Source organism: Salmo salar, chromosome ssa13 (genome assembly GCF_905237065.1).
Source record: "Salmo salar chromosome ssa13, Ssal_v3.1, whole genome shotgun sequence".
Classification (NCBI taxonomy): domain Eukaryota; kingdom Metazoa; phylum Chordata; class Actinopteri; order Salmoniformes; family Salmonidae; genus Salmo; species Salmo salar.
The window spans coordinates 47,927,961-47,981,268 of record NC_059454.1 but is presented as its reverse complement, the minus strand read 5'-3'; the positions used below and the strand labels follow the sequence as shown (position 1 = coordinate 47,981,268).

Below are 53,308 nucleotides of genomic sequence, written 5' to 3'. Positions count from 1 at the left end.
GATCAATATTTAGGCCTATTTCTAGGCAATGTAGTAAACTATTTAGGAAGTACATTTCCTTGGAAAGATAACTGCCCTGTGCTTCTCCACTCATGTATAGGCTATAGCCTACTATTTAATTGAGACCACACGCGCACCTGATGCACACTGATCTCGCAGGTATGGCTACTGAACTTGAAGCAGCAAAGAATGATGACAGCGACACTTGCTACGTTTTGCATAGGTCTATAGTATATAGCCTACCTTTAAGGAGGACGATTTGCAGGCAGAGAAAAATAAATGGGTAATCAATACTAATTGAAAATGAAAAGGCGCAACGCTCGATCATGCTGACCACACCGCCCGCGTTGCACGAGCGAACATTGCAAAATAAAATTACGCATACATTTTATTCAATAATTTCATCAAAATGTCTGTGTAGCCAGTTGCTAAAGTAGAACTTGGCTTTATTTTTTACGATTGACGCGCTGCAAGTCCCACCTTTCCCATCTCCTTATTGGTTTTTAGCAGAATATACACCAGTGGGTGATTAAAAGCTGAACTGAGGTCCACACCAGTCCAGTTGGGGATGGTAATGCACCTTAAGTTGGTTGCCATCCGCCATATAAAGTCCAAAGAAAGAAGAAGAAGATGGAGACTGAAGGAGGAGAGATTAGAAACGAACTAGGTTTCCCCTTTTATCTGTGGATTAATTGTCGGAGTAGAGAACGCACGATTTTGTGTGACTCAAAATGGGTCAATATTCTACAAATATCCAGGAAAAAAAGGATCTTGTGCATTTCAGGTAAAATAACAACCCAATGTTTATATCCCAGGAAAAATTAGCTAGCAACAGCAAGCTAGCTAGCTTAATGTCCATGAATGTTTGTGTTTCGACCTGTCCCCAAATTAATATAGTTGGTTCAGAGTTCGTTTTGATATTTCAACCTGCGTGTTCTGATAACATCTGGTGTTGATGGACAAAATCAACATGCGAGCGATGGCGCACGCAGATGCACACGTGTGCCTAGTCTAGTCAGCATGTAACCTATGTGCGCGTTGTGCCTTTTCCTTTTCAATGATGATTATATTTTTGATTGCACTTCGACTCATATTGGTTGAGCGCGCTCTAGTTTTTTCCATTAGGCTGTTTATTTGCAGACACTGTAGTAAACTACAGTCTAATCATATGTAAGTTAATGTCATATTTAAGGAGCTACAGGACAGCAGTTTAAGCTTAAAGCGAGTCTGGGATCTGGGAATAATGGTCATTTCCATTATTGAACCATTGATTCTATTCTTGGATAATCTAATGTATAAATGTACACCAAGGTAATTCTTTGTCATGCATCATCTTAGGAGGATCAGATGGTGACAGGGGTCTCAGCAGGGTCAGGCAGCCAGGGAAGACCAGTCTGTGACTGAGTTGAGGTGAATTGTTGCAGATACAACACTTTATTCTCTCTGTGCAGCAAACACTGGACAAGCCAGATGCTATTTTAAGGCAGTTGATAGAGGCTTTTCCCGATGACACAAAACATGTAAAAAGACAATGTGAGGAAGACCTGGGAGAAGCTATTGATGATGATGATGAATGGATACAGATGTGTTTGAATGCCAAGTCATGTTCATATCATCTCAGACATAAATTACTGCCGTTTAAGACCATCCATAGAACATACTATTTGCCATTGAAATTGAAATACATGCACTCAGAAATGTCATCCTCTGCTGGAGTTGTAAAAAACACAAAAGGGGACATATGTTATGGTCTTGTGAAGTCTGCCTGAATTCTGGAAAATAGTATGTTCTTTTATCTTGGCATGTCTACAGATTCTCCCTTCTCCCTGTTTTCGTTTGCTTGGAAATATTGATACTGGAGACTGTTACCTTAAGAAACTTTGTAACCAAGCATTTATAGTGGCTAAGAAATGCTTTGCCGTTATTTGGAAGGTTGGTTATACTCCCACAATGTCAAGTTATGTATCATTAGATTTGATTTATTACAAGATTAAGAGTATACTGGGCAACTTTCATAAGGTCTGGATACCTTATATGGAATACAGTAGGAATAAAGGAGTCTGTATTGAAAACATGCACACGTCACGGAAGACACCTATTTAGGCAATCCCTAGCTGCTGGGCTGGCCCTGGGGGGTCTGCTGTCCTGTGGGTTGTAACTCTGGCCTTGGCCTAACACACCCTAAACAAATAAATTAATATTTCACTAAGATCCTAAAGCTAAGTGGGGTGTGTTGGGGCGCTGCGGGGTGGTGGACCCCTAGGGACAGGACGGGGCAACCCAGCTATATTGTGGGAAAGTAAAAAGAGCAATACAGTACTATTAGGCCTATGAGATTAATTATATGGAGGATTTGCCGTTTCTGTTTGTTAATGTATATTTGAGGTGTATGTGGTGTTTTTTGTGTGGTTTTTTTTTGGTTTCCAAACCTTTCCCTTGGGAATAAAAAAAATAAAGGTGGGAACTGGGAAAGATATTGTGTTGGGAGAGCGTTGAGTTATATACTAGACCGGTGTGGGTCGGGCATGCAGTCGGCTCGGGTTGGCTGGTCGTTCTGGCTGAAATGTTATATAGAGAATGTCTTAATAAAGACAATCAAAAGTCTTTGTATTATTTTCATGAGTTGTTCATTTGTTAGGCTATTGGTTAAAGGTACAACACAATATTTATTATTTAATTACCTTTGATCTAGTTCAGTCTTATTGATCACTTAAACATATTTAATAATGATCTGTTACCTAGATTAATGACTGTGGGCATTTTTTCTTACTTTTTGTTCTAAATAGAGACATATTGAATTGTGTAAAAATGCAGGTTATGTCTCCCCCAACCGAAGTGGCGCCCCTGCAAAAATGAAATGTTAATTAGCCGCTTATGTCTATCAAACCTCCACATTTCTCCATGCAAACTCTCATCGACAAGTAGCAAGTAACCTAGCAAGTAGATATTATAGCCGTTTTAGTTTCTTGTGTAAATAATTGATATTGTTTATTACTCGTGTATTGTTGTTTAGCATTTTTCAAATTACTCAAGTTTTTTACTATTTTTAGCTAACTAGCTTACCTTAGGACACTCCGTCGATCAGACCACTATTCTGATAAGCAAATGTGCATTTTTACCGTTTTCAGTAATAAAGTAAGCCCTGTTTGCTAGCTGCTAACAAGCTATTTTGGTTAGGTCAAAGATCTATGGTTACCTAGGTGCTTATGAAAATTATCTAGATAACCACCGACTATAGTTACGTGTACAACGCACATTACCTTCCTTAACCAGTAAAAAGAAAACCAGCATAGGCTAGCATAATAACTTCCTAGTCATAGACTGTTCTCTCTTCTACTGCACGGCAAGCGGTACCGGAGCTCCAAGTCTAGGTCCAAAATGGCGCCGGAAGATGGCGGCGGAAGAAATGGCAGCCGTTTTACGGGCGCCCAACCAATTGTGCTATTATGTGTTTGTTTTTTTTGCTTTATTTGTAACTTATTTTGTACATAATGTTTCTGCCATCATATCTTACGGCAAGAAAGAGCTTCTGGATATCAGGACAGCGATCACTCACCTCGGATTAGACAAAGATTTTTTCTTCAACAAGCAGGATGCACAGGATATACTGCTAACACCGACAAGGCCAACATCCCCGTTATTGGCAAGAGGAAGAGACGCAGGTACAGAGGACACAGAGCGGGGTGCCTCGTAAGGATCTGCAGAAGGCGAGTGGGAAAGTTGCCGTTACCGTCAATATTACTCGCCAACGTGCAATCATTGGACAACAAATTAGACGAGGTACGACCACGAATATCCTACAAACGGGACATCAAAAACTAACATCTTATGTTTCACTGAATCGTGGCTGAATGATGACTGAATGATGACATGGATATTCAGCTAGCAGGATATACGCTGCACCGGCTAGATAGAACAGCACACTCCGGTAAGAAGAAGGGGGGCGGTCTGTGAATATTTGTAAACAACAGCTGGTGCACAAAATCTAAGGAAGTCTCTAGATTTTGCTCGCCTGAAATAGAGTATCTTATGATAAACTGCAGACCACACTATTTGCCAAGAGATTTCTCATTTATACTTTTCGTGGCTGTTTATTTACCACCACAGACAGATGCTAGCACTAAGACCGCACTCAGTCAGCTGTATAGGGAAATAAGCAAACAGGAAACCGCTCACCCAGAGGCGGCGCTCCTAGTGGCCGGAGACTTTAATGCAGGGAAACTTAAATCAGTTTTACCTGATCTCTATGTTAAATGCGCAACCAGAGGGAAAACAATTCTAGATCACCTGTACGCCACATACAGAGACGCGTTGTGACGTAGAAGTCCGTCACTGGCCGCGGGCAGCATTTGGTACTTTAACGCACGCACACATTCATCACTCCTCCCTGCTCCGTTATCAGATAAGTTAACAATGTGGGTCGACACACAAGTTAACGTCTCCATCTTAGTACATACATTTCACACTTACTTCAGTAACCAGTTAGGGTATAAAGAAATAAAGACAGGTGTTCATATTTAATATAAGCAATATTTAGTATACTTATCGATGTTATGGATGAGCGCGGTTGTTTGTTCTGTTCCTCTCTCTCTCCATCTCTGTAGCTTCCAGGTATGCTGGATCAGGACCCGAGCTAAGGGAATTGGGCTTACTTTGTAGTGCCTGTCCGGAATGGCTCATTAATGTAAACGGGCATATTGGAAGACACTGTCAGTAGTGATGTAATTTTGTAAATGTTATATTGTGATGTTGTTTCATAAACGTGTTGCAATGTATATATTTTGGTATGTTTAGATAAATGGAAACTGTATGTTGAATAGGTAATTGCTTAATTAATTAGTGTTAATTGTTCTGAGGGGAGGGGCTACCCCTACAAAAGGAGCCTCTCTTTCAGTTCAAGGAGAGGCATTTTGGATTGAGCTGTGGGTGGGGCAGCTTTGTTTTTAAGCTGTCCCATAAGGTATATGTTTGATGGCAGTACTGTTGTTTTGTTCCGGAATCACTATGTAAATAAACACCTTTGCACAGAAGAACTTTTGCGGCTCCGCCATCTTTTTATTTTTTATAGAGGTTAGGTTTTCCAGTTTAGCCTTCTGGCCTACTCTACAAAGCTCTCCATCGCCCTCCATTTGGTAAATCTGACCACAATTCTATCCAACTGATTCCTGCTTACTATTTTGCTATCACAGACTGAAACATGTTCCGGGATTCTTCCGATTGCATTGAGGTGTACACCACATCAGTCACTGGCTTTATCAGTAAGCGCTTCGAGGACGTCATCCCCACAGTGACTGTACATACATATCCCAACGTGAAGCTTGGGATTACAGGCAACATTTGCACTGAGGGGTAGAGCTGCCGCTTTCAAGGTGCGGGACTCTAACCCGGAAGCTTACAAGAAATCCTGCTATGCCCTGCGATGAACCATAAACAGGCAAAGCGCCAATACAGGGCTAAAATTGAATCATACTACACCGGCTCCGACGCAAGTCTTATGTGGCAGGGCTTGCAAACTATTACAGACTACAAAGGGAAGCACAGCCGCGAGCTGCCCAGTGACACGAGCCTACCAGATGAGCTAAATCACTTCTATGCTCGCTTCGAGGCAAGCAACACGGAGGCATGCATGAGAGCATCAGCTGTTCCAGACGACTGTGTGATCACACTCTCCATAGCCGACGTGAGTAAGACCTTTAAACAGGTCAACATTCACAAGGCCGCTGGGCCAGACGGATTACCAGGACATGTGCTCCGGGCATGTGCTGACCAACTGGCAGGTGTCTTCAGTGACCTTTACAACATTTTCAACATCTAGCACGCTCCGAACACCTGTGTGTAAGCATAACATTACAAAAATCAGAATCTTTTTGTTTAAAAATGCTGCATAAAAGCTCATTCATGCTTTTATCACTTTGAGATTAGACTATTTCAGTGCTCTGCTCCCTGGCTTTCTGGATAAAGCACTAAATAAACCTGCTAGAATCTTGACAAGAACCCCAAAATGTTATCATATTACTCCAGTGCTAGCCTCTCTAGACTGGCTTCATGTTAAGGCTAGGGCTGATTTCAAGGTTTTACTTCTAACCTACAAAGCATTACATGGACTTGCTACCTGTCTCTCAGATTTGGTCCTACCGTACATACCTACATCTACGCTACGGTCACGAGGTAGGCCTCCTTATTGTTCCTAGAATTTCTAAGCAAACAGTTGGAGGCAAGGCTTTCTTCTATAGAGATACATTTTTATGGAATGGTCTGCCAATCCATGTGAGAGATGCAGACTCGGTCTCGACCTTTAAGTCTTTACTGAAGACTCATCTCTTTACTAGGTTCTATGACTGAGTGTAGTCTGGCCCAGAGGTGCAAAGGTGAACGGCAAGACAATGGCGCGACGAACCACCCTTGCTGTCTCTGGCAGGCTCCCCTCTCTCCACTGGGATTCTCTGCCTCTGACCATATTACACCCCGTAATGCTCTGGCTTACTAGTGCTCTTCCATGCCATCCCTAGGAGGGGTGCATCACTTGAGTCATTGACGTGATCTTCCTGTCCGGTTTTGTGCCCCCTCAGGCTTGTGCGGTGCAGATCTTTGTGGGCTATGCTTAGCCTTGTCTCAGAGTAGTAAGTTGTTGGTCTGTTGATATCCCTCTAGTGGTGTAGGGGCTGTGCTTTGGCAGGTGGGTGGGGTTATATCCTGCCTGGTTGGCCCTGTCCGGGGGTATCGTCGGACGGGGCCACAGTGTCCCCCGACCCTCCCTGTCTCAGCTTCCAGTAATTATGCTGCAGTAGTCTATGTGCCCAGGGGGCTGTGGTCAGTCTGTTATATCTGGTGTATTTCTCCTGTCTTATCTGGTGTCCTGTGTGAATTTAAGTATACTCCCTCTAATTCTCTCTCTCTTCCTCCCCTCCCAGAGGACCTGAGCGCTAGGACTATGCCTCAGGACTACTTGGCATGATGACTTCTGGCTGTCCCCAGTTCACCTGGTCATGCTGCTGCTCCAGTTTCAACGGTTCTGCCTGCGCTATGGAACCCTGACCTTGTCCCGCACCTGCTGTCTCGACCTCTCAATGCTCGGCTATGAAAAGCCAACTGACATTTACTCCTGATGTACTGACCTGTTGCACACTCTGCAACCACTGTGATTATTATTTGACCATGCTGGTGATCTATGAACATTTGAACATCTTGAAGAACAATCTGGAATCAATGGCCATGTACTCTTATAATCTCCACCCGGCACAGCCAGAAGAGGACTGGCCACCCCTCAGAGCCTGGTAACTCACTTTTTTCCTAGGTTCCTACCTTTCTAGGGAGTTTTTCCTAGCCACCGTGCCTCTACATCTGTATGTCTTGCTGTTAAGAGTTTTAGGCTGGGATTCTGTATAAGCACTTTGTGACAACTACTGATGTAAAAAGAGCTTTATAAATACATTTGATTTGGATTTGAGTGTATGGATCTGTGCAAACTGCTACAGTAAGTGATATTTTTTATTTGAACGATTATTTCTTGCTGATAGGAAACATATCAGCATATGTTTCTAAAACAGTTTTGCAAGCGATGATTATTGAAGTTTCTAAACGTTCAAACCCAGCTTCAGAATTGTAGTTCACACACAGCCAACCGTCTGCTAACCGCTGAAAACCCTAGGAGCCTCAAACTCAGCTCTGGACATCAAAGCCAGTTCCACTGCATGTTTTCATTGTTCCCCTCTAATCAGGGATTGATTTAGACCTGGGACACCAGGTTTATGCAATTAATTATCAGGTAGAACAGAAAACCAGAAGGCTCCGGACCTCGTAGTGTAAGAGTTGAGTACCCATGTCCTAGGATAATGTGCTTTCAAAACAACTGGGGAACTCTCAGATATCTGACTTTAGTGCTTGGGTACTCGGGAAAACTAGCTCAGACTGGGAAAAATCGTTTTGAATGGTCATCCAACTCCAGGGGCGGAAATCCCGGGGGGGACGGGGGGACACGACCCCCCCATCCTGGGAAAAATATGATTTGTCCCCCCCAATATATCACTGAAACATAACTATGTAATTTAAATAATATTAATAATACGCAATGAAAGCAATTGTGCTGATTATAGACACTTAATAGCACGTTTTTAAGTTTCAAAAGATTGCGACCCCCCCGCCCTTTGCCTCACAATGGTTTGATCCACTGCCAGTTCCTTAGTTTGCACGTAACTGCCGTGAGGTTCATCCAGTCAATCGCGCACACACACACTAGCTGAATATGCAGAGCTAGCGTGCAAATATTTAACTATTAAGCTAGCTAGTACCTATTCCATTTATGTGGCGTCGTCAAAGATGGAATCAGCATGCAGATGATGTAAGTTAGTGCTTCAAAGTCCCTGTGATAAGGTTAGCGATAAACTGAAGTCCAAACTGAACAGAACTACACTCTCTTCTACCATTGTTTTAAATATATTTAATGGTCTCGTTGCAAAAGCTAAATTGTCGCAAGGGAACTTTTATTTATTTATTTTATTTCACCTTTATTTAACCCGGGTAGCAAAGATTATAGAAAACACCACTGAAACTGAGTTGGTGCTCGCTAGCTTTGCAAATTCAGCTATTGTTGGAAGCCAGCCAATATGAAACAAACTATTAAAATTACAAAAGGTTGCAGCATATGTTGTGTAAATGGTGAACTCATACAGCTGTCAACTCTTGTCATTTTAATCCGTTTCAGATTTGCTAGCTACCTTTTAGATCGAAGCCCAAATAGAATGATTGAAGATGATAGAAGCCCATCTCCTACTGTAAATAACCTACACACTGTGTGTGTAGCCAGCCAGCCAGCCAGGTAGAAAAATGGCAGAAAAATAAAAGATGGACATCAGAGTATTTTTCAATACACCAAAACGCATAGTAAGAACCCTAGTAGCCTAATATCTCAAAGACTAGTTGATAAAATGTTCATAAGAAAGAAATGAAATTCTAATGGAAATGTTTCACAATGATGTCATTAGGCAGAGCAGGCAACAGATGGCACACAGACAGCAGAGTTGGGGACAGATATGCAGGGACAGACTGGCATAGACAGGGAGTCTCAGGTAAGTTTGTTGAGTCTTTGTTTGGCAACATTATGAAAGGTTCTCCATTTTTTTTACTTGTAAAATAGGAACATAATTGGAAAATGCCATGGATACCCCCACTCTCAACTTAAACTGGTGACTGAACTAAGATTTGTTAAAGGCAATGGTATTGCTGTTGTGATTAGTTGTGTAGTTTTGGGTACCGGTAGTTAGGAGTACGGCAAACACCTTATTTCTTTGGTTCCTCAATATACATTTACCATATTACATGGTAGGCTATGTGTTACAGCACTACTTTTGGTGTCCCCCTCAGGAATTGCTCTTGAGAAAATTTCATGTAATTGTCCCCTCCAAAGTGGATATCAGATTTTCGCCCCTGTCCAATCTTTCTTGAGCCCCGAATTTCCGACCTGAAGATCAGCGACGTCACGATTGGACTTTTTACGAGTTCCCAGTTGTCTTGAAAGCAACATCAAAAGGGTTTGAAGCACTAGTACAGGCTATGAACCTCAGCTAGCATAGTCGGTTGTACTCATTTTAAACACGATTTGTATTCATAATTTTAAAAAGCTTAAATTACTATTTACCTGTGAATAAATTAACGAAACGGAGAATGGATTAAACTATTTACTGATTTAATAAGCAGACCTTCATACAAACTTGCTATTCACAACCAAACTGCTGCCTAGCACGCCCACAAGCAAGCCACTCAAATCACTAGACTCGTTTTAGTCAGAGTGAGGGTTTTGGATCAATGCTACTTCAAAAATCCGTTTAACGTCTCAAAGAAAATCTGGAATGTGTTGGAGGAAATAAGCATGTTTTAAGACTCAAAAAGATATCGAAGTGGAACGTTTCCTGTATGGATTTTCGTAGCCGGACACCAATCAAGTGGGTTATTTCTGGGGTGGCGCAAGAAATAAAGACAGAGGACATTACTGAAGACATCGATGGATGTCGACTGAGTTGTATGGTGGATAGAGAAAATAAATTAACTTCATCCATGCTACTGTTCTTTGATGAGTCTCTCCCTTCTCATATAAAGTTAGGATTCATGAGATACCCTGGAAGAGCTTTTGTGCACAAGCCCCTTCAGTGTCATACAGTACATGCAGAAGATTTTCTCATGTGTCAAGTGTGTGCAGAAGGGAAGAGTGTCGTATGCCAGATGAAGTGAAATGTTGCAACTGTGGAGGTGAACATGCGCCTGAATTCCTGGACTGCCCCTGTTAGGGTGAAGGAGAATGAGTTGGCAAGGGTAAGGAGTGTCCAGCTTATCTCTTATCTGGAGTCGGTGAGAAGATGGGATGGAACGAGTGGCGGGGAAGAAACAATGGCAGTAGAGCCACCACGACCAGTGAAGGGTTCTCATCAGCTGAGGGATAGTGAAATACTACATGTTAAAAAGGTGGACTTTGTCTACTATGTGTCTGTCTATCCCTGTTCTCTCCCCTCTGCACAGGCCACACAAACGCTCCACACCGCGTGGCCGCTGCCACTCTAACCTGGTGGTCCCAGCGCGCACGACCCACGTGGAGTTCCAGGTCTCCGGCAGCCTCTGGAACTGCCGGTCTGCGGCCAACAAGGCTGAGTTCATCTCAGCCTATGCTACCCTCCAGTCCCTAGACTTCCTGGCGCTGACGGAAACATGGATTACCACAGATAACACTGCTACTCCTACTGCTCTCTCCTCGTCTGCCTACGTGTTCTCGCATACCCCTAGAGCATCGAGCCAGCGGGGTGGTGGCACTGGAATCCTCATCTCTCCCAAGTGGACATTCTCTCTTTCTCCCCTGACCCATCTGTCTATCTCCTCATTTGAATTCCATGCTGTCACAGTTACCAGCCCTTTCAAGCTTAACATCCTTATCATTTATCGCCCTCCAGGTTCCCTTGGAGAGTTCATCAATGAGCTTGACGCCTTGATAAGTTCCTTTCCTGAGGATGGCTCACCTCTCACAGTTCTGGGTGACTTTAACCTCCCCACGTCTACCTTTGACTCATTCCTCTCTGCCTCCTTCTTTCCACTCCTCTCCTCTTTTGACCTCACCCTCTCACCTTCCCCCCCTACTCACAAGGCAGGCAATACGCTTGACCTCATCTTTACTAGATGCTGTTCTTCCACTAATCTCATTGCAACTCCCCTCCAAGTCTCCGACCACTACCTTGTATCCTTTTCCCTCTCGCTCTCATCCAACACTTCTCACTCTGCCCCTACTCGGATGGTATTGCGCCGTCCCAACCATCGCTCTCTCTCTCCCGCTACTCTCTCCTCTTCCATCCTATCATCTCTTCCCTCTGCTCAAACCTTCTCCAACCTATCTCCTGATTCTGCCTCCTCAACCCTCCTCTCCTCCCTCTCTGCATCCTTTGATTTCCTCTGTCCCCTATCCTCCAGGCCGGCTCGGTCCTCCCCTCCTGCTCCGTGGCTCGACGACTCACTGCGAGCTCACAGAACAGGGCTCCGGGCAGCCGAGCGGAAATGTAGGAAAACTCGCCTCCCTGCGGACCTGGCATCCTTTCACTCCCTCCTCTCTACATTTTCCTCTTCTGTCTCTGCTGCTAAAGCCACTTTCTACCACTCTAAACTCCAAGCATCTGCCTCTAACCCTAGGAAGCTCTTTGCTACCTTCTCCTCCCTGCTGAATCCTCCTCCCCCTCCCCCCCCCCTCCTCCCTCTCTGTGGATGACTTCGTCAACCATTTTGAAAAGAAGGTTGACGACATCCGATCCTCGTTTGCTAAGTCAAACGACACCGCTGGTCCTGCTCACACTGCCCTACCCTGTGCTTTGACCTCTTTCTCCCCTCTCTCTCCAGATGAAATCTCGCGTCTTGTGACGGCCGGCCGCCCAACAACCTGCCCACTTGACCCTATCCCCTCCTCTCTTCTCCAGACCATTTCCGGAGACCTTCTCCCCTACCTCACCTCGCTCATCAACTCATCCTTGACCGCTGGCTACGTCCCTTCCGTCTTCAAGAGAGCGAGAGTTGCACCCCTTCTGAAAAAAACCTACACTCGATCCCTCCGATGTCAACAACTACAGACCAGTATCCCTTCTTTCCTTTCTCTCCAAAACTCTTGAACGTGCCGTCCTTGGCCAGCTCTCTTGCTATCTCTCTCAGAATGACCTTCTTGATCCTAATCAGTCAGGTTTCAAGACTGGGCATTCAACTGAGACTGCTCTTCTCTGTGTCACGGAGGCTCTCCGCACTGCTAAAGCTAACTCTCTCTCCTCTGCTCTCATCCTTCTAGACCTATCTGCAGCCTTTGATACTGTGAACCATCAGATCCTCCTCTCCACCCTCTCCGAGCTGGGCATCTCCGGCGCGGCCCACGCTTGGATTGCGTCCTACCTGACAGGTCACTCCTACCAGGTGGCGTGGCGAGAATCTGTCTCCGCACCACGTGCTCTCACCACTGGTGTCCCCCAGGGCTTTGTTCTAGGCCCTCTCCTATTCTCGCTATACACCAAGTCACTTGGCTCTGTCATATCCTCACATGGTCTCTCATATCATTGCTATGCAGATGACACACAATTAATCTTCTCCTTTCCCCCTTCTGACAACCAGGTGGTGAATCGCATCTCTGCATGTCTGGCAGACATATCAGTGTGGATGACGGATCACCACCTCAAGCTGAACCTCGGCAAGACGGAGCTGCTCTTCCTCCCGGGGAAGGACTGCCCGTTCCATGATCTCGCCATCACGGTTGACAACTCCCTTGTGTCCTCCTCCCAGAGTGCTAAGAGCCTCGGCGTGACCCTGGACAACACCCTGTCGTTCTCCACTAACATCAAGGCGGTGACCCGATCCTGTAGGTTCATGCTCTACAACATTCGCAGAGTACGACCCTGCCTCACACAGGAAGCGGCGCAGGTCCTAATCCAGGCACTTGTCATCTCCCGTCTGGATTACTGCAACTCGTTGTTGGCTGGGCTACCTGCCTGTGCCATTAAACCCCTACAACTCATCCAGAACGCCGCAGCCCGTCTGGTGTTCAACCTTCCCAAGTTCTCTCACGTCACCCCGCTGCTCCGCTCTCTCCACTGGCTTCCAGTCGAAGCTCGCATCCGCTACAAGACCATGGTGCTTGCCTATGGAGCTGTGAGGGGAACGGCACCTCCGTACCTTCAGGCTCTGATCAGGCCCTACACCCAAACAAGGGCACTGCGTTCATCCACCTCTGGCCTGCTCGCCTCCCTACCTCTGAGGAAGCACAGTTCCCGCTCAGCCCAGTCAAAACTGTTCGCTGCTCTGGCACCCCAATGGTGGAACAAGCTCCCTCACGACGCCAGGACAGCGGAGTCAATCACCACCTTCCGGAGTCACCTGAAACCCCACCTCTTTAAGGAATACCTGGGATAGGATAAAGTAATCCTTCTAACCCCCCCTTAAAGATTTAGATGCACTATTGTAAAGTGGTTGTTCCACTGGATATTATAAGGTGAATGCACCAATTTGTAAGTCGCTCTGGATAAGAGCGTCTGCTAAATGACTTAAATGTAAATGTAAATGTATTATTTTTGCAATGTCATAAACTGTACAGCACAAGCGGAGAATAAGTCAAAGAAAATTGGAATCATTATGAATGCTGCTAAACGTTTTTGGGGTCTTCGTGATTTCACAGCTGAGGCCGTGCAAGAATTCCTGTCGGTTAATGTACCGCCATCACAGGCCCCTGAGCCTGTGTAGGGATGTATTTTGTATTATAAACTGGGTGGTTAGAGCCCTAAATGCCCTAAATGTGATATATCAGACCGTATACCACGGGTATGACAAAACATGTATTTGTACTGCTCTAATTACGTTGATAACCAGTTTGTAATAGCAATAAGGCACCTCTGGGGTTTATGGTATATGGCCAATATACCACGGCTAAGGGCTGTGTCCAGACACTCCGTATATATTAGCCATATACCACACCCCCTCGCGCCTTATTGCTTAAGTGGACATTGATTGCAGAAGCGCGATGGGTTTTCTTAGTTTACGTGTTTTCTTTTCTATGATGACGTTTTCCCCATTTCCCGCAATGTTTTTTAGTTTTCTTATTCAATCCCCCGACCAGCTGGTGGCGGTAAAGCACCAGTAACGTTGGATGCCAACCGCCGTTAAACCTCATCGAAGAAGAGCTACACACAGCGGAGCAGAGAGAGCGAGGTCGTTCCTGCGGAGGTAGTTATAACAAAATACCAAGTTGCCGAGAAATCGAAATGCTTATATTTTTTAAAGACTATTACATGTACCTACCTAGTTTAGTGAAATAAAATGTTATGGTTAATGTTCCCTCTTATCTTGTCGCTGTCTCATGGATCGTGCCAGCCAGCCAATCATCGTTGGTTGGTTGGTTGGCTAGCTACAGTAACGTTAGCTAGCTAACTTTTCACGTTTAGCACAGCATGAGTTAGCTAAGGTAACTCGGCTAAACCAAGTTGGCTAGCTAGCTTATTTGTTGAAGCTATGTGGCTACATGTGGTTAGATTTTTGTTGTTGTTGAAACCCTTAAAACGTTTATTTGGTCCATAATTTAGTATATTTGAAAGTTAACATCAGCATTAACATCAGCTAGCTAAGGTACTGAAGAGAGCTGATTGTGTTTTCCGAACTAACGTAACGTTAGTCCCATTATCTTACCTGACAGTAAACTAGGCTAGCTAAGGTTAGTTAAGCTAGCTAACAAGCTCTTGGCTTTACCACAAGTAACACATACTACACAGGTAACGTTAGCTAGTTCGATACAAACGTGTGCAAAGATATTTGTGATGGTGGCCTGGATGGACTCTTGATAAGTTAGGTAACTAGTTTGACACGCTTGTGTAAACACGTTTAAATTAGGTTGGCTAACGTTATCTACTTGGCATTTTACTTTATAGTCATCTTTGATTTAGCTATCTAACGTTAAAGTGAAGGGGTTGGAACCGACATTTTCCAATCGTTTCGTTCTGACCAGAACTACGTTTCGTTCCGTTCCACTGTTCCGACCAGCAAAATAAAGTTCTTAACCGGTTCGATCCCCCTAAAGTACCTGTGAATATTATTTGTTTAACCTGTGAAATTAACCGTTTTTTGCTCATTAATAAAGCAATCAGTGCGAAGATGGCAGGCAAGCTAGTTTACATGCCTGATGGACAAACAAGTGTATCCTATGGCGCAAGATGCGACTGAATTTTTGCGGGTCGGGAGATGTCGAGAGAGGGTTAAGGAGGCTTGAAGTGCTGGACATCTTGTTATGACATGATTATCCGAATAATGTCCACAGAATTATACATAGGAGGAGCGACTTCTATGAAGGAACTTGGAATTTCTTTTGAGCTAGCTAGCTAAAAAGCGTGTGTGCAAAGCGGCACCAGAAATGACCCTCCTGTTGTGTTCGTTTCATGTTAATTAATTCCCAGTCCAAAATGACCGCCCCATTATAGCTGATTATAAATCCATAATACATATATTATCACCTAATGTTGTTAGATCTTTTTATCAACTTAAGTTCTTGTGAACATTACACGTTTTGAACTTCTATTTGCTATTTATGGCCTGTAGGCCTCATTGACTAGTTTGAGTAAAAAAATGCATAATGTATTGATTATTTGGACTATAACAAATACTCAGATTAAACATATTGTTATTTATCATAGACTACTTTGTGTCAAAGTTTAACAAGGACTCTTCTCACCAGTGTCATGATCAAAGATATGATCAAGAGCCTCACATACAGTATAACATTTGGTCATTGTGCTGCCACAGAATGAATTGTGAGCAAGGCCTCAAAAAAACATTATATACCAGGAGAAAGTTCTATATATTATTGAAACAATGTAAATGTTTGTGAGAATGACAACAGGTGTGGTTCCCGTGGGTGAAAGATTCTATTGGGGAAAAGTTCCTGTGGGGGTTGCCATGGAAGCCAAGAAGGGGAGTGAGGTGTGTGTGCTCAAAGTCTGGGAGAGGAAGTGTGTCCATCTGATGAATGGGCATGTGCCTGCACTCAATTGTATACTCTAATTGTAGTCTCACCCATTCATTTCTAATGACCTGGAACACCACAGGTGTACAAAGTTAAATAAAACACCCAAACTAATGAAAATCATCGAAATGTATTTGTGTTCAGATGCCCTGTGTGGACAAAGTCATGGAACCTAAAGACAATCAGATTAAATGAACTACATTTTTCAGCGAGAACTTGTAAATCGGTCCAATTCGACCGGAACACAGCAGGAGGGTTAAAAATACAATTTTGTAGTTAATAAATACAATGTGAAACGTGATAACTAGGCCTACAGTATCCTTGCCGTAGCAGAGAGAACAGTCCATGACTAGGGTGGCTGGAGTTTGACAATTTTTAGGGCCTTCCTCTGACAAGCTTTCTCTGGATGGCAGGATGCTTGGCCCCAGCGATGTACTGGACCGTACGCACTACCCTCTGTAGTGCCTTGCGGTCGGAGGCCGAGCAGTTGCCATATCAGGCAGTGACGCGTCCAGTCAGGATGCTCTCTGGTGCAGCTGTAGAATCTTTTGAGGATCTGAGGACCCATGCCAAATCTTTTCAGTTTCCTGAGGAGGAATTGGCTTTGTCGTGCCCTCTTCATGGCTGTCTTAGTGTGTTTGGACCATGATCGTTTGTTGGGGATGTGGACACCAAGGAACCTGAAGCTCTAAACAAATGCTTTGCTGTTTTTCTGGCTGCACTTTTTGACATGACTGTAAGTTAGCCGTAGTTGGCTAGCTAGCAAGCAAAGGATAAGAACGTTGCCAGCCAGTATGGCAATGGAACAGTTAGAACGAACGACTGGGAATAGATACAGAACAAAAAGACTGAACGACTGGGTCGCGCCTCTGGCAACAATTGATAGAATGATCAGCCGGGCTGGGTAGCAGCCCTAGATTTGCCGGGACTACATCTTGTGGAAGGATGAAATAGTATGAATAAATTAACCAAATAATGATTTACATAAACGTCATTTTGATTATGTTGGTAACCCGAGGTGTATAAAAGTGATAATGCCCTCGAAGCCGGTGAAGATATATTGTTTCTGAGTGACAGTGAGTGCTTTGAATAGGCGTTTTTATGTGGGACTAGAAAAAAATGCCTGGAACGTAATATAAAGTTATTAACAGGTTCCCATGCATTTACAATAACGGTTCTGCTCCGGAACAGTATGGATCACAACTGTTTAGGCTAGCTAAATCAATGACAACTGCGAAGTAACGTTAGCAGGGGTTGGAACCGGTTCAGGGAACAAAACCGGGAAATAACGACATTGGTTTTCGGTTATGTTCTTTGAACCATTCCAACCCCTGCTCACATTACTTTACACCTGTCATTAGAGCTAGCTTGAGCAAACAGTTGTTGTTACTAGCTATTTACATGCAGCAAGAGAATGCTTTCTATCCAGGACAGTCAACCTAAACCAGAAACTTAAACGTTTGCCCAAATGCTGGCAGATGGCGATATTGAGTCGTTTCCTCTTATTGTCCAAAGGGATTGCAACAGTCTGTTTACCCTTGGTCTCAACGCTGTGTGCAATGTCAGGAAGTAACATTAGCCACCATAGCATGGTGGTGGAAAATGGTATTTTCATAAAGTATGCACATTTTCCCAGTTTTTAAATCACATTAAGGAAATCGACCCTTCTGACCTTTGGACTACTGTAATATGCTAACTCTCGGCTAAACCAGTTAGTTAACTAGCTACTAGCCCTTCTAAAGTACCCAACTAGCTAACACTACTGCAGTCTTTGTGAATCATTGAAGCTTTGTACCACCACACTAAAGCTAAGTCCAAAATTAAAACATCATATTTTCACGTGAATGACAACCACTTGAGCCAACCTATAACTCGAGAATCCACAGGAATGATTGACAGTTGCCTTCTTTGCTATCTGCTATGACTGTATGCCTGGCCTTGGGTGCTCGAGAGCTAGCCTAGCTAGCTACATGACAGATATTTGGACCTACCTACTTTGACCCCATCAACCAGTTAGGTAGCAAACAGGGCAACTGTCAATCATTCCTGCAGCTTCTCAAGTCCTAGTTTGGCTGAAGTGGGCGACTTGTCATGCATGTCAAAACATAATATATGCCATTTAGCAGACGCTTTTAACCAAAGTGACTTAGTTATTTTACTTATGGTTGGTCCCAGGAATTGAACCCACTACCCCGTGTTACAAGCACCATGCTCTATCAACTGAGCTACCAAGGACTACAAAAGAAACATGGTTTTTACTGTTTAAAATTTTCAATGAAGTCCTCGTTTGCAACACCCCCTACTGAGTTCCAAACTGCCTCTAGAAACAACGTCAGCACAATAACTGTTTGTCGAGGGCTTCATGAAATGTGTTTCCATGGCCAAGCAGCTGCACGCACACAAGCCTAAGATCACCATGCGCAATCAATGCCAAGCGTCGGCTGGAGTGGTGTAAAGCTCACTGCCATTGGACTCTGGAGCAGTGGAAACACGTTCTCTGGAGTGATGAATCACGCTTCACCATCTGGCAGTCTGACGGACGTCTGGATTTGGCAGATGCCAGGAGAATGCTACCTGCCTGAATGCATAGTGCCAAATGTAAAGTTTGGTGGAGGAGGAATAATGGTGTGGGGATGTTTTTCATGGTTCGGGCAAGGCCCCTTAATTCCAGTGAAGGGAAATCGTAACGCTACAGCATACAATGACATTCTAGACGATTCTGTGCTTCCAACTTTGTGGCAACAGTTTGAGGAAGGCCCTTTCCTGTTTTCAGAATGACAATTCCCCCGTACACAAAGCAAGGTCCATACTAAAATGGTTTGTCGAGATTGGTATGGAAGAACTTGGCTGGCCTGCACAGAGCCGCAACCTCATGGAACACCTTTGGGATGAATTGGAACGCCGACTGTGAGCCAGGCCTAATCGCCCAACATCAGTGCCCGACCTCACGAATACTCTTGTGGCTGAATGGAAGCAAATCCCTGCAGCAATGTTCCAACATGTAGTGGAAAGCCTTCCCAGAAGAGTAGAGGCTGTTATAGCAGCAAAGGGGTGACCAGCTCCATATTAATGCCCATCATTTTGGAATGAGATGTTCGACGAGCAGGTATCCATGTACTTTTGGCCATGTAGTGTTAGCTAGCAACTTCAGAAAACCTTTTTTTTTTTTTTTTTACTTATGCAATAAAAAAAAGTGATGTAGTTTTTTGGGCTCCCAAGTGGTGCAGCGGTCTAAGGCACTGCTTCTCAGTGCTCACTACAGACTCTGGTTCGATTCCAAGCTGTGTCACAACCGACCGTGAATGGGAGTCCAATAGGGCAACGTGCAATTGTCCCAGCGTTGTCAGGGTTTGCCTGGGGTAGGCCGTCATTGTAAATTAGAATTTGTTCTTAACTGACTTGCCTAGTTAAATAAAGGTATAAAAATAAATTGTGAGTAGGCGTGCTTGAAGTGTTTGCATGTCTTGGACATTAGAGGCGATGTATTTTTCTGTACAGTTTTCACTCCATGATGATGCACACACTACCCCTCGCTGGTTCAGAGTAATGCTGCCATCAGCATTGGGTGCACAAAGTTGATTTCCACACCATTTAACTGCTCTGTCACAGTATAATTGACCAGCATCTCTCATAGCACTGCAAACACGGCTTCCATGACTCATTGGGCACCAGTCTTTCCTTTTAACGACCTCCTTATTCATTGCCCAACTGAATGTCCGGCGGATAATTGAATTACCCTGACCTAGCATCGGCAATACAAAAATCAAGGGCCTTGTCGGTGCTTGGAGCTCTTAGCCAAACGGCAGAATCTTTCCACTTGCCTCCCTCTTCCTGCAACCTCAAGGGTCCCTGTTGCTCAGCCATGCAGAATGTGCTGAGGCTGACTGGACATTTGAGTTACTGTACGGTGACTGAAAGAGGACAATTGTCTTTAACCCCTCTTCTCTTGGCCCCTTATTTTAGAAAGAGAGAGGTTCAGCACTTTGAAAGGGTTGTAGTGAAAGTTAAAAGCAAATAAAAGAGTCTGAAAGTGTTTGCAAGGGTATAGGCCTATGTGAAAACAGCACAATTACAAGGCGGGTGAAAAGTAGAATACATCTGCGTTTGGTTTGGACTTGAAGTTAATTATGATAGTGTAGGCCTATAGTTCTTTCAAGAGGATATACAGGTTGCTTAATTGCAACCCCCCCCCCCCCCCCTTCAATGCATCTCTCAGGTAACCATGGCAATGACGGGCCAGAGTTCCTGCTCCTCGATGAGTAATCACACCAAGGAACGTGTGACCATGGCCAAGGTGACCCTGGAGAACTTCTACAGCAACCTCATCGCTCAACATGAGGAGAGAGAGATGAGGTAGGCCTCCTACTACACACGCATCCATCTGGGCTCAGCCAACGGGCAGTGCCTTCCACTGACATATTGTTTACAACTCCTCTGTTCTCTATTGCTACATTCTTCTTATGCGTTATGTCATTCAAGGTGGGTGTTGCAAACTTTGGTATTTGTGCCTTACATTGCCTTGTAAAAGTATTCATCCCTCTTGGTGTTTTACCTATTTTGTTGCATTGCAACCTGTAATTTAAATTGATTTTTATTTGGATTTCATGTAATGGACATGCACACAATAGTCCAAATTGATGAAGTGAAATTACAAAAAATAACTTGTTTCAAAAAAATTAAAAACAGAAAAGTGGTGCGTGCATATGTATTCACCCCCTTTGCTATGAAGCCCCTAAATAAGATCTGGTGCAACCAATTACCTCCAGAAGTTAAATAAAGTCCACCTGTGTGCAATATAAGTGTCACATGATCTGTCACATGATCTCAGTGTATATATACACCTGTTCTGAAAGGCCCCAGAGTCTGCAACACCACTAAGCAAGGGGCACCACCAAGCAAGCGGCTCGATGAAGACGAAGGAGCTCTCCAAACCCGTCAGGAACAAATTTGTGGGGAAGTACAGATCAGGGTTGTGTTCTAAAAAAAATATCTGAAACTTTTAAAATCAGGGACTGGGAAACTGGTCAGAATTGAAGGAATGATGGATGGCGCTAAATGCAGGGAAATTCTTGAGGGAAACCTGTTTCAGTCTTCAAGAGATTTGAGACTGGGACGGAAGTTCACCTTCCAGCAGGACAATGACCCTAAGCATAGTGCTAAAGCAACACTTGAGTGGTTTAGGGGGAAACATTTAAATGTCTTGGAATGGCCTAGTCAAAGCAAAGACCTCAATCCAATTGAAAATCTGTGGTATGACTTAAAGATTGCTGTACACTAGCAGAGCCCATCCAACTTGTAGGAGCTGGAGCAGTTTTGCCTTGAACAATGGGCAAAAATCCCAGTGGCTGGATGTGCCAAGCTTATAGAGACATAACCCAAGAGACTTGCAGCTGTAATTGCTGCAAACGGTGGCTCTTCAAAGTATTGACTTTGGGGGGGTGAATAGTTATGCACGCTCAAGTTCTGTTTTTTTTTGTCATTTCTTGTTTGTTAAAAAATATTTTTAATCTTCAAAGTGGTAGGCATGTTGTGTAAATCAAATGATACAATCCCCCCAAAAAATCAAATTAAATTCCAGGTTGTAAGGCAACAAAATAGGAAAAATGTCAAGGAGGGTGAATACTTTCGCAAGCCACTTGGCTGACGATTAGGCTAAGAAACCTCTACGCAGACGATACCATTCTGTATACTTCTGGCCCTTCTTTGGACACTGTGTTAACAACCCTCCAGACGAGCTTCAATGCCGTACAACTCTCCTTCCGTGGCCTCCAACTGCTCTTAAATACAAGTAAAACTAAATGCATGCTCTTCAACCGATCGCTGCACGCACCTGCTCTCCCGTCCAGCATCACTACTCTGGACGGTTCTGACTTAGAATATGTGGACAACTACAAATACCTAGGTGTCTGGTTAGACTGTAAACTCTTTCCAGACTCACATCAAACATCTCCAATCCAAAGTTAAATCTAGAATTGGCTTCCTATTTCGCAACAAAGCATCCTTCACTCATGCTGCCAAACATACCTTCGTAAAACTGACCATCCTACCGATCCTCGACTTCGGCGATGTCATTTACAAAATAGCCTCCAATACCCTACTCAATAAATTGGATGCAGTCTATCACAGTGCCATCCGTATACTACCCACCACTGCAACCTGTACGCTCTCGTTGGCTGGCCCTCGCTTCATACTCGTCGCCAATCTCACTGGCTCCAGGTCATCTACAAGACCCTGCTAGGTAAAGTTCCCCCTTATCTCAGCTCGCTGGTCACCATAGCAGCACCCACCTGTAGCACAAGCTCCAGCAGGTATATATCTCTGGTCACCCCCAAAGCCAATTCCTCCTTCGGCCGCCTCTCCTTCCAGTTCTCTGCTGCCAATGACTGACTGGAACGAACTACAAAAATCTCTAAAACTGGAAACACTTATCTCCCTCACTAGCTTTAAGCACCAGCTGTCAGAGCAGCTCACAAATTACTGCACCTGTACATAGCCCATCTATAATTTAGCCCAAACAACTACCTCTTCCCCTACTGTATTTATTTATTTATTTTGCTCCTTTGCACCCCATTATTTCTATTTCTACTTTGCACTTTCTTCCACTACAAATCTACCATTCCAGTGTTTTACTTGCTATATTGTATTTACTTTGCCACCATGGCCTTTTTTGCCTTTACCTCATCTCACCTCGTTTGCTCACATTGTGTGTATATAGACCTATTTTTCTACTGTATTATTGACTGTATGTTTGTTTTACTCAATGTGTAACTCTGTTGTTGTATGTGTCGAACTGCTTTGCTTTATCTTGGCCAGGTCGCAATTGTAAATTGCCTACCTGGTTAAATAAAGGTGAAATAAATAAAAAATGGTGGACACTGCATAAATTCTGCAGAAGACTTTAACACATTCTTACTAGCTTTTCCCTCGCCAGGTTTTCTATATTGGGCCAATAACATCAACCTGTCTGTCTTGCTTAGTAGGCCTGTATGCTCTTAATAAGGATCCAACCCTTTTTTCCCCTATTTTTGCCAAAAGTGACATACCCAAATCTAACTGCCTGTAGCTCAGGACCTGACGCATGGATATGCATTTTCTTGATACCATTTGAAAGGAACCACTTTGAAGTTTGTGGAAATGTGAAATTAACGTAGGAGAATATAACACATTAGATCTGGTAAAAGATAATACAAAGAGAAAAACATGTTTTTTTAATCTCTGACATGCAAGAGAAAGTCCGTAATGTGTTATTCCTGACCAGGCGCAATTTAGATTTTTCCATATAAATGTCATTCATCAGTAGAACAACAAGGTGTCTGTCTGTTCAACCACGGGTCACATAATGATGGTAAAGAAATAACGTTTTAAATATTTTTTTATCCATTTTAGATTTCAATATCCAACCGTGCTGGTTTGAAGAGGAAACTGGTAAATGGTGAATATGACACACAAAATGGCACCTGTCCAACCCCTACTTCCCTGTTAAAAACACTGGAGAACAAAGGCAAACGCGGTTGTCTAATATGGAAGTCCCTGTGTCGCATTCATTTTCCCACAATGTAATAAAGCGTAGCAATACTGAAAACAAAAACAAGCATTCTTATTGGAGTAAACATAGTTTCAAATCAAACTTTATTTGTCACATGCACCGAATACAACAGGTGTAGACCTTACTGTTAAATTCTTACTTACAAGCCCTTAACCAACAATGCAGTTCAAGAAACAGTTAAGAAAATATTTACCAAATAAACTAAAGTAAAGAAAAATCTAAAAGTAACAATAACGAGGCTATATGCAGGGGGTACCGAGTCAATGTCCGGGGGTACAGGTTAGTCAAGGTAATTTGTACATGTAGGTAGGGGTAAAGTGACTGCTTAGATGATAAACAGCCAGTAGCAGCAGTGTTAAAACAAATGGGGGTGTTTATGTAAGTTGTCCGGGTGGCCATTTGATTAATTGTCAGCAGTCTTATGGCTTGGGGGTAGAAGCTGTTAACTTCTCTAGGGTAGGGGGCAGTATTTTGATGTCCGGATGAAAGGCGTGCCCAAATTAAACTGCCTGCTACTCAGAAGGTAGGATATGCATATTATTAGTAGATTTGGATAGAAAACACTCTGAAGTTTCTAAAACTGTTTGAATGATGTCTGTGAGTATAAGAGAACTCATATGGCAGGCAAAACCCTGAGAAAAATCCAACCAGGAAGTTGAAAATCTGAGGCTTGTAGTTTTAATTGATTCCCTATTCAAACTACAGTGACTTAGGGGTCATTTTGCAGTTCCTAAGGCTTCCACTAGATGTCAACAGTCTTTAGAACGTTGTTACAGGCTTTTACTGTGACCTGGAAGGGAATGACAGTCATTTCAACCAGGTGTCTGGCTGAGTGCCATTAGATCATTCATGCACATGGCCGTCAGCGCGAGGTGCTTTCTTTTTCCTTTCTGAAGACAAAGGATTTGTCCGGTTGGAATATTATCGAAGATGTATGATAAAAACATCCTAAAGATTGATGCTATACGTCGTTTGACATGTTTCTACAAACTGTAGTATAACTTTTTGGACTTTTCGTCTCAACAAAATGCGCGAGCATGGCACATTTGGATAACTCGACTGAACGCGCGAACAAAACGGAGGTATTTGGACATAAATATGGAGTTTAGCAAACAAAACGAACATTTCTTGTGGGAGTCCTGGGAGTGCATTCCGATGAAGATCAGCAAAGGTAAGTGAAGATTTATAATACTATTTCAGACTTTTTTTTTACTCCAGAACTTGGCGGGTAACTTTAGCTTGCTTTGATGGCTGAGCTCTGTACTCAGAATATTGAACAATGTGCTTTCGCCGTAAAGCTATTTTGAAATCTGACACAGCGGTTGCATTAAGGAGAAGTGTATCTATAATTCTTTCAATAACTGTTGTAATGTTTATCAACGTTTATGATGAGTATTTTTGTAAATTGATGTGCTCATTCACCGGACATTTGAGGCAATACATTTTCTGAACATCACGCGCCAATGTAAAATGGGGTTTTTGGATATAAATATGAACTTGATCGAGCAAAACATGCATGTATTGTGTAACATGAAGTCCTATGAGTGCCATCTGATGAAGATCATCAAAGGTTAGTGATTAATTTTAGCTGTATTTCTGGTTTTTGTGACGCTTCTCCTTGCTTGGAAAATGGCTGTGTGGTTTTTCTTGTTTACGTGCTGTCCTAACATAATCTAATATTATGCTTTCGCCGTAAAGCCTTTTTGAAATCGGACAATGTGGTTGGATTAATGAGAATCTTATCTTTATTAAAATGTGATATAATAGTTGTATTTTTGAGAAATTTGAATTATGAGATTTTTGTTTTGAATTTGGCGCCCTGCTATTTCACTGGCAGTTGCCATACCAGGCGATGATGCAACCGGTCAGGATGCTCTTGATGGGGCAGCTGTAGAACCTTTTGAGGATCTGAGGACCCATGCCAAATCTTTTCAGTCTCCTGAGGGGGAAAAGGTGTTGTCGTGCCCTCTTCACGACTGTCTTGGTGTGTTTGGACCATGATAGTTTGTTGATGTGGACACCTTTTATCCACACGTTACGACCTTATTCTAAAATTGATTAAAAATATATATTAAAAAGCTCAATCCACACACAGTAAAAACAGGTTTTTAGAAATGTTTGCAAATGTATTAAATACAGTACCAGTCAAGTTTGGACACATACTCATTCCAGGGTTTTTCTTTATTTTTCCTATTTTCTACATTGTTGAGTAATAGTGAAGACATGAACTATGAAATCATGTATTTACCAAAAAAGTGTTAAATAAATCAAAATATATTTTATATTTGAGATTCTTCAAAGTAGCCACCCTTTGCCTTGATGACAACGTTGCACACTTGGCATTCTCTCAACCAGCTTCAGGTGGAATACTTTTCCAATAGTCTTGAAGGAATTACTGCATATGCTTAGCACTTGTTGCCTGCTTTTCCTTCATTCTGCAGTCCAACTCATCCCAAACCATCTCAATTGAGTTGAGGTTGGGTGATTTGTGGAGGCCAGGTCATCTGATGCAGCACTCTCCTTCTTGGTCAAAGAGCCCTTACACAGCCTGGAGGTGTGTTTGGTCATTGTCCTGTTGAAAATCAAATGATTGTCCCACTTAGCGCAAACCAGATGGGATGGCGTATCGCTGCAGAATGTTGTGATAGTCATGCTGGTTAATAACCTGTTGGGGATCTTATCCCGGTATAGGGATTCATTGTCAAGAGACCATGGCGGGAAATTCAAAACTGCAAGAATCTAATAATTTCAATTTCTCAAACAATCAACTATTTCTCACAATTTGAAAGATAAACATCTCCTAAATCCAACCACATTGTCCGATTTCAAAGAGGCTTTACGGCGAAAGCATAAAGTTAGGTTATGTTAGGAGAGTACATTGAAAATAGCTGTGTGTAATGTTTTGTCAATTCAAAGACAGGCGTCACCAAAAGCGGATAACCAGCTAGAATTATGCACCAACCTTTGACAATCTTCCTCAGATGACACTCCTAAGACATTATGTTACACAATACATGCATTTTTTGTTCCATCAAGTTCATATTTGTATCCAAAAACAGCATTTTACCGAAGCGGTGAAAATCAGATTTTTTTTTTCTCTCAAATGCTTCCGGTGAACAACGTTACAAATCACAAAATTACTATTCGATAACATTGGTAAATTATAATATTGTCATTCAAATATTCATAGTTTAACATTTCGTAAATGCTACTGCATTGCCAGATTTCAAAATAACTTTACTGGGAAATCACAATTTGCAATAAACCGGGTGCTGTGCTAAGAACAATAGGCTAGGCTATACAGGTTAGCACCATCTTGTAACCATGTAATATCAAAATTACTATTGTCAATATTCCCTTACCTTTGATTATCTTCATTCATTGGCACTTCCAGGAATCCCAGGTTCACTACAAATGTGGTTTCTTTCAACAAAGTTCATAATTGATGTCCAAATAACTCCAAGTTGTTAGCGCTTCGGTAGGCTACTAAAAAGTAGCGCGGGGGGGAGTCACGGCAAAAAGTAAAAAAAATAATCTATTTACGTTTGTTCAAACATGTCAAACGTTGTTTAGCATCAATCTTTAGAGCCATTTTTAACGTGAAACATCAGTAATGTTTCAACCCGACCTCTCCTGTGTCTTGAAAAACTTATTTGAAAAATGTATCGCATCACATGATTACTCAGGTGCAGCCAATAATGAAGTGACGACATCCCAGGGAGGTCAACTTCTCTTCCTTGTCATCCGGTCTCTGTTCATCATAGACGCTTCAAACAACTTTATAAAGATCGTTGACATCTAGTGGAAGCCGTAGGAAGTGCGAAATGAATCCTTTCTCACTGTGGTATCTAATAACAATGGAAAAAAAAAAATTGTACAGCCACAAAATTATTTTTTTTTCTCAGGTTTTTGCCTGCCATATGAGTTTTGTTATACTTACAGACACCATTCAAACAGTTTTAGAAAATTCAGAATGTTTTCTATCCAAATCTGGTAATAATATGCATATCCTAGCTTCTGAGTTGGTGTAGGAGGCAGTTAAAAATGGGCACATATTTTTTTCAAAATTCTCAATACTGCCCCCTAGCCCCAACAGTGTTCCTTGAATTCTAAATCAGTGTCACCAGCAAAGCACCATCACACTTTCTCCATGCTTCACGGTGGGAACCACACATGCGGAGATCATACGTTCACCAACTGTGCATCTCACAAAGACACGGGTGTTGGAACCAAAAATCTCAAAATTGGACTCATCAGACCAATGAACAGATTTCCCCCGGTCCAATGTCCATTGCTCATGTTTCTTGGCCCAAGCAAGTCTCTTCTTATTGGTGTCCTTTAGTAGTGGTTTCTTTGCAGCAATTCGACCATGAAGGCCTGATTCATGCAGTCTCCTCTGAACAGTTCATATTGACATGTCTGTTACTTGAACTCTGAAGCATTTATTTGGGCTGCAATATCTGAGGCTGGTAACTAATGAACTTATCCTGCAGCAGACGTAACTCTGGGTCTTCCTTTCCTGTGGCGGTTCTCATGAGAGACAGTTTCATCATAGCGCTTGATGGTTTTTGCGACTGGATTTGAAGATAAGTTGAAAATTATTGACATTTTCCGGATTGACTGACCATGTCTTAAAGTAATGGACTGTCATTTCTCTTTGCTTATTTGAGCTGTTCTTGCCATAAATAAAAAATATTAACTTTTAATTAAAGTCAGTTACGATGGCGGCCTACCCCGGCCAAACCCTAACCCGGACGACGCTGGGCCAATTGTGCACCGCCCTATGGGACTCTCAATGACAGCTGGTTGTGGTACAGCCTGGAATCGAACCAGCGTCTTGCCTCTTGCACTGAGATGCAGTGCCTTAGACCGCTGCGCCACTCGGGAGCCCATAAAAATATTGACTTAGCCCTATTTGCATAAAGACTATATTCTGTATACCAACTCTACCTTGTCTCAACACAACTGATTATCTCAAATACATTAAGAAGGGAAGAAATTCTACAAATGAACTTTATCAGCTGATGTCACAATGTGCTGTACAGAAACCCAGCCTAAAACCCCAAACATCAAGCAATGCAGGTGTAGAAACACGGTGCCTAGAAAAAACTTCCTAGAAAGGCCGGAACCTAGGAAGAAACTAGAGGAACCAGGCTATGAGGGGTGGCCAGTCCTCTTCTGGCTGTGCCGGGTGGAGATTATAACAGAACATGGCCAATGTGTTCAAATGTTCATAGATGACCAGCAGGGTCTAATAATAATAATAATAATAATAATAATCACAGTAGTTGTAGTTTGTGCAACAGGTCAGCACCTCAGGAGTAAATGTCAGTTGGCTTTTCATAGCCGATCATTGAGAGTGTCTTTACCGCTCCTGCTGTGTCTAGAGAGTTGAAAACAGCAGGTCTGGGGCAGGTAGCACCCGTCTGGTGAACAGGACAGGGTTCCATAGTCGCAGGCAGAACATTTGAAACTGGAGCAGCAGCACGACCAGGTGGACTGGGGTCAGTAAGGAGATATCAGGCCAGGTAGTCCTGAGGCATGGTCCTAGGGCTCAGGTCCTCCAAAGGAGAGAATTAGAGAGAGCATACTTAAATTCACACAGGACACCAGATAAGACAGGAGAAATACTCCAGATATAACAGACTGACCCTAGCCCCTCGACACAAACTATTGCAGCATAAATACTGGAGGCTGAGACAGGAGGGGTCGGGAGACACTGTGGCCCCATCCGACGATACCCCCAGACAGGGCCAAACAGGCAGGATATAACCCTTTCACTCCATTGTCATGATCAGTGGTTTCAAGTTTGTATCTGTAATTTATTTTGACAACCTGATCATAGCGAAACAGAAAATACTTCTGCAGTTCCTGCTGTGTAAACACATTCCAAATAGGCTCGTGCCTGATCAAGTTGGGTAGCTGATGTTCGAGCTTAAATAGCCAAATTGATTAGTCACAGGAATCTGGACTAATAAAGCCAATGCAATGGGCTGTTATACAAAAGGTTGGCCTACCACATGGATGGGCATTCATAAAATTCCATTGCAGGCCGACCTTAGTAAGCACGAGAGTCTTTTTTTGGTCCTGTCTGGAAGTCATTTATGGGGGTTTGTCAAACGGTAGGCATGCCACATACAGTGCTTTCTGGAAAGTATTCAGCCACTTTGTCCACATTTTGTTACGTTACAGCCATATTCTAAAATGTATAAAAATGTCCTCATCAATCTACACACACTACCCCATAATGACAAAACGAAAACAAGTTTTTAGATTTTTTTTTCAAATTCATAAAAAATTTAAATACCTTATTTACATAAGTATTCAGACCCTTTGCTATGAGACTTGAAATTAAGCTCAGGTGCATCCTGTTTCCATTGATCGTCCTTGATGAGTCCACCTATGGTAAATTAAATTGTTTGGACATGATTTGGAAAGGTGCACACCTGTCTATATAAGGTCCCACAGTTGACATCGCATGTCAGAGCAAAAACCAAGCCATGAGGTCGAAGCAATTGTCCGTAGAGCTCCGAGGCACAGATCTGTGGAAGGGTACCAAAACATTTCTGCAGCATTGAAGGTTCCCAAGAACACAGTGGCCTCCATCATTCTTAAATGGAAGACATTTGGAACCACCAAGACTCTTGCTAGAGCTGGCTGCCCTGCCAAACTGAACAATCGGGGGAGAAGGGCCTTGGTCAGTGAGGTGACCAGGAATCCAATGGTCACTCTGACAGCTCCGGAGTTCCTCTGTGGAGGTGGGACAACCATCCAGAAGGACAACCATCTCTGCAGCACTCCACCAATCAGGCGTTTATGGTAGTGGCCAGACAGAAGCCACTCCTCAGTAAAAGGCACATGACAGCTCGCTTGGAGTTTGCCAAAAGGCACGTAAATGACTCTGACCTTGAGAAACAAGATTCTCCAGTCTGATGAAACCAAGATTGAACTCTAGCCAGAATGTCATGTGTGGCGGAAACCTGGCACCATCCCTACCATGAAGCATGGTGGTGGCGGCATGCTGTGGGGATGTTTTTCAACGGCAGGGACTGGGAGACTAGTCAGGATCGAGGGAAAGATGAACGGAGCAATATTTTCTACTTGCAGGCTGCAATGTTATTTAATGGCTTTATGTATGCTATTTTTACATAGTTGGCAATTGAAATTACCTCTTTTTTTTCTTTTTGTAGGTTTTATTTTTATTTCGATTTGGATAGAATTTTGATTAACCACATGAGAATAATTTTGAGATATAAAGACGTTATTATAAACAAAATGAATCTGTTCCACGAAAATGTGAATATGAAAACCCTAACTGGCACACAGATCGGTAGAAATTGTAAATGAAATTGTCCTTTCACCTGAGAAAGTTCATCCAACATTGCGCTTAAAGCATCGACAAGCTCAACGCATATAGTTTAATTTTTATTAAAACAGGTGTGTCTGTTTGGAAAATTACACGTTTTAAAAATGTTGAACAATCAATTGGTCGAAAGAAGAGGTTAATTTTGGTCGACGAAAAAAAAAAAAGATGGACAACCATAATTCAAAACATTTTTCCATTTCTGTTCCAGGCAGCAGAAGTTGGAAAAAGTGATGGATCAAGAGGGCTTGGCTGATGAAGAGGTGACGTTGAAGACTGACACAGACACAACCTTTTTGACACGTGCAGTTGTGCGCACTAACCATTGCCTCCTCTACCTGTGCAGAAGCGTATCCGGCGCTCCCAGCACGCCAGGAAAGAGACTGAGTTCCTGCGTCTCAAACGAACCCGCCTGGGGCTGGAGGACTTCGAGTCCCTCAAGGTGATTGGCCGAGGAGCTTTCGGAGAGGTAGGCATCACCCCTTTTCTTAAAAACACCTCTCTTACGTAGCCTTGCAGACTTTCAGCTTATTATTCAATAAATGATTGACATGTTTTGGTCCCAAGGTGCGTCTGGTGCAGAAGAAGGACACAGGCCACGTGTACGCTATGAAGATCCTCCGCAAGGCCGACATGCTGGAGAAGGAGCAGGTGAGGAGGAGGAAAGGGTAGGAGGGTATGTTGATGGCCAATACATAATGGCCAGTCATGTTCATTCTCACAAATCCAAAGCAGTGTTTTGGATACAAAAGTAGTACCTGCCATGCAATCTATAAATGTAAACTCAGCAAAAAAATAAACGTCCTCTCACTGTTAACTGTTTATTTTCAGCAAACTTAACATGTTAATATTTCTATGAACATAACAAGATTCAACAACTGAGACGTAAACTGAACAAGTTCCACAGACATGTGACTAACAGAAATGGAATGTGTCCCTAAACAAAGTGGGGATCAAAATCAAAAGTAACAGTCAGTATCTGGTGTTGCCACCCGCTGCATTAAATACTGCATTGCATCTCCTCCTCATGGACTGCACCAGATTTGCCAGTTCTTGCTGTGAGATGTTACCCCACTCTTCCACCAAGGCACCTGCAAGTTCCCGGACATTTCTGGGGGGGAATGGCCCTGGCCCTAGCCCTCACCCTCCGATCCAACAGGTCCCAGACGTGCTCAATGGAATTGAGATCTGGGCTCTTCGCTGGCCATTGCAGAACACTGACATTCCTGTCTTGCGGAAATCACTCACGAGCAGAACGAGCAGTATGGCTGGTGGCATTGTCATGCTGGAGGGTCATGTCAGGATGAGCCTGCAGGAAGGGTAACACATGAGGGAGGAGGATGTCTTCCCTATAACGCACAGCGTTAACCTCTTACATCTAGACGTTCCGCTAGCGGAACACCTGCTCCAATATCCAATGATAGGCGTGGCGCGAATGACAAATTCCTCAAAAATACAAAAACTTCAATTTTTCAAACATATGACTATTTCACAGCATTTTAAAGACAAGACTCTCCTTTATCTAACCACACTGTCCGATTTCAAAAAGGCTTTACAGCGAAAGCAAAACATTAGATTATGTCAGCAGAGTACCAAGCCAGAAATAATCAGACACCCATTTTTCAAGCTAGCATATAATGTCACAAAAACCCAGAAGACAGCTAAATGCAGTACTAACCTTTGATGATCTTCATCAGATGACACACCTAGGACATTATGTTATACAATAGATGCATGTTTTGTTCAATCAAGTTCATATTTATATCAAAAAACAGCTTTTACATTAGCATGTGACGTTCAGAACTAGCATACCCCCCGCAAACTTCCGGGGAATTTGCTAACAATTTACTAAATTACTCACGATAAACGTTCACAAAAAGCATAACAATTATTTTAAGAATTATAGATACAGAACTCCTCTATGCACTCGATATGTCCGATTTTAAAATAGCTTTTTGGTGAAAGCACATTTTGCAATATTCTAAGTACATAGCCCAGACATCACGGGCTAGCTATTTAGACACCCGGCAAGTTTAGCACTCACCAATATCAGATTTACTGTTATAAAAGTTTGATTACCTTTTGTTGTCTTCGTCAGAATGTACTCCCAGGACTGCTACTTCAATAACAAATGTTGGTTTGGTCCAAAATAATCCATCGTTATATCCGAATAGCGGCGTTTTGTTCGTGCGTCCCAGACACTATCCGAAATGGTAAATCAGGGTCGTGCGCATGGCGCAATTCGTGACAAAAAAAATCGAAATATTCCGTACTTCGAAGCATGTCAACCGCTGTTTAAAATCTATTTTTATGCCATTTTTCTCGTAAAAAAGCGATAATATTCCGACCGGGAATTATAGAGGAAAGAAAACAAAGCTTTCGGTCGACGCGGGCACGAGCCTGAGTCTCACAGTACTGTAACCAGCCACTACCCAAACGCGCTACTTTGTTTCAGCCAGAGCCTGCAAAGCCACGATTCAGCGTTTTGCCGCCTTCTGAGAGCCTATGGCAGCCGTAGGAAGTGTCACGGGACAGCTAAGATCCTCACTCTTCAATAAACAGAGACAAGAAGAACGACACCTTGTCAGACAGGCCACTTCCTGCATGAAATCTTCAGGTTTTTGCCTGCCATATGAGTTCTGTTATACTCACAGACACCATTCAAACAGTTTTAGAAACTTTAGGGTGTTTTCTATCCAAAGCCAATAATTATATGCATATTCTAGTTACTGGGCAGGAGTAGTAACCAGATTAAATCGGGTAAGTTTTTTATCCAGCCGTGAAAATACTGCCCCCTAGCCATAACAGGTTAAGATTGCCTGCAATGACAACAAGCTCAGTCCGATGATGCTGTGACACACCGCCCCAGACCATGGCGGACCCTCCACCTCCAAATCGATCCCGCTCCAGAGTACAGGCCTCGGCGTAATGCTCATTCCTTTGACGATAAACGCAATCCGACCATCACCCCTGGTGAGACAAAACCGCAACTCGTCAGTTAAGAGCACCTTTTTTGCCAGTCCTGTCTGGTCCAGCGATGGTGGGTTTGTGCCCGTAGGCGACGTTGTTGCCGGTGATGTCTGGTGAGGGCCTGCCTTACAACAGGCCTACAAGCCCTCAGTCCAGCCTCTCTCAGCCTATTGCGGACAGTCTGAGCACTGATGGAAGGATTGTGCATTCCTGTTGTTACTCGGGCAGTTATTGTTGCCATCCTGTGCCAGGTGTGATGTTCAGATGTACCGATCCTGTGCAGGTGTTGTTACACGTGGTCTGCCACTGTGAGGAAGATCAGCTCTCCGTTCTGTCTCCCTGTAGCGCTGTCTTAGGCGTCTCACAGTACGGACATTGCAATTTATTGCCCTGGCCACATCTGCCGTCCTCATGCCTCCTTGCAGCATGCCTAAGGCACGTTCACGCAGATGAGCAAGGACCCTGGGCATCTTTCTTTTGGTGTTTTTCAGAATCAGTAGAAATTCCTCTTTAGTGTCCTACATTTTCATAACTGTGACCTGAATTGCCTACCGTCTGTAAGCTGTTAGTGTCTTAACGACCGTTCCACAGGTGCATATTCATTAATTGTTTATGGTTCATTGAACAAGCATGGGAAACGGTGTTTAAACCCTTTACAATGAAGATCTGTGAAATTATTTGGATTTTTACGAATTATCTTTTAAAGACAGGGTCCTGAGAAAGGGACGTTTCTTTTTTTGTTGAGTTTATGTATCATGCCATTTGTGTGTATTTCTAGGTGGGCCACATCCGTGCTGAGAGGGACATCCTGGTAGAGGCTGACAGTCTGTGGGTGGTTAAGATGTTCTACAGCTTCCAGGACAAGATGAACCTCTACCTCATCATGGAGTTCCTGCCTGGCGGTATTATCCCCCTCACCCTAAGCTGAACCCCAAACAGTCTCCTACACTACAGGGACAGTCATTGTCCAGTTGGAAGCTAGATCAGCTACTCTTGCAGGTGTATGTAGACAGAGTAGAAGTGCTGATCAAGTATTGGGTCCCTCCTGTAAATAATATCATGTTCATTATGGTCTAGAAGGCTAAATTGATCCTAGATCAGTACTTCTACTCTGAGACGCTTGATACAGCCGTCAGAACGTTGCAGAAAAACATAGAAATGTGCTGCGTAATGATTGTTTATTCTTAATGTTCTATCTGCAAAGCCACCGAACAAACAACTTCTGTCTCGCTGAATATGCCTCAAAGTCCATTGGGACTGTACATGTTGTAACCAGACACTGCCCCCTACAGGTGACATGATGACCCTGCTGATGAAGAAGGATACTCTGACAGAGGAGGCCACTCAGTTCTACATCGCTGAGACAGTGCTAGCCATCGACTCCATCCACCAGTTGGGCTTCATTCACAGAGACATCAAACCTGACAACCTGCTACTGGACTCCAGAGTGAGTTTGAGCATGTACTCAAGAGACACAAACATGAGCTCAGACTGGTGGTTTCGATATGTTATTCTGTTTGAATTTACAAGGCACCAAAATGAAGAAAATGGGCTAAACTTTTGTAATACACAGCACGGTGTGCACTAATGAATATAAGCCTGTGCTGATTGTGTTTTTGCTTGATTGTTTCAGGGCCATGTGAAGCTGTCTGACTTTGGTCTGTGCACAGGTCTGAAGAGGGCGCATCGTACCGAGTTCTACAAGAACCTGAACCATAGCCTCCCCAGTGACTTCAGTAAGCAAAGTCAGGCATCCCTAATCAATCCATTACTTTACATACTAACACCCTGTATTGATGTTAAAGCCACAATTTGGACTTTTTCTCAGACCTTGTAGTCCTTGAGATTTGGAAGCATATTTTTGGAGCTACACATTGTTTACAAAGACCCAAATGACAACCAAAACACAAACAATGGAGTCATATTTGGGTTATGGTGGGGGTAAAACTGATGTACAAAGCTCATAAGGCATTTATACACTATTATTAATTAGAAATACCATTGAACAGTTGGAAATGTCCCAGATATTGTGCCTTTAATGTTTCTCTACTAACCAGGTAATGATTTGAAATGTGCTTGTACAAGAATACAAATGAATAACTTAAAATTGTTTGTTTTTAGGTTTGCTTCATGTTATGAGTTGTTGCATGTACCAATCTTCAAATTCCCTAATTGGGATTCTTTTTTAAATTTAGAATCTCTGCATTAGTGCTTCTGCTAACTGACTAAAATGTAAATCAACAGATCCTAAATGGCTATTTGTTTCTTAACCTCTCTTGGGTATGTGGGACAGCCAGTGAAATAGCAGGGCGGCAAATTTAAAACAACAAAAATCTCAAACATACAACTATTATATCCCATTTTAAAGATACACTTCTCGTTAATCCAACCACATTGTCCGATTTCAAAAAGGCTTTACGGCCTTTTTCCTCGATAAAGTTCATATTTATATCCAAAAACCCCATTTTACATTGGCGTGTAATGTTCAGAAATGTTTTGCCTCCCAAAGCTTCCCAAGCCATACAGATACCTGCCATTTTGGAGTCAACAGAAATGACAAAAATTACATTATAAATATTCAGTTACCTTTGATCTTCATCCAAATGCACTCCCAGGAATCCCAGTTCCACATTAAATGTTTGTTTTGTTCGATAAAGTACATCATTTATGTCCAAATACCTCCTTTTTGTTCGCGGTGTTTAGTCCACTACTCTAAATACAGGAAGCGAGCGCAAAATGTCACAACGAAAAGTCAAAAAAAGTTATATTTACGTTCGTAGAAACATGTCAAACAATGTATAGCATCAATCTTTAGGATGTTTTTATCATAAATCTTCAGTAATATTCCAACCGGACAATTCCAATGTCTTCAAAAAAGAAAAGGAACACAGCTAACTCTCACATGAGCGCGCACCTCTGAGCTCATGTCATTTTCTCACTCATCTACTTCTAGGAGCTCTTGTTCTCGCCCTATTCACAGTAGAAGCATGAAACAACGTTCTAAAGACTGTTGACATCTAGTGGAAGCCTTAGGAAGTGCAAAATGAACCCTTAGTCACTGTATAGGCAATCACTTGAAAAACTACAACCTCAGATTTCCACACTTCCTGGTTGGATTCTTCTCAGGTTTTTGCCTGCCATATGAATTCTGTTATACTCACAGACATCATTCAAACAGTTTTAGAAACTTCTGAGTGTTTTCTATCCAAATCTACTAATAATATGCATATCCTACCTTCTGAGCCTGAGTAGCAGGCGGTTTACTACTGGCATGCCTTTCATCCGGACGTCAAAATACTGCCCCCTACCCTAGAGAAGATAACGAAGAGTCTGAAAGGGTTTAATAAGATACTTTGCTTAACCTGCAAGTGAGGTTATGGGGTTCAGCAAGTATTACGTACTTGTGTAATTTTATACAACTGTTTATTTTTCTTTACAGCATTCAATAACATGAACTCAAAGAGGAAAGCAGAGACATGGAAGAGGAACCGGAGACAGCTGGTGAGAAAATGAAGCTAGATGGGAGGGAAAAATACAGTGTATTCTACAAGTAGACATGGGCCGTGTTCGAGAGCATCCTTTTTGGACGGACTAATCCACATATAAAATTTAGTTATTTAGGATGCAGGGTGATTTGTAGATCTGTCAGTCTGCAGTCACTGACTGGAATGCAGTCGATTTCAAACACGACCACATTTGTATTGGTGTAGTCTTGTAGTCACATTGCCTGATCTTTCTCTCGTGCCTCCCCAGGCCTTTTCTACTGTGGGCACCCCTGACTACATCGCCCCTGAAGTCTTCATGCAGAACGGATACAACAAGCTCTGTGATTGGTGGAGCCTTGGAGTCATCATGTATGAGATGCTGATAGGTGAGATCCTGTCAACGTCTTCTGCTTGGGGCCTCTGAAAAAGCATCGATTGGCTTTCAATCATCTTGCATGAATGTCACAGAATGGTGCCATTACTATGTGTTTTCCCATGCCAGGCTTGTTGATCCCATGTGTTGTTTTCCAGGCTATCCCCCGTTCTGCTCAGAGACCCCACAGGAGACCTACAGGAAGGTGATGAACTGGCAAGAAACACTGACTTTCCCCCCTGAAGTGCCCATTTCGGAGAAAGCTAAGGACCTCATCCTCAGGTTCTGCTGTGAGGAGGAGCACAGGATCGGAGCCACTGGGGTGGAGGACATTAAGGGCAACGCCTTCTTCGAGGGGGTGGACTATGACCACATCAGGTACGAGGGCTTAAAAGAATAGTTCACTTTTCTGACATTTTTTTATATGATATTTTCCACTTAATTGCTGGTTATTTGTCAATATCCAAAATCTCCTGGCTAGCATTTTTTTGAGGATGTAGCTGATTGTATCAGTTAATGGTGCATTCAAAAATTGGAACAGTGACATTCTAAAAACAGGGTTCCATTTTAATTACAGAGAGCGACCCGCTGCCATTCCCATTGAGATCAAAAGCATCGACGACACGTCCAACTTTGACGAGTTCCCAGACTCTGATATCCTCCAGCCGACAGGTATGTTTCTCATTGTCACCAACATTAGTGGCTGCCACTAGTCATAATTCAACAGGGTAGTGTTCATTAGGGCACACAGCGAAAAACAAAGACGTTTCGTATTACACCAGTTAGTCACTCCCAGGTTAAGTCTGTTTTCTTCTATTGTGCCTATTAAACATGGCCCTGGTTAACTAATGCCACCTTGAAACAGGATTCTCACATTTTGGATCCTTTGTTTTCCTCTATTGCCCTGTGTGAAATAATCCCTGTCTTTTTCTGCCTCAGCTGCCCCCGTGGTGTCCAACCATTCTGAGGCAGACCTCAAGAACAAGGACTGGGTCTTCATCAACTACACCTACAAGCGCTTTGAAGGCCTCACAGCCCGAGGGGCTATCCCCTCCTACATGAAGACAGGGAAGAGATGAATCCTTCTTTTGTTTCCTCACTCACTCTACCTGCCACTCAGACTGGCATTCAAAAGGAATTCCCCATGGATCCCAACGTCCACTCCTCTCCCAAACTCGATTTTGGAGGTAGAAACTAAATTACCCTATTCAAGCTTGTTGAAGGGGTCCATCATAATTGAGACTATCCCATGTGTCTGATCCTGCTGAAGGGACCTTTCTCCTTCCTTTGCAGGGGACTTGTAGGGGACTTGTAGGGCTCTGTGTACTGTGTAGAGAAGTGTGACCTACTCTATCTAAAAAAGCCATAGCGTTGGAAGGGATGGACAGTGATTGTTTTCTATGTGAAAACTCATATGCCATTCCACCCCAGGATTAAAGTTCCCATAACTAAAGTGTAGGATCCACCAATGAGCAGTCTTGGAGGTGTTGATATGACCTTAGTTTGGGGACCATCTCTCGTAGATCTCCACTAGCATCGGTCCAACTCGGCCAAGATTGATTCTCTATCCTTCAGTATCCCAAGGGACTGAAACAAGATACCAGCATAACCGGTCACCTTAGGGGCCAGAGCCCATTTTCACATCAGAAGAACACACTTGACTGGCTATACCAGCCTTCTTCACTTCCTCCTCCACAAACAGGCATTGAAGTCTTAAAGTTTAGCTGGGTGACCACCAGCATGGGACTAGGATCCAATATGCCTCACTTTTCTGTCAAAGGGCTAGCTTTTCTCTCTTCAGTTTTTCTTTCTTTTTCCCACACACAATAGAATTCTCCATCTTTTTAGAAATGAGTTCCGCCATTAAAAACATTAGAAATAGTGTAATTTGACAAACCGATGATGCTTTTCAGGGAATATATGTCAATGTTTTTCATGTGTTTTTAGAGAGCTCTCTACTGAAGCATCTTGGATGATGGTGCTTCGGACCGGTTGCCTGTTGCAACAAGCCAACTCATAACCAAAAACATTGAGAGCTGAGTGTAATTGTTGTAACTATTCAGTCTAATTTTTGAGGGAGCTGTTACATGGACTTTGGCAAGTGTTTATAGCAATAGAATCGCCTCTCTTGAATATGATTCCATTTGAAATGGAACTACACCTTCCAGAAGCCTAGCTTTTTAGGTTCTTAGTTTGACAATCATCCGCTGTTAATATTAGCACCTTCGTGCTGTCCTCTAACTCATTTGATTTACCAATACTCTGTCGGACTTATAATGTTTGTGGATATGCATGTCCTTTTGCTAGAGAGCAAAATCAAATACAAAAATTTGGTGCATGTACCAACCATTATTTTCGGTACTTTTCCATGGACCTTTGGGATAGGGGTGCTATAAGTAAGGCCAATATATGGATACTCTTCTCTTTTTTTTGTACTGACCACTGGTCTGTAAGGGCTTGGTAGGTGAGGTGGCAGAGCAAGTTTGTTCAGCGGATATGTAAGTAACAGAGAATAGAAAAGGAGCAGCTTTTAGAGTATTGAGACACACTCAGGCTCTGTTGACCCTAGGTTGGGGTCATTAACACACCCTTTCCACTTCCTGTCGTGTCTATAGTTCAGGCTCTTCCTGTTGCTTGGCTATTTCTTAGCAAGAATACTTTACATTTGTCTGTTTTGTGTCAAGGATATGCCACCTGGTATGTCCATACTTTTCAAGAGGCTAAGAGGTGTGAGTGAGAAACTCGACCGTAACTCTGTAAACAGGGCTATATGTGACTCACTGTTCTTAACACAATCCCAAATGCTGTCATTTGAATCGAATGTAATCCCAAGACGTAGTTGAAGATGAATTTAATGCCATGTTAATTCCAAAATGCTGTAATTTGAATGGAATGTAGCCTAAACCACAGGAGTGGTAGGTTTGTCACACGGAGAAGATGTCTGGTATTTTTGTTAAATATCTGTACGGTGTTCTGGGTAGTTTAGACTACTTGCTGAGATTTAATATCCAGACTTTTTTAGTTGTTTTTCTGACTGAGCGACAGAACTGATTTTGAGACTGGTCTCACCTTTTACTGATGCTTGATGCCCGACTGATCCTGTTGTAATGCCGGGTGTAAACAGTATTGGGCGGATGAGTTGGCAAAGTGCAAATGGCTTTTTGGAATAATTGTATTTTAAATGTATGCTGCTTGGTGTGTGAGATTTGCATGTGTCTTTAGAGGAATGGGTGATATGCTCAGTAAAAATAAGATGTTGGAATATGTTGTGTTCAATTAACAAACACTAAGGTGGGTGCTCTTTTGTAGATGTCATCCAACTGTGTGTGTGTGTATGCTGTTATTTCCCCCCAGGCACACAAGGTGGGGGGAAACCGGCTGTACAAACCTTTTTATAGGGAACATTCAATCAAAAGTAGGGGGAGTTGTATTTAATCCACTGTGGTGTGAGGTTTCTATTGTATATTTTCTGCCACTTCACATTGAATAACTGCACTTAATATCTGTGGTGTTTCCGTTTGTACAGCAAAATAATGGGCCGCTCTGAAATCCGTCTTTGTTTTAATGGGTGAGGGAATGTCATTTCACTGGTTGAATGGGCAAGCTAGCCATGTGCAGGAGTTACATTTTCTTCTGGAAATTGTTTTATCTGACAAACTAAATGAGGTGGAATAATGTAAATGGAGAACAAAGGTCTTAATTAAATATTAATTATTTATTACCTTTTGGATTCTAAACATCCCTTGCTACTCAAGACTGATTAAGACCCCTTCGCCAAGAGCAACAATGTTTTCATCCAAACAGGAGAAGGGTGAGGTTGTCAGTTTTTTTTAATTTGACCAAAGCGAACCCTACACAACAAACCAGGCTAGAAGTAACGACCAGTTTCTCAAGCCCCATCATGTAAAGTCACCCACTCATTGCTCCGTCATCTCTCAATAGTGCAAATAAGTTCTTACAGGGCTGTTGTAATGCATGCAACCGTTTCAACAGCGTAAACTAGTCTTTGTGTAATAGATGGCATATCAATTGGTTTTCAGAGAACATGGTTTTCAGAGAATTGTTCAGTGTTCCTCAAAGGTGCTACTAGGCAGTATCCCTGGTTAGACTTGTTAGCTAGTAGCCTACTACCATAGAGGCTTAGAAACTGTATGGTTGAGATGTGCATTTCACCATGTATCCTTTTGAGTACGTTAACCCACTGTTAAGGCAGAAAGTGGCTAAGTCGTGTGGGTATTGGTTCTCTAGTTAGTTCAAAAGGCACATTTATTTTGCCAGTCAATGGCAGACCGCTTGTTTCACTTCTGGTAGAAATACTCACCTGCACTATTATGGTGGTAGACTTTTAACAGCATTAAATAAAACACCTAGGACTATGTTGAACCAGTGTCTGTCTTTTTCATTCCTTGTCTGTGTAGAATAGGTCAGCTAGGGCGGCTCTGCCTCCAGGGAAGAAACAAGTTATTATAAGGCAAGAAATGTGACGCCAAAGTTATCACAGTTGGCTAGTGTAACGGGTTGGGATGCTCAACATATCCTACCTCAAACAGGTCTTCTCTTTAAAAACGTAATGCTACTTATCCTTTTATCTATAAAATGTCTAGCACAACTAGCTACATTACTTTAAAAAAAAAAACGACATACAGCGCCTTGCAAAAGTATTCATCCCCCTTGGCAGTTTTCCTATTTTGTTGCATTACAACCTGTAATTTAAATGGATTTTTATTTGGATTTCATGTAATGGACATACACGAAATAGTCCAACTTGGTGAAGTGAAAAAATAAATAAAAAAATACTTGTTTAAAAAAAAAAAAAAAACAGCCCTTAAATAAGATCTGGTGCAACCAATTACCTTCAGAAGTCACATAGTTAAATAAAGGTGACCTGTGTGCATTCTGTCATATGATCTGTCATATGATCTGTCACATGATCTCAGTTATACATACACCTGTTCTGAAAGGCCCCAGAGTCTGCAACACCATTAAGCAAGGGGCACCACTAAGCAAGGGGCACCATGAGGACCGAGGAGCTCTCCAAACAGGTCCGCTACAAATTTAGTACAGATCAGGGTTGGGTTATAAAAAAATATCTGAAACTTAGAAAATCCCACAGAGCCCCATTTAAATCCATTATTAAAAAATTGAAAGAATATGGCACCACAACAAACCTGCCAAGAGAAGGCCGCCCACCAAAACTCACAGACCAGGCAAGGAGGGCATTAATCAGAGAGGCAACAAAGAGACCAAAGATAACCCTGAAGGAGCTGCAAAGCTCCACAGCAGTGATTGGAGTATCTGTCCATAGGACCACTTTAAGCCATACACTCAACAGAGCTGGGCTTTACAGAAGTGGCCAGAAAAAAAAACATTGCTTAAAGAAAGAAATAAGCAAACATGTTTAGTGTTTGCCAAAAGGCATGTGGGAGACTCCCCAAACACATGGAAGAAGGTACTCTGGTCAGATGAGACTAAAATGGAGCTTGTTGGCCATCAAGGAAAAATGCTATTTCTGGTGCAAACCCAACACCTCTCATCACCCCAAGAACAGCATCCCCACAGTGAAGCATGGTGGGGATGTTTTTCATCGGCAGGGACTGGGAAACTGGTCAGAATTGAAGGAATGATGGATGGTGCTAAATACAGGGAAATTCTTGAGGGAAACCTGTTTCAGTCTTTCAGAGATTTGAGACTGGGACAGCGGTTCATTTTCCAGCAGGACAATGACCCTAAGCATACTGCTAAAGCAACACTTGAGTGGTTTAAGGGGAAATATTTAAATGTCTTGGAATGGCCTAGTCAAAGCAAAGACCTCAATCCAATTGAAAATCTGTGGTATGACTTAAAGATTGCTGTACACCAGCAGAACCCATCCAACTTGTAGGAGCTGGAGCAGTTTTGCTTTGAAGAATGGGCAAAAATCCCAGTGGCTAGATGTGCCAAGCTTATAGAGACATAACCCAAGAGACTTGCAGCTGTAATTGCTGCAAAAGGTTGCTCTACAAATTATTGACCTTGGGGGGTGAATAGTTATGCACGCTCAAGTTTTCAGTTTTTTTGTCTTATTTCTTGTTTGTTTCACAAGAAAAAGTATTTTGCATCTTCAAAGTGGTAGGCATGTTGTGTAAATCAAATGATACAACCCCCCAAAAATCTATTTAAATTCCAGGTTGTAAGGCAACAAAATAGGAAAAATGCCAAGGGGGTGAATACTTTTGCAAGCCACTACAGTACCAGTCAAAAGTTTGGACACCTACTCATTCTAGGTTTTTCTTTACTTTTTACTATTTTCTACATTGTTTAATACTAGTGAAGATGTCAAAGCTAGGAAATAACACATATGGAATCATGTAGTAACCAAAAAGTGTCAATGAATTTGAGATTTTTCAAAGTAGCCACCCTTTGCGTTGATGACAGCTTTGCACACTCTTAGCATTCTCTCAACTAGCTTCACGAGGTAGTCATCTGGAGTTGTCCCAGTGCTGCTGCGCTATTGGTTGCTACTTGGCTATCTGCCAAACCTTCCGTTTACCAACGTCTTCGTTTTTTCCTTGCTCTACCTTTTTCTTTCAACTGCTCCCCAGACGCTTTTTCTGGACATGGTTCTACAGGACCTCCACCAGCCGAGGCTAAGTAGTAACATTAGGCCTTCTAATCGCAGTCGCTGTACTCATAATATACAGGAGAACTATGGCCTTATGGTGAGGATAGCCATGTCGCAAGCACAGTTTCAGATGTAAGCGTTAGGCAAGGGCAATTTAAGTGTAAGAAAGGATGAAACGGCGTCTGTGCCACCAATAAGCACAGATGGTAGTATAAATCCCCCAGCACATTCCCCGCAGCCGGACAATTTTCTCAAGACTTTTGGGAAGAAATGCTGTCGGCATACTCAACCGGTGTCGCGCCTTCAGCTGACACACTTTCAAACGGTTCTCCGCATTAAGCAACGAGTCGGAGGCTGAGCCTTCTCAGGTCTCTCCTCCCACCCTCTACGGGGTCTGAGCTGCCGAAGCCTCCCACCAATAGCTCTGACAAATTGAAAACCCTAGTCATTGGCGACCCCATTACCCGCAGCATTAGACTTAAAACGAATCATCCAGTGATCATACATTGTTTACCAAGGGACAGGGCTAATGACGTTGAGGCTAATCTGAAGATGGTTCTGGATAAGGCTAAAACTGGCGAGTGTAGAGAGTATAGGGATATTGTTATCCATGACGGCACCAACGATGTTAGGATGAAACAGTCAGAGGTCACCAAACGTAACATAGCTTCAGCATGTAAATCAACTAGAAAGATGTGTCGGCATCGAGTAATTGTCTCTGGCCCCTTCCCAGTTTGGAGGAGTGATGAGCTAGCTCTACAGCAGTCTCACAACTCAATCGCTGGTTGAAAAACGTTTTCTGCCTCTCCTAATTGGCCCGCTTTCTGGGAGTCACCCACAAACAGGACCAAGCCTGGCCTGCTGAGGAGTGATGGACTACATCCTAGCTGGAGGGGTGCCCTCATCTTAGCTACGAACATAGACAGGGCTCTAGCTCCACAATGAGAGAGGGGCAGGCCAGCTTAGTGGAGTCTGCCACAAGCACAGTCAGTGTACTCAGCTCAGCAATCCCCGTTGAGACCGTGTCTACCTCGATCTAGGTTTAGCAAACCAAAACATGATGTTGTTCGCCTTAGCAATCTCACTGGAATAAAGACCTCCATTCCTGTCATTATTGAAAGAGATTGTGATATCTCACATCTCAAAATAGGGTTGCTTAATGTTAGATCCCTCACTTCCAATGAACTAATCACTGATCATAATCTTGATGTGATTGGCCTGACTGAAAGATGTCTCAAGCCTGATGAATTTACTGTGTTAAATGAGACCTCTCCTCCTGGTTACACTAGTGACCATATTTGCGCATCCCGCAAAGGCAGAGGTGTTGTTAACATTTATGACTGCTAATTTCACACAAAAAGACAGCATTTTTGTCTTTTGAGCTTCTAGTCATGAAATCTATGCAGCCTATCAATCACTTTTTGTAGCTACTGTTTACAGGCATCCTGGGCCGTGTACAGCATTCGTAGCGGAGTTCCCTGAATTCCTATCGGAATTATTGCCAGATAATATTCACATTCTTGGTGACTTTAACATGCACATGGAAAGTCCACAGACCCACTCCAAAAGGCTTTTTGGAGCCATCATCGACTCAGTGGGTGTTGTCCAACATAATCCTGGACTATCGGACCACCATTTTATTACGTTTGCAATCGCAACAAATAATCTGCTCAGACCCCAACCAAGGATCATTAAAAGCCGTGCTATAAATTCTTGAACAACCCAAAGATTCCTGCCCTCGACTCCCTCCACCTACCCAAGGACGTCGGAGTACAAAAATTGGTTGACCACCTAACTGAGGATCTTAATTTAACCTTGAGTAATACCCTAGATACAGTTGCACCCCTAAAAACAAAAAAAACATTTGTCACAAGAAATTTGATCCCTGGTATACAGAAAATACCCGAGCCCTGAAGAAAGCTTCCAGAAAATTGGAACGGAAATGGCGCTCCAAACTGTAAGTCGACTAGCTTGGAAAGACAGTATCGTGCAATATCAAAGAGCCCTCATTCCTGCTCAATCATTCAATTTTTTTCTAACCTGATTGAGGAGAATAAGAACAATCCTACATTTCTTTTTGATACTGTCACAAAGCTAAGTAAAAAGCAGTATTCAACAAGAGAGGATAGCTTTGAAAAGATCATGATCATTAGAAAGCAAATTACGGGCTCCACTTTGAATATGCATATTTCTCCAAAGCTCAGTGGTCCTGAGTCTGCACAGAACTGCCAGGACCTAGGATCAATGGAGACACTCAAGTTTTTTAATCCTGTATTTCTTGACACATTCATGAAAATAGTCATGGCCTCTAAACTATCAAGCTGCATACTGGACCGCAATTAACTGCGAAGTCCCTCTTTGCCATGCAAATGAACTGAATCCCCCAAAAACATTTCCACTGCATTTCAGCCCTGCCACAAAAGGACCAGCTGACATCATGTCAGTGATTCTCTCATTAACACAGATGTGAGTGTTGACGAGGACAAGGCTGGAGATCACTGTCATGCTGATTGAGTTTGAATAACAGACTGGAAGCTTCAAAAGGAGGGTGCTGCTTGGAATCATTGTTCTTCCTCTGTCAACCACGGTTACCTGCAAGGAAACATGTGCCATCATCATTGCTTTGCACAAAAAGGGCTTCACAGGCAAGGATATTGCTGCCAGTAAGATTGCATCTAAATCAACCATTTATCGGATCATCAAGAACTTCAATTAGAGCGGTTCAATTGTTGTGAAGAAGGCTTCAGAGCGCCCAAGAAAGTCCAGCAAGCGCCAGGACGTCTCCTAAAGTTGATTCAGCTGCAGGATCGGGGCACCACCAGTACAGAGCTTGCTCAGGAATGGCAGCAGGCAGGTGTGAGTGCATCTGCACGCACAGTGAGGCGAAGACTTTTGGAGGATGGTCTGGTGTCAAGAAGGGCAGCAAAGAAGACACTTCTCCAGGAAAAACATCAGGGACAGACTGATATTCTGCAAAAGGTACAGCGATTGGACTGCTGAGGACTGGGGTAAAGTCATTTTCTCTGATGAATCCCCTTTCCGATTGTTTGGGGCATTTGGAAAAAAGCTTGTCCAGAGAAGACAAGGTGAGCGCTACCATCAGTCCTGTGTCATGCCAACAGTAAAGCATCCTGATACTATTCGTGTGGGGTTGCTTCTCAGCCAAGGGAGTGGGCTCACTTACAATTTTGCCTAAGAACACAGCCATGAATAAAGAATGGTGCCAACACATCCTCTGAGAGCAACTTCTCCCAACCATCCAGGAACCGTTTGGTGATGAACAATGCCTTTTCCAGCATGATGGAGCACCTTGCCATAAGGCAAAAGTGATAACTAAGTGGCTCGGGGAACAAAACATCGATATTTTGGGTCCATGGCCAGGAAACTCCCCAGACCTTAATCCCATTGAGAACTTGTGGTCAATCCTCAAGAGGCAGGTGGAAAAACAAAAAAACACAAATTCTGACAAACTCCAAGCATTGATTATGCAAGAATGGGTTGCCATCAGTCTGGATGTGGCCCAGAAGTTAATTGACAGCATGCCAGGGCGGATTGCAGAGGTCTTGAAAAAGAAGGGTCAACACTGCAGATATTGACTCTTTGCATCAACTTCATGTAATTGTCAATAAAAGCCTTTGACACTTATGAAATGCTTGTAATTATACTTCAGTATTCCATAGTAACATCTGACAAAAATATCTAAAGATACTGAAGCAGCAAACTTTGGAAATTAATATGTGTGTCATTCTCAACTTTTGGCCACGACTGTACTTCCTGTGCTTGTCCCTCCTATATTGAACATAAATGGCTCCCTGTCTACCGGATGTGTACCAAACTCACTAAAAGTGGCAGTAATAAAGCCTCTTGAAAAAGCCCAACCTCGACCCGGAAAATGTAAAAATACTATCGGCCTATATCGAATCTCCCATTCCTCGCAAACATTTTAGAAAAGCTGTAGCGCAGCAACTCACTGCCTTTCCTGACGACAAATAATGCATACAAAATGCTTGTCTGGTTTTAGACCCCATCATAGTACTGAGACTGCACTCGTGAAGGTGGTAAATTACCCTTTAATGGCTTCAGACCAAGGCTCTTCATCTGTCCTCGTGCTCCTCGACCTTAGTGCTGCTTTTGACACCATTGATCACCACAATCTTTTGGAGAGATTAGAAGCACTAATTGGTTTTCACAGATAAGTTCTTGCCTGGTTTAGATCTTATCTGTCGGAAAGATATGTTTGTCTCTGTGGATGGTTTGTTCTCTGACAAATCAATTGTAAGGTTCCGTTTTAGGACCACTTGTTTTTACTATATATTCTACCTCTTGGTGATGTCATTCGGAAACACAATGTCAACTTTCACCGCTATGCGGATGACACACAGATGTATATTTCGATGAAACATGGTGAAGCCCCAAAATTGCCTACCCTGGAAGTCTGTGTTTCAGACATAAGGAAGTTGATGTCGGCCAATGTTTTACTTTTAACCTCGGTCAAAATGGAGATTCTAGTTCTAGGTCCCAAGAAACAGAGGTCTGCTCTTAATCTTGATGGTTGTACAGTCGTCTCAAATAAAACTGTGAAGGACCTCGTTACTCTGGACCCTGAACTCTTGATGAACATATCAAAAGTATTTCATTGATAGCTTTTTTCCATCTTCGTAACATTGCGAAAATCATAAACGTTTTGTACGAAAATGTGGTAGAAAAACTAATCCATGCTTTTGTCACTTCTAGATTAGAAGATTGCAATGCTCTACTTTCCGGCTACCTGGATAAAGCACTAAATTAACTTCAGTTAGTGCTAAACACGGCTGCTAGAATCCTGACTAGAAGCAAAACATTTTTATCATATTACTCCAGTGCTATCCTCTCTACATTGGCTACATAGGGCTGATTTCAAGGTGTTATTGCTAACTAAAAAAGCAGTACATGGGCTTGATCCTACCTATCTCTCCGATTTTGATCCTGCCATACATACCTACACGTACGCTACGGTCACAAGACGCAGGCCTCCTTATTGTCCCTAGAATTTCTATTTCAAACAGCTAGAGGCTTTCTCCTATAGAGCTCAATTTTTATGGAAGGATCTGCATATCCACGTGAGAGACGCAGACTCGGTCTCGACGTCTTTACTTAAGACTCCTCTCTTCAGTAGGTCCTATGATTGAGTGTAGTCTGGCCCAGGGGTGCGAAGGTGAAAGGCAAGGGACTGGAGCGAAGAACTGCCCTTGCTGTATCTGCCTGGCCGGCTACCCTTTCTCCACTGGGATTCTCTGCCTCAGACCCTATTACGGGGGTGAGTAACTGGCTTACTAGTGCCGTCCCTAGGAGGGGTGCGTCACTTGAGTGGGTTGAGCCACTGACGTGGTCTTCCTGTCCGGTTTTCCGCCCCCTCGGGCTTGTGTGGTGGTGAAGATCTTCGTGGGCTATTTTGCTTTGCTTCTTTGAGCTGTTCTTGCCATATTATGGACTTCGTCTTTTACCAATAGGGCTATATCTGTATATCACCCCTCGTCACCACACAACTGATTGGCTCAAACACATTAAGAAGGAAATAAATTACAAATGAACTTTTAACAAGGCACACCTGGTAATTGAAATGCATTCCAGCAGACTACCTCATGAAGCTGGTTGAGAGAATACCTAGAGTGTGCAAAGCTGTCTTTCAGGCAAAGGGTGGCTGCTTTAAGAACAAATTCTTATTTACAATGACGGCTTACCAAAAGGCAAAAGGCCTTCTGCAGGGACGGGGGCTGGGAGTAAAAATAAATATTTAGGACAACACACCACGACAAGAGAATAACCACAACACTACATAAAGAGAGACCTAAGACAACAACATGGCTGCAACACATGACAACACGGTAGCAACACATTGCAGCAGCACAACATGGTGGTAGTACAAAGAGGCAAATTCTTTCATGGCCTGCATTCTCAGACATGAAACCCATTGACCGATTTTGGGATGCTCTGGATCGACGTGTACGACAGCGTGTTCCAGTTCCTGCCAATATCCACCAACTTCTCACAGCCATTGAACAGGAGTTGGAAAATATTCCACAGGTCACAATCAACAGCCCAATCAACTCTATCTGAAGGAGATGTCACTCTTCATGTGGCAAATAGTGGTCACACCAGATACTGACTGGTTTTCTGATCCACACCCCCACCTTATTTTTTTGGGATCTGTGACCAACAAATGCATATCTGTATTCCTAGTCATGTGAAATCCATAGATTAGGGCCTAATGAATTTATTTCAATTGACTGATTTCCTTATATGAACTGCAACTCAGTAAATATCTTAAATTGTTGCATGTTGCGTTTGTAGTTTGGTTCAGGGTACATGGATCTGGTTATCACACCTCCGCGTTGTCGGGCTGAGGTTTGTTGCGACTTGGCTACCTGCCATACTTTTTTTATTTTTAATAACCGTTTAATCAAAATCGAGGTCATATACAGTTGAAGTTGGAAGTTTACATACACCTTAGCCAAATACATTAAAACTCAGTTTTTCACAATTCCTGACATTTAATCCTAATAAAAATTCCCTGTCTTAGGTCAGTTAGGATCACCAATTTATTTTAAGAATGTGAAATGTCAGAATAATAGTAGAGAAAATGATTTATTTCAGCTTTTATTTCTTTCATCACTTTCCCAGTGGGTCAGAAGTTTACATACACTCAATGAGTATTTGGTAGCATTGCCTTTAAATTGTTTAACTTGTCTTCCACAAGCTTCCCACAATAAGTTGGGTAAATTTTGGCCCATTCCTCCTGACAGAGCTGGTGTAACTGAGTCAGGTTTGTAGGCCTCCTTCCTTTTTCAGTTCTGCCCACAAATTTGCTATAGGATTGAGGTCAGGGCTTTGTGATGGCCACTCCAATAGCTTGACTTTGTTGTCCTTAAACCATTTTGCCACCACTTTGGAAGTATGCTTGGGGTCATTGTCCATTTGGAAGTCCCATTTGTGACCAAGCTTTAACTTCCTGACTGATGTCTTGAGATGTTGCTTCAATATATCCACATAATTTTCCGTCCTCATGATGCCATCTATTTTGTGAAGTGCACCAGTCCCTCCTGCAGCAAAGCACCCCCCACAACATGATACTGCCACCCCCATGCTTCACGGTTGGGATGGTGTTCTTCGGCTTGCAAGCCTCCCCCTTTTTCCTCCAAACATAACGATGGTCATTATGACCAAACAGTTCTATTTTTGTTTCATCAGACCAGAGGCCATTTCTCCAAAAAGTACGATCTTTGTCCCCATGTGCAGTTGCAAACCGTAGTCTGGGTTTTTTTATGGCGGTTTTGGAGCAGTGGCTTCTTCTTTGCTGAGCGGCCTTTCAGGTTATGTCGATATAGGACTCGTTTTACTGTGGATATAGATATCTTTGTACCTGTTTCCTCCAGCATCTTCACAAGGTCCTTTGCTGTTGTTCTGGGAATGATTTGCACTTTTCGCACCAAAGTACATCTCTAGGAGACAGACTACGTCTCCTTCCTGAGCGGTATGACAGCTGCGTGGTCCCATGGTGTTTATACTTGCGTACTATTGTTTGTACTATTGCTCCCAAGGATGAACCAGACTTGTGGAGGTCTAAAATTTGTTTTCTGAGGTCTTGGCAGATTTCTTTTGATTTTCCCATGATGTCAAGAAAAGGTGCACTGAGTTTGAAGGTAGGCCTTGAAATACATCCACAGGTACACCTCCAATTGACGCAAATGATGTCAATTTTCCAAGCTGTTAAAAGGCACAGTCAACTTAGTGTATGTAAACTTCTGACCCACTGGAATTGTGATACAGTGAAATAATTTGTCTGTAATCAATTGTTGGAAAAATTACTTGTGTCATGCACAAAGTAGATGTCCTAACCGACTTGCCAAAACTATAGTTTGTTAACAAGAAATTTGTGGAGTGGTTAAAAAAACGAGTTTTGTTGACTCCAACCTAAGTGTATGTAAACTTCAGACTTCAACTGTAAGTTTTGTAGCTACACCTATGTTGTTGATGTAAAGAATATTTTTTTGGTCCATGGTATGTAGTGAGGAGCAACCCAACGCTGCACTTGACACATTTATGAAATTGCTTATCCCAGTTACTAATAAGCATGCACACTAAGAAACTTACTGTAAAAATTGTTAAATCCCAGTGGATTGATGAGGAATTGAAAAACTGTATGGTTGAGAGGGATGAGGCAAAATAAATGGCAAGTAGGTCTGGCTGTACAACCGATTTGGCAAATGTACTACAAATTGATAAATCATTTGACTAAACTGAATTTAAAAAAACTACACTGTGAAACAAAGATGAATGATAGTAAAAAGCACCTTAAATAAAATGTTAGGCAAAAAGGCAAACTCCACTCCATCATTCATTGAATTAGGTGGCTCATTCATCACAAAACCCACTGATACTGCCAACTACTTTAATGATTTTTTTCATTGGCAAGATTAGCTAATTTAGGCATGACATGCCAGGAACTAACGCTGACACTACACATCCAAGTATATCTGACCAAATTATGAAAGACAAGCATTGTAATTTTGAATTCTGTAAAGTAAGTGTGGAAGAGGTGAAAGAATTTGTCCACAATGCCAAGCCACCGGGGTCTGACAACTTGGATGGGAAATTACTGAGGATAATTGCGGATGATATTGCCACTCCTATTTGCCACATGTTCAATTTAAGCCTACTAGAAAGTGTTTGCCCTCAGGCCTGGAGGGAAGCAAAAGTTATTTCCCTGCCTAAATCCCTCTTTACTGGCTCAAATAACTGACCAATCGGACTGTTACTAACCCTTTGTAAACTTTTGGAAAAAATTGTGTTTGACCAGATACAGTACAGTGCTATTTTACATTAAACAAATTGACAACCGACTTTCAGCACGCATATAGGGAAGGACATTCAACAAGCACAGCACTTACACAAATGACTGATGATTGGCTGAGAGAAATCGATGAT

At 42.7% G+C, this 53,308-nt stretch overlaps 1 protein-coding gene across 3 annotated transcripts; it reads left to right on the top strand.

Annotated features, from left to right (window-relative positions):
- The first annotated feature begins 14,127 nt into the window (after positions 1-14,127).
- On the top strand, positions 14,128-42,126 carry LOC106566940 (serine/threonine-protein kinase 38). 3 transcript variants are annotated; one of them, XM_014135603.2, is made up of 13 exons: positions 14,128-14,220; positions 20,223-20,359; positions 31,127-31,178; positions 31,262-31,384; positions 31,483-31,566; positions 34,664-34,787; positions 35,178-35,332; positions 35,519-35,621; positions 37,325-37,386; positions 37,639-37,756; positions 37,902-38,121; positions 38,321-38,415; positions 38,683-42,126. In XM_014135603.2, exons 2-13 carry the CDS (start codon positions 20,229-20,231, stop codon positions 38,820-38,822), a joined length of 1,407 nt encoding a protein of 468 aa, XP_013991078.1. In that variant the 5' UTR covers positions 14,128-14,220; positions 20,223-20,228; the 3' UTR covers positions 38,823-42,126. The 3 variants fall into 3 exon arrangements, with proteins under 3 accessions (XP_013991078.1, XP_013991077.1, XP_013991079.1); XM_014135602.2 differs by having other exon boundaries at positions 35,519-35,630; XM_014135604.2 differs by lacking the exon at positions 14,128-14,220 and adding an exon at positions 23,393-23,438 and having other exon boundaries at positions 35,519-35,630.
- Positions 42,127-53,308: the final 11,182 nt, after the last annotated feature.

What these genes read in the sequence shown, in the direction of transcription:
- LOC106566940 (XM_014135602.2), top strand. Translation starts at nt 20,229, where the DNA reads ATGGCAATGACGGGCCAGAGTTCCTGCTCCTCGATGAGTAATCACACC. An exon ending in AGGGCTTGGCTGATGAAGAG is followed by an intron (nt 31,179 to 31,261) that starts GTGACGTTGAAG and finishes CTACCTGTGCAG; the next exon opens with AAGCGTATCCGGCGCTCCCA. An exon ending in TGATATCCTCCAGCCGACAG is followed by an intron (nt 38,416 to 38,682) that starts GTATGTTTCTCA and finishes TTTCTGCCTCAG; the next exon opens with CTGCCCCCGTGGTGTCCAAC.